Genomic DNA, 72,089 nt, shown 5'->3' on the forward strand with positions numbered 1-72,089 from the left:
TCCTATTCAGTATAGTACTGGAAGTTCTAGCCAGAGCAATCAGGCAAGAAAAAGAAATAAAGGGTATTCAAATAGGAAAGGAGGAAGCAAAATTGTCTCTATTTGCAGACGACATGATAGTATATCTAGAAGACCCCATCGCCTCAGCCCAAAAACTTCTGAAACTGATAAGCAACTTCAGCAAAGTCTCAGAATATAAAATCAACGTGCAAAAATCACAAGCATTCCTATACACCAATAACAGACTTAAAGAGAGCCAAATCAAGAACGAACTGCCATTCACAATTGCTACAAAGAGAATAAATTACCTAAGAATGCAACTTACAAGAAATGTAATGGACCTTTTCAAGGAAAACTACAAACCACTGCTCAATAAAATAAGAGAGGACAAAAACAGATGGAGAAACATTCCATGTTCATGGTTAGGAAGATTCAATATCTTGAAAATGACTATACTGCCCAAAGTAATTTACAGAATTAATGCTATCCCCATCAAGCTACCATGGACTTTCTTCACAGAACTAGAAAAAACCACCTTGAACTTCATACAGAACCAAAAGAGAGTCTGCATAGCCAAGTCAATCCTAAGCAAAAAGAACACAGTGGGTGGCATCACACAACCAGACTTCAAACTATACTACAAGGCTACAGTAATCAAAACAGCATGGTACTGGTACCAAAACAGAGATATGGACCAAAGGAAAAGAACAGAGACATCGGAGGCAACACAGCATATCTATAAGCATACAATCTTTGATAAACCTGACAAAAACAAGCAATGGGGAAAGGACTCCCTGTTTAATAAATGGTGTTGGGAAAACTGGCTAGCCATGTGCAGAAAGCAGAAACTGGACTCCTTTCTGACACCTTACACTAAAATTAACTCCAGATGGATTAAAAACTTAAACATAAGACCTGGCATGATAAAAAGCCTAGAAGGAAATCTAGGCAAAAGTATCCAGGACATAGAAGTAGGCAAGGACTTCATGAACAAAACACCAAAAGCATTGGCAACAAAAGCCAAAATAGACAAATGGGACCTAATTAAACTCCACAGCTTTTGCACGGCAAAAGAAACAGGCACTAGAGTGGATCAGCAACCAACAGAATGGGAAAAAATGTTTGCAGTTTACCCATCTGACAAAGGGCTGATATCCAGAATTTACAACGAACTCAAACAGATTTACAGGAGAAAAACAAACAAGCCCATTCAAAAGTGGGCAAAGGACATGAACAGATACTTTACGAAAGAAGACATATATGAGGCCAACAATCATATGAAAAAATGCTCATCGTCACTGGTTATCAGAGAGATGCAAATCAAAACCACATTGAGATACCATCTCACACCAATTAGAATGGCGATCATTAAAAAATCTGGAGACAACAGATGCTGGAGAGGAGGTGGAGAAAAAGGAACACTTTTACACTGTTGGTGGGAGTGTAAATTAGTTCAACCATTGTGGAAGACAGTGTGGCGAATCCTCAAGGCCTTAGAAATAGAAATTTCATTTGACCCAGCAATCCCATTACTGGGTATATATCCAAAGGACTATAAATCCTTCTACTATAAGGACACATGTACACGAGTGTTCATTGCAGCACTGTTTACAATAGCAAAGACCTGGAATCAACCCAAATGCCCACTGATAATAGACTGGATTGGAAAAATGTGGCACATATACACCAAGGAATATTATGCAGCAATCAGAAATAATGAGTTTGTGTCGTTTGTAGGGACATGGATGAATCTGGAGAACATCATTCTCAGCAAACTGACACAAGAACAGAAAATGAAACACTGCATATTCTCACTCACAGGCGGGTGATGAACAATTAGAACACATGGACACAGAAAGGGGAGTACTAAACACTGGGGTCTATAGGGGGGAAAAGGGGAGGGCTAGTGGGAGGGGGAGGTGAGGAGAGATAGCCTGTGGAGAAATGCCAAACGTGGGTGAAGGGGAAAAGGAAAGCAAAGCACACTGCCTTGTGTGTACCTACGAACTGTCTTGCATGCTCTGCTCATGTACCCCAAAACCTAAAATCCAATAAAAAATTAAAAAAATAAATTAAAAAAAATAAATAAAAAATAAAAAATCTGGAGACAACAGATGCTGGAGAAAATGTGGAGAAATAGAAACAATTTTATACTGCTGGAGGGAGTGTAAATTAGTTCAACCATTGTTGAAGACAGTGCGGCGATTCCTCAAGGCCTTAGAGATAGGAATTCCATTTGACTCAGCAATCCCATTACTGTGTATATATCCAAAGGACTATAAATCGTTTTACCATAAGGACACATGCACAGGAATGTTCATTGCAGCACTGTTTACAATACCAAAGACCTGGAACCAACCCAAATGCCCATCGATGATAGACTGGTCTGAGAAAATGTGGCACATATACACCATGGATTATTATGCAGCAATCAAAAATCATGAGTTGCGTCCTTTGTAGGGACATGGATGAATCTGGAGAACATAATTCTCAGCAAACTGACACAAGAACAGAAAATGAAACACTGCATATTCTCACTCACAGGCGGGTGATGAACAGTTAGAACACATGGACACAGGGAACGGAGTACTACACACTTGGGTCTATTGGGGGCAATAGGGGAGGGATGGTGGGGGGCGAGCTGGTGAGGGATACCATTGGGAGAAATGCCTAATGCGGGTGGTGGGTGGAAGGCTGCAAAACACACTGCCATGTGTGTACCTATGCAACTATCTTACATGTTCTGCACATGTACCCCAAAACCTAAAATGCAATAAAAAATTAAAAATTTAAAAATTAAATAGAATTACCTTTAATTTGAAGGTGTAATAGAAGCTTTGAGAGCAGTTTTAATTTAAGGTATGAGAACAGATCAGAATAAACAGGCTGGGTCAAATGGAATTTCTATTTCTAGATCCTTGAGGAATTGCCACACTGTCTTCCACAATGGTTAAATTAATGTACACACCCACAACAGTGTAAAAGCGCTCCTATTTCTCCATATTGTCTGCATCATCTGTTGTCTCATGATTTTTTAATGATTGTCATTCTAACTGGTGTGTCATGGTATCTCAATGTGTTTGATTTGCATTTCTCTGATGACCAGTGATGATGATCTTTTTTCCTATGTTTGTTGGCTGCATAACTGTCTTCTTTTGAGAACACATGGACACAGGGGTGAACATCACACTCTGGGGCCTGTTAGAAGGGGTAGGGGAGGGATGGCAGGGAGCTGGGGAATAGCGGAGGGGTAGCATTAGGGGAAATACCTAAGGTAGATGACAAGGTGATGGATGCAGCAAATCACCATGGCACATTTATACCTATATAACAAACCTGCATGTTTTGCACATGTACTGCAGAACTTAAAGCATATTTAAAAAGAATAAACATGTTTCTGACCTATATTCAAGCAATAATAGCACTTGCTACCACTGCTGGAATCCCATATTGAAGAAGGCTGATATTTCTGCAGAGTGCCAACTGCTATTGTCCTAAACGGTTCAAGGCAATATTTCCCATCATCATTTCTCTTCAGGCACAAATGCACAACATGCTGCCAGGTGAGCTGCTGGAACACGGGCCCAGACGCCAGTCTCCAAACACCAAGTCACTCACTAAATTCTTAGCCCATCTTCACTGTGTGTTATATGTTGAGTTACATTGTGGAATAATACAGTGAAGTAATCTAGTCTGATGGGCTTCATACTCTACTGTGTGAGTCAGACAATAAATAATTAACATGGACTTATAAATCATAACATTGCAAAACAATATGTAGGGTGGTCTAAGGGAAAATGAATATTACAGCCTAATTTCACTTCTTATTTCTTTCTGAGGAATTCAGTTTAGGCCTAGAGGTTTTGTCAAATTAACTAGAAACTAGCCAGATGAGAACTCTGTGTGTATAGGTGTCTGTGTCTGGGTGGGGGTTAGGGGGGGTATGTGAAAAAGAAAGAGAGACACAGAGAGAGAGGGGTAGTGAATAATTGTTTGAAGAAGAAGAAATAAGCAAAAGCAACGAGGAAGGCAGAATAAACAGTGGCCATAATTAGGAGGTTAGTGTGGCTACAGGCAGGATGAAGTATCATTCTGAGCCAAAGCTGCCCAATGCTTTTTTGTGAAAAGCCTAGATAATTGAGATCTATTGTTACACACACAACACACACACACACACGTCTACATTTCTGTATTTGTCTCAGAACAATGCTACTTTATTTTGCACTATATTGTTGAGATTGTGTGTGTCCAGGCACATGTGCGTGTGCATGTGTAGGTAAAAATAACATCTTTACCCACATATTTCCGTTTTGTGGTTTTATTTTGTTTGTTTATTTTTAATATCCTTCTCTGTTTAGGCTGAATTTAAAAATGTAAATGGAAGTGACTATACTTTACTCTCAGCCATTCTTTTAACCAGACATTTAAAATATTAATAGTGCTGTAGTGATGTGCCAGGTCCTGTTCCTGGGAATAAGAAAAATATTATTATTGTACCAGCCTTGGGTCTGACACCCTCTTTCCTTAGAATTAGTGCCTCACCCAAAATTATTTGGCTCCCCAATAAAACAGACTTTCACTTAATCAAGCCGCACTCTTTGAGTCTAGACACATCCTGGCATTTATGAGATTTATTAGTGATAAATTTTTAACACAGCTTACTCTCAAGCTGGAATCTCTCTTTCTCTGTCTCTCTCTCTGTCTCTGTCTCTGTCTCTGTCCCTCTCTCTCTGACACACACATGCACAAACACACACATATGCACATACACACAGATGGATCAAAATTTAAAAGAAATGTTTTAGGAAATATAAGTTTTATATTCTGGAAAATAAAGAAGTGCAATTGTTGAGAAATACAGGTAGAGAAAATACAAATATTCAAGGCAGTAATACTATTTATTATTTGATGAGTAATTTTATTTTTATTTATTTATTTATTTATTTATTTTTTAAATTTTTTATTGGATTATAGGTTTTGGGGTACATGAGCAGAGCATGCAAGACAGTAATCAAAACAGCATGGTACTGGTACCAAAACAGAGATATAGACCAATGGAACAAAACAGAGGCACCAGAGGCAACACAACATACATACAACTATACAATCTTTGATAAACCTGACAAAAACAAGCAATGGGGAAAGGATTCCCTGTTTAACAAATGGTGTTGGGAAAACTGGCTAGCCATGTGCAGAAAGCAGAAACTGGACCCCTTCCTGATGAGTAATTTTATATTCACCTGGATAAGTTGTAATTTCTCTGGAATACATAAATATCACCATGTAACTGAAAAAAAAAACACACTTGAAATTAACATAACAAGGAAAAATTGAGACAACCAGTTTTCCTATGGAGAAAATAAACTTTTCCTCCTTATTAGTGCTTCAAGTATATTCAAACAAGCTTAACAATATTTCCAAAAATGGAAATGAGCATAACAGAGGGCACAAATAATGCATTTTATTAGGCAATATTAATGCTTAATAAAGAAAAGTAATACGGCTAAAATTTTAAGCAAGAAGGATAAGTAGAAAATCTGTTTCAAAAAAGCCTTATGCTTCTACTTTGTCAACATATGCTATACATTTATGGGGCACAGAAGTAATTAGATAACTCAGTGTTTTAATCAAGAAAGTCCTCCGGATGTGTATGGCAGAGTGGGTGTCTAATTCAGGGTAAGAAGCAGAATTACATTATTTTAAAATAACGGTGGTAATTTTAATCAAGATTTTTGCCTAAATTTGTGAGCTAAGTGATAGCTGATTACATAATAATCAAAAATGTAATCTTGTTAAGAGGCAATGCCCAAATTTTCATGTATCTAAAAATAATCATTGAAATTTTATCTCCAATTAGATCTACATATATTTATGAAAAAGGGCCAGATTTTTCTTAAAATTAATTCTTATCAATAAACCAGTAATGCAAATGTGGTTACTGTTGCATAATTGACATGAAAATGATGGCTTTAAAAATTGTATAATATCCTGGCCAACATGGTGAAATGCTGTCTCTACCAAAAATACAAACATTAGCCGGATGTGGTGGTGTGCACCTGTAATCTTAGCTACTCGGGAGGCTGAGGCAGGAGAATTGCTTGAACCCAGGAGGCAGAGGTTGCAGTAAGTTGAGATTGTGCCACTGCACACCAGCCTGACGCCTGGTGACACAGCAAGCGTCTCAAAAAAAAAAATGAATTGTTTAATAAATAGGCATGGAATATAGGTGGGGGGAGGACTCAAGATAGCATGGTGAGAACAACCCAGGATTGAAGCTCTCGTTGAATCTGCGGAAAGGTGAGTCAGAGCTGCATTTACAAACTGATCTTTGCTGCCCACAGAATGGAAAAATTCCCAAGTATAAAGAAGACGTGGGACGCCAGGTAGTACCTCTGCCTGGCGAAGCTGGCAGCCGGGGTGGCAATGGCCGGCCCTACCCAGTGCTCCCCACAGGGCGTGCTTGTCCGGGTGCCCTGTTGAACCTGCAACCTGAGACTTGAGAGGGCTGAACGTGAGACTGAATGAGACTTGGACATTGGGCCAGCCCAGGGGATTTCAGGGACAGAGTGTTTGGGGTAGCCCAGTGGGATGGACAAAACCACGATTCCAAATGCTCCCCCTGAAGAGATGCTATTTGGGGATGGGCGTCCACCATTACCGGGGTAACCCGCCCCAACTGAGATAAATGCCCACTGCTGACGCAGCCAGCTGTTGCCGGGGCAACCAGTCCCTACTGAGATACAGCCCACTGCTGACACAGCCTGCCAATGCTGAGGCAACCCGCTACAACAGAGACTCCGCCGCAGGGCATAGCCCATGGCAGAGACCGCAGCAGAAAAGCAGAGCCTGCAGCAAAAGGGCAAAACACACAACAGCAGGGCGGAACCTAGGCAGCCAAACAGTAGCTAGTCTGCCTCCTAGCTGGGCAGGAAACCTCAACGGACATCCAAAAATAAAGCCCGAACCCCCCAACACAGGGCATTTGAAAAAAAAAGATTTTTTAATGAGCTCTGTTGCAGCAGAATCAAACATAGCAGCCTAACAGCCCTGAATGAACAACAGAGCTCACAGCTCAGCAATGGAGCTCCTATAAAGTACAGACTGTCTCCTCAAGCAGCTCCCTGACCCCTCTATATCCAAAAGACTGACATTTGGCAGGCATCATCCTGGGACAAAGATAGCAGAAAAAGAAACTGGTAGCATCCCTCACTGGGCCGCAGCTGCTATAGGTGCACCCCAGACAAGCAGGGCCTGGAGTGGACCTCAGCAGTAGTACAGCGAAGGGGCTAGACTGGTAGAAGAAAAAACATGTAACAGAAATATTTCATCATCAACAATCTGGGTGTTCACTCAGAGACCCAATCGAAAAGTCAGCAACTACACAGACGGCAAGTGGATAAATCCACAAAGATGGGAAAAAACCAGCACAAAAAGGAGAAAAATACCCAAAACCAGAACACCTTGCCTCCTAGAAAGGACCAAAATTCCTCACCAGGAAGGGAACAAAGCTGTACAGAGAATGACTGTGACGAAATGACAAAATTAGATTTCAGAAGGTGGATAATGAGAAACTTTTGTGAGCTAAAAGAACATGTATTAAATCAATGCAAAGAAACTAAGGAACGTAAAAAAAGATATGAAAAAGATTTGAGGAAATGATAACAAGAATGGATAACTTAGAGAGGAATATGAATGAATTAAAGAAGCGGAAAAACACAGTACAAGAACTTCATGAAGCATGCACAAGTTTCAATAGACGAATTGACCAAGCAGAAGAAAGAATATCTGGAGTCGAAGATCAACTCAGTGAAATAAAAAGAGAAACCAAGATTAGAAACAAAAGCGCAAAAAGGAATGAACAAAGTCTCCAAGAAATGTGGGACTATGGGAAAAGACCTAACCTACGTTTGATAGGTGTACCAGAAGGGGATGAAGAGAATGAATCCAAGCTGGAAAATACTCTTCAGGACATCATCCAGGAAAATTTGCCCCACCTAGCAAGACAGGCCAATACTCAAATGCAGGAAATACAGAGAACACCACAAAGATATTCTGAAAGAAGAGAAACCCAAAGGCACATAATCGTCAGATTCAACAAGGTTGAAATAAAGGAGAGAATACTAAGGGAAGCCAGAGAGAAAGGTCGGGTCACCCACAAAGGGAAGCCCATCAGACTCACAGCAGATCTCTCGGCAGAAACATTACAAGCCAGAAGAGAGTGGGGGCCAAAATTCAACATTCTTAAAGAAAAGAATTTTCAACCCAGAATTTCATAGACATCCAAACTGAGCTTCATAAGTGAAGGAAAAATAAAATCCTTTGCGAACAAGCAAGTACTCAGAGATTTTGTCACCACCAGGCCTGCTTTACAAAAGCTCCTAAAAGAGGCACTACACATAGAAAGAAACAACCAGTACCAGCCATTCCAAAATCACACTAAATGCTAAAGAGCATCAACATAATGAAGAATCTACAACAACTAACAGGCAAAACAGCCACTTAGCATCAAAATGGCAGTATCAAATTCACACGTAACAATATTAACCCTAAATGTAAATGGACTAAATGCACCAATCAAAAGACACAGACTGGCAAATTGGATAAAAAGCCAAAACCCATCAGTGTGCTGTATTCAGGAAACCCATCTCACATGCAAGGATACACAAAGCCTCAAAATAAAGGGATGGAGGAAGATTTACCAAGCAAATGGAGAGCAAAAAAAAAGCAGGAGCTGCAAATCTCATCTCGGATAAAATAGACTTTAAAGCAACAAAGATCAAAAGAGACAAAGAAGGCCATTACATAATGGTAAAAGGATCGATACAACAAGAAGAGCTAATAATCCTAAACATATATGGACCCAATACAGGAGCACCCAGATACATAAGGCAAGTTCTTAATGACTTACAAAGAGACTTAGACTCCCACACAATAATAGTGGGAGACTTTAACACTCCACTGTCAATATTAGACAGATCAACCAGACAGAAAATCAACAAGGATATCCAGGGCTCGAACTCAGACCTGGAGCCAGCAAACCTGATAGACATTTACAGAATTCTCAACCCCAAATCCACAGAATACACATTCTTCTCCACCATATCACACCTACTCTAAAATTGACCACATAATTCGAAGTAAAGCACTGCTCAACAAATGCAAAACAACTGAAATCATTAACAGTCTCTCAGACCATAGTGCAGTCAAATTAGAACTCAGAATACAGAAACCAACCCAGAACCGCACAGCTTCATGGAAACTGAACAACTGGCTCTTGAATATTGACTGGGTAAACAATGAAATGAAGACAGAAATAAAGAAGTTCTTTGAAACCAATGAGAACGAAGACACAACAAGCCAGAACCTCTGGGACACATTTAAAGCAGTCTCTATAGGAAAGTATATAGCAATAAGTGCCCATATGAGGATAATGGAGAGATCCAAAATTGACAACCTATCGTCAAAATTGAAAGAGCTAGAGGAGCAAGATCAAAAAAACTCAAAACCCAGCAGAAGACAAGAAATAACTAAGATCAGAGCTGAAGTGAAGGAGATTAAGACACGAAAAACCCTTCAAAAAATCAATAAATCCAAGAGCTGGTTTTTTGAAAAGATCAACAAAATAGACAGACCACTAGCCAGATTGATTGAAAAGAAAAGAGAGAACAACCAAATAGATGCAATAAAAAATGATAAAGGGGAAATCACCACAGATTCCACAGAAATTCAAACCATCATCAGAGAATATTACAAACAACTCTATGCACATAAACTAGTAAACCTGGAAGAAATGGACAAATTCCTGGACTCCTGTGTCCTCCCAAGCCTAAACCAGAAAGAAGCTGAAACTATGAATAGATTAATAACAAGGTCAGAAGTCGAGGCAGCAATTAAGAACCTACCACACAAAAAAAGCCCAGGTCCAGACGGGTTCACAGCCGAATTCTACCAGACACACAAAGAGGAGCTGGTACCATTCCTTCTAAAACTATTCCAAACAATCCAAAAAGAGAGAATCCTTCCCAAATCATTTTACGAGATGAACATCATCCTGATACCAAAACCTGGCAGAGACTCAACAAGAAAAGAAAACTTCCGGTCAATATCCATGATGAACATAGATGCAAAAATCTTCAATAAAATATTGGCAAGCCAATTGCAACAGCAAATCAAAAAACTTATTCATCAGGATGAAGTAGGATTCATCCCGGGGATGCAAGGCTGGTTCAACATACTCAAGTCTATCAATGTGATTCACCACATAAACAGAACCAAAAACAAAAACCACATGATTATCTCAATTGACGCAGAGAAGGTATTTGACAAAATTCAATAGCCCTTTATGCTAAAAACCCTCAATAAACTCGGTATCGATGGAACATATCTCAAAGTAATAAAAGCTATTTATGACAAACCAACAGCCAATATCATACTGAATGGGCAAAAACTGGAAGCATTCCCTTTGAAATCTGGCACTAGACTAGGATGCCCTCTTTCACCACTCCTATTCAATATAGTACTGTAAGTTCTAGCCAGAGCAATTAGGCAAGAAAAAGAAATAAAGGGTATTCAAATAGGAAAGGTGGAAGCCAAATGGTCTCTATTTGCTGACGACATGATAGTATACCTAGAAGACCCCATCGCCTCAGCCCAAAAACTCCTGAAACTGATAAGCAACTTCAGCAAAGTCTCAGGATATAAAATCAATGTGAAAAAATCACAGGCATTCGTCTACACCAATAACAGACATAAAGAAAGCCAAATCAAGAACGAACTGCCATTCACAATTGCTACAAAAAGAATAAAATACCTTGGAATACAACTCACAAGGAACGTAAGGACCTCTTCAAGGAGAACTACAAACCACTGTTCAACAAAATAAGAGAGGACACAAACAGATGGAGAAACATTCCATGTTCATGGTTAGGAAGAATTAATATCATGAAAGTGGGTATAGTGCCCAAAGTAATTTACAGAATCAACGCTATCCCCATCAAGCTACCATTGACTTTCTTCACAGAACTGGAAAAAGCCACCATGAACTTCATATGGAACCAAAAGAGAGCCCACATAGCCAAGTCAATTCTAAGCAAAAAGAACACAGCAGGGGGCATCACACTACCGGATTTCAAACTATACTACAAGGCTACAGTAATCAAAACAGCATGGTACTGGTACCAAAACAGAGATATAGACCAATGGAACAAAACAGAGGCACCAGAGGCAACACAACATATCTACAACTATACAATCTTTGATAAACCTGACAAAAACAAGCAATGGGGAAAGGATTCCCTGTTTAACAAATGGTGTTGGGAAAACTGGCTAGCCATGTGCAGAAAGCAGAAACTGGACCCCTTCCTGACACTTTACACTAAAATTAACTCCAGATAAATTAAAGACTTAAATGTAAGACCTGGCACGATAAAAACCCTAGAAGGAAATCAAGGCAAAACTATCCAGGACATAGGAGTAGGCAAGGACTTCATGAACAAAACACCAAAAGCATTGGCAACAAAAGCCAAAATAGACAAATGGGACCTAATCAAACTCCACAGCTTCTCCACAGCAAAAGAAACAGTCACTAGAATGAATTGGCAACCAATAAAATGGGAAAAAAATTTTTGCAGTTTACCCATCTGACAAAGGGCTGATATCCAGAATTTACAAAGAACTCAAACAGATTTACAGGAAAAAAACAAACAAGCCCATTCAAAAGTGGGCAAAGGATATGAACAGACACTTTATGAAAGAAGACATACATGAGGCCAACAGTCATATGAAAAAATGCAAACTGACACTAGAACAAAAATGAAACACCGCATATTCTCACTCATAGGCGGGTGATGAAAAATGAGAACACATGGATACAGAAAGGGGAGTACTAAACACTGGGGTCTATTTGGGGGAAAAGGAGAGGGCCAGTAGGAGGGGGAGCTGGGGAGGGATAGCCTGGGGAGAAATGCCAAATATGGGTGAAGGGGAGAAGGGAAACAAAGCACACTGCCATTTTTGTACCTACACAACTGTCTTGCATGCTCTGCTCATGTACCCCAAAACCTAAAATGCAATAAAATATTTAAAATAAATAAATAAATAAATAGGCATGCAAATAGTTCAATATTACTTGAACATTTAGCTAATCAAGCATTGGTTTCTAACTTCTTCTTTTCTTCCAACAATCAAATATTTATTGAGAAACCACTATGTTCTAAGCACTGTTCTGGGTTCTGGAGAAACATTAGTAAGTAAACCATACAAGATTTTCTTATCTCATGGAATTTAAACTCTAGCGGAGAAAAACTGTCTGCCATATAAAATAAAAATATATAGTATGTTAAAGATGAAAGGACGAAGGAGAAAAACAGCAGGAAAGAGTTATGGTAGTTAATGTGGGAGGAGTACAAAATCAAACCAGGGTACATAATGTCTAGTGTAGACATCCCAGACCTGAGTTTTGTTTCTTTGCTTTGCTTCCTAGTTCTGGTGACCACAAGAATTATTTTCTTACATCACACCAGTCATAAAGACCCAGACATTCCCACTTTTGCCTCATTTTTTAATACCACTGGAGTTCTTAGACTCTGACAACCATGACGGAACAACTTCCAAATGGCTGTCATCATACTCAACACAGACAGAGCTTCAACAGCTCTAGTACCCTAGGCCAGCCAAATTGACCAATGATGGTTCTGGCATCACCAGTGACTGTCTGGAAAAACTGTATATCACAGCCCAGACGTGTTTGGTAGTTTACATCCTATGAATTAAATCTTGATTATGTGAGAAATGAGATTACAAAAAGACTGTATAAATTACTTGTTCTTTCTTTCCTGAATGGTTGGTTCCAAGAAGCACTGATTCCACAGACCACTTCTAGAAATGCTGGAGTGATGAAGAAACAGCTATATCTCTCGTGAGGCCATTATCAGCACAACAGTATAATCTATTATTATTTTATTTGTTATTCCTTGCCTTACTTCCCTTTTTCTAACACACTAAAATGAAAATAAGCTTTGTCTCATATTTGTTTGCTAGGAAATTCAGAGGCTTTAGTTAACTTCTACTGAATAACAAATTGTCCCTAACTTTAGTGGATTAAAACAATAACCAATTATTATCTTCAGGAGTCTGTGGATTGCCAGGGCAGTTCTAGTAATCTCTAACAGGGCTGGCTGATCTAAGCCAAACTCATTCCTGTATCTTTTGATGGTAGCCTGGAGGCTGCTAGTCTAAGACAACTTCTTCCGGAATGCTTCGTCCTTGATGCACAGGATCTTTCATCCACCTGGCCTAGGTTTTTTAATTGGTGGTGGTTCCAAAAGCACCCACATAAGTATGCAAGGCCTCTTAATGCCAAGGCTTAGAACTGCAAACTATCACTTCTACAACATGCTATTTTCCAAAGCAAGGTAAAAGTCATGGAAGAATCAAAGTATGAATACATCTGATCTCTGTCATCATGGGGCAGCTGCGAAGTTAGATTGCAAAAAACATTGTTAAAGGGAGGAAAAGAACCATAGCTATTTTTGTAATCAACCTACTATTTTAAGATAAAATAGCCTCACAGAGAAGATGAAATTTGAGTCGAACATGTAAAGAAGTTGTAGGAAAGAGATATGCAATTATCTCTGGAAAGGCCATTTCAGTCATGGAGAACATCCAGAGTGAAGTCTTTAGGACAGAAACATTCTTGAATGCTTTATTAAAAAATAAAATAAAATAAAAAGAGAAGTGAGTGCACCTGTTGCAGAGTGAGCAGAAAGTTGAGGGTCTTGGGACAAATATCCCTGAAGTCTTAACATCTGAGAAAAAAAAGTGCTTTAATGATTTCAAAGTTCAAAGCCCTAACTTCATGATATAGAAACCATTTCCACTCTGGCTGTCAGGTGAGAAGAAATTTTTTATCTCTAAAGTATAGTGTAAAGCAGTGGATTTCAAACTGTTTTAAGGAGCTTAACCATTTTTTGCAATGAAACTTTTATGGAACTGCTATATATAAAATGCAAACTCAGAACAAATGTGTTTGAATAATGATAAAGGGGCTAAACTCAATCTATCATGTAGCCTGACCTTAGTGGCAGCCAAGAAATTCTTTCTTAGAAAAATGTTCTGATAACTAGGTGATTTAAAACTCTGTTTATGTCTTTGGTTTTATAAGGTAATAAAGGTTTCTAGAAACTGCCTAGCATTTTATCAAATTGGATAGTTACTTACTGTCCATTCATTCGCAGGCTGTACTTACAGTGCTATAGCCTATGCCAAAAAAAAAAAAAAGAAAAGAAAAAACCTTTGAAACTATTTAAATTAAATTAATTATGATCATTTCGCCTAGTATCTTTTTTGCAATTTACCTCAGGGTAATATTGCCTTGAACCAGTTTCTGAGAATCTCAATAAATGCTACGAGCTGCTAATTTATAACTCTTATGGTGTGTAAAAGTAAGAAAAATATTACTAATAGAAAAAAATACTCATCCCTAATATTATAATTTTATAATTTTTATAATGTTTAAGATTCTTGTATAAATTCAGGATAATACACAGATTTTTAATTTTTAATCCAGGAGCAATACATACTCATATACAAATACATGGGCAAAAGGTTGTTTGACTACATTTATTCAAGTCAACAGGGAGCATATAGAGATTCTGGAGGTTTTTTCATTTTTATATCTAACTACTAAGTCTCATTCCTTCCAATACTCAATGAAAATCCAAATAAATATTAATGAAGGGAACAAAATATTTTAAGAAATTTTGCATGGAAATTTCCACTCAGAACACATTAGGTTATTTCTATTCATCTTCTGCTGTGTTTTTACTTGCTATATGTCTCTGTGTGTTATGCCACATGTTTAAAATCAACATAAAGAAAAAGCTAGGTCTGATCATTTCTCCTACAAGCAAACATAAGTAAAATAAGTCTTTGCCTGAAAAGAGTTTCTCATTGATATTTTAACTAATGTTAATGAAAGTTAAAAGAACTTTTATCTAGCTTATGTTATTTAAAATAAATTGTAATAGGCATGCAGCAATTTCAAAACGTATTATTATAGTCTTCCCAATGATGCCATTTTCTTTTTCTTTCTCCTAGATCTTTATTACTTAATTTTAATCTCTCATTGCTTAAATTGTTATTGGCTTGCTAGGTACTTTTCTTCTTCTTCTTTTTTTTTTATCCAGAAGTGCTACTGTTAATTGTGAAGGTTACTTGCACAATATAGCTGCTGTAGATAGTGCCACAAAATACAGAACAGGAAAGTGTCAAGGACTATTTCCTTCAGTCCCTGGTAACAGTTCATGACACTTAAAAAAAATTACTGTCAGCAGAATATTGAAGATAAATAATTTCCTTTATATTTCTGCAGAAATGCACAAAATAAACCTTTGATCTGAAGTGACATTTATTGGGCCAAACGCGAGATTAACTACAACATTCCTCTTGAGTAATATTTTGCACTCATCTAGAAAGAACCTTTTTTCTTAGATTCCACAAAACTTTAAATACATTAATTCTCTAATCCTTACAAGACTCCTCTAGCTAGGTAATATCTTAAATTTCTCCTTTATAGTTGGAGAAATCAAAACACTGGGATGAATTCAGTCATACCAAAAGTCAGCTCTGGTGAAAATGAGAGTTGTGATTTGAATGTCTACTTTTCTACTATAAAGTTGCTTTTTTCATCCCAAAGAGCTTTTCCAAAGTATACTTTTTTTCAGATATTGTTCTAAATGATGGTAGAACTTATGCAAATATTTATTCAGTAAACAAGAAAAAAGTTTTACTATTAAATATCATCTTAAGATTTTCTAACATCTAACCTGAAAAATTATATTGAAGAAACTTGTTGAATATGCTCAACAACAAAGAAAGAAAGTACTAAAGCTTATAGAAAGGTGGAATTTTGGGCCAGGCACAGTGGCTCATGCCTGTAATCCCAGCACTTTGGTAGGCCAAGGAAAGCAGATCACGAGGTCAGGAGTTCAAGACCAGCCTGGCCAATATATTGAAACCCTGTCTCTACCAAAAATACAAAAATTATCTGGGTATGATGGCACTCTCCTGTAGTCCCAGCTACTCAGGAGGCTGAGGCATAAGAAATGCTTGAACCCTGGAGTGGAGGTTGCAGCAAGCTGAGATCGTGCCACTGCACTCCAGCCTGGGCGACAGAAGAAGACTTCATCTCAAAAAAAATAAAGGAAAAAAAAAGAAAGCTGGAATCTTACAGTGAGTGTACATTCACACATTCACAGTTTAAGATCAATTTTCATTATGGACGTAATGTTTTATTAATAATTTGTTCAGGTCAGGAAACAGTGATGATGAGAAAAGTGCCTACAAGTTGAGGCCTTTTCTGATCACACTGTTGTGAAGAATGGTCATACTTGTATATGAATGGAAAGTTATAGTTACAGAAAGAGCGGCTCTCCCATTACACTTGTACATAAGTCTACAATTAGATATAAATTTTTCTAAACATTTTTATAAATCACACTTCACCAACTGTTCATCTGAGATGTCATCTCTCCTCTCCCAGTCTATGTCAAATCCTGTACAATATGGTTTTGTAGCATCAAGTCACTCTCACAGTAATTAGCCAGCCATACATTTACATTTATTTGCAAAATTGTTTAATTATTTTTCTTCAGTACCAGACAGTACACTAGACTGGGTTGGAGACAGCATCTGTTTTCCACTCCATTCCCAATACTTGATACAATAGCTTTCTCATATTAAGTATGAAAGTATTAATACATTAAGACATTTTAATTAGAATGGATATTTGGCGTAAGTGTGCTTCAGTCAAAGATATTTTTCCCACAGTGTAATGTTATTATGTAATTACGGCAAAGCACCCCACATCATTTATTCATATAATATAATGGGAATAATGGTAACGAATAACAGCAGAGGGGCTAAACTCAATCTCTCACATATCCTGACCTTCATAGCAGCTGAAAGACTCTTTCTTAAAAATATTTTTAATAACTAGACTAGATGATCTTTAAAGTGTAACAATGCTTTCAACACTTTGTTGTCTTAAGATGACTTTTGGAAAATGAACCAAATACTCTATCTAGATTAATGTAAATGTATTAATGTAACTTACTCTGAGATCATCATGCCATCATTAAAATAAATGTGAAATATCATAAATTAAATTTATTTAGTGGATCCCTTGAATAAAGCCCAAGTATGTTGGGTGAGAAAATTTTTACCCTCAGGCCACTGCTAAGCCCTTAGTTACATCTCTAGTTTAAATACCTTTTGGATCCTGGTGCCTACTGTTAGATGTGAAAGAGAGAATGGATTCCCAGAATGGACTCATATAGACCAATTTAGTGTGCATCCTTTGAAACTGTCAAGGATTTACGAGATTACTTTAGTAAGCCATTTTGGGGAGCAGCTGAATTTTCAAACAGACTGAAGTATTTCACTTTATTAGCTAAGCTAAAATATTTTATGCTACATCAACTTGTTTGAATTAAACAAGCTTTAAAAAACTTGGTGGAGTCAACAAAAAAAGAAATTGCACCAAGTATTATTATGCTGTAGAACAAAATGCTTAAACACAGTCAACATGACTTGAATTTTAACTGAAATTTGGAAGTAATTTGCTGTTTCTTAAAAGGATATTTTCTTAAACATCTGCACCCCTATGTGCATATGTGTACCAATGAACACAGTATATCACTGAGTGTATTGAACACATCAACAAAGGCAAATGTAGCAGAGCAATTGTTTAGTACTGCCCTTATAACTCACAAGTGGTCTTAGCCTGTAGTCAGGACAGGAACTCAAGTCTCTGACTCGGAGTCTAGTGTCCACTTTACTGAAGTGCCCTTAGCAGGTCTGTGCTATAGAACTGTCTTTTGGGCTCCCACAATGTGTAGCTACATAATTTCTCCCGTGGTTGATTTTTTTTTTTTATCTCTACAGTAGAGAGATGAAAGTCTTACTTTTATTTGAAATATAATTTACTAAATTAATTTAAATTTATATGCAAATATTAAACATCTCAAACTTACTCATATTGGAATTTATGGTATTTGATAGTGTAACGTTTGTGTGTATGGTTTAGACGTTCACATTTATTTAAGATATATCCAGTTTCTCAAAGAGGCAGCAGAATAGCTTTTGCTTAATATAGACTCATTTAGAATAGAAATCTTCTCATTTTATTTTTGGATATCATAATGAATGCTGCTGATAAAGCCATATGAAATCATAGATGTGTACATGATTAGAATTTTTCTCTTCTGATTTTTATAACTTTCAAACATTTCTTCTGGGTGTACTTTTACATTAAATCAAAATAAATGCATAAGAGAAAAAAAATCCTTCACCTAATATTCTGTCAATAAAATTAGTAAAACCTGGAAAGCAATTTCTGTTTTAGTATGTGGATGAGGAGATAAGATACGGTATCAGTTCATTTTCACTATGACAGGGAAAAAGCGTAATTTTCAATACTCTTGCTAACTTCTATTATCCACATAGGAGCCGTTATTATCTGCATAATGTATTGAGGCATTTGCTATTAAGCTTACTGTTCAAATTAGTCTCTCTTGGTTTCAAGTCACTTTCACTTGAAATGATAAAATTAAATTAGCTGTCCTACCCAAGTCAGTGTGAAGTTTCTCCTGATGAATTTTGCAAGCTACTGTTGCTCTGTTATAGTTTTCATATAATAACTTAATATACAATCAAAACAGATACTTTTGCTCCATTTGTAGGCATTTTTAATAAAAGAGGTCAATATATAATTTTGTTTAATTCAATTTCTTTCACTTTGCTATTGTACAGCAGCTGAAAATAGCAATAAAAGGCTACATTTTAAAGCATATCTTAGACTTTTATTTTGGTGTTTTAAAGAGTAATGAGGTTTATATTAAAATTAAAACATATTGATATGATAAAATAACACTGAATCCCAATTATAATACAAATTCCATTTTTTCTTTGAAATATGAAGTAGAATTACTCTATGAAATTATGTTTAAGAAAGAATTAGCCTCTTTCTTGCTGTAGTTTTCTTTTTTCTGTATATTATTATATTTATTTTCTTTCTCCTTGGCATGCATTTATCAAATATAATCAGAGGAAGTTTTGCTTGTTTGTTTTGTTTGTGGTCTCAAAGTGTAGGGAGTTCAGAGAAGAGTTTTTTAACAAATGAAAATAACTAGAGCAGACACATAAACAGTATCAGTTACACTCAAATTCTATTGAATTTTGCCATTGATAGGAGGAGGAATACAATGTGGAATTCACAAAGATTCAAACATTCTGAACAATTGAGGTAGCTGCATTTTGCCCTGATTGTTTGAAACTAGAGATAATTTTTTTAATCCCCAGGCTCTTATTATAAGGAATTCTCAGTTACTCAAATACACCTGTTCCTTCACACCAAGTGCATTATTTCATGGTGTTCTCTCTGCTTGAAAAGCCCTCACCCTATTACATTGCTTAATTAACTTTTATTCTTCTTTCCAGCCATAGTTTAATCACTTCTACAAGTGCTTCTCTGGCATCCTAAGACTAAGTTGGGTACACATGTTTTGCATTTCGGCAGCAGCTTGTTCTCACCTCTGCTTAGTAATGTTAGCTCATCTTTAAGGCATGAACTGCCTCAATTGTTTCCATTTTTCGAGAGTTTTACTTATTTTTAACAGAGTGGAGACATAATACTATTTGTTGAAAGACAGTTTGACTGATTAAGTGAATGAATAATTCAGTGATGAGTTAGGTAACTTCTTTTAGGGAAGTAAAAATAAATGACAACAACAAACAATGTAAAAGATTACTTAAGGGGACGTAAAGCTTTTCATAATAAATTATACTCCACCTCTCCTTATAATGTATGTGTATTTCTGATTTAGATATCATAACTGGCTCGTGTGTGTGTGTGTGTGCGCACGCACGTGCTATGAGACAGAGACAGAGAAGGAAGAGAGAAAAGAGAGGGAGAGACTGATTGTCTTTAGAAAAGGCATCCTCTTTTCAGTTCCAATTGTCTGCCACTCTCTAATTCATCAAATCATCTGACCACTTCACGTCTTTGTTACCTCACTTACCCCAGAAAGCAAGTATTTCAATTTGAAGCCTTTTTCCTACCTACTTGGGACTAACAATACTCTACTAGAAAGGGAAATTAAACAAGAAATATTTGCTCTGCCCTGGCAATTTTTTTTACACAAGGATTGCCCCCTACATTGCTTTGAAAATTCTAATGGTCTAGCACATTTATTCTTTTAAAAAAAATTAATTACTCATTTTAAATATGAACTGTTCAGAAAAACCCACATATACACAATCCTTATCAAAAATGTTAAAATAAAAAATTTCTGAATATCAACAGTCAATCATTGATCTGACCAAAAAGCCTGACTAGAACTCATGTCAATTGAATGTTGGTCTTTATTTATTCCACTTAGAGTATTTATACATTTTGCAGCACAAATATGAATGTAGTTGACTATGAGTTGTTGTGAATATTTAAAATATGTTCCAAATTCCTTCCTAAAATAAACATAAAAGTAATTTAAATTCTGAAGCTCATTGATCCCAAGAATTTTAAATAGGGTAGTTCAGACACATAATAAATAAATACTAAATCACTTCAAATGTTAATATAGGTAGACTTGGAATAAATAAAAAAAGAAGGTTCAAATGCAAATGCACATATTCTACAGTTCTGTATCATTACAAAGGTGTTTCAAACTGTACATTAGCTGGCATATTGACTCTCTCTATAATCCTAGCACTTTGGGAGGCTGAGGCGGGAGTATGACTTGAGCCCAGGAGTTTAATACTGGCCTGGGCAACACAGTGAGACTCTGTCTCTACTAAAAAAATTTAAAAACTAGCCATGCATGATTGTGTGCACTTCTAGTCCCAGCTCCTCTGGAGGCTGAGACAGGACAATCCCTTGGGTCCAGAAGATAAGCCTGCAGTGAAATCTGATTATACCACTGGAATTCAGCCTGGGTGACAGAGCAAGACCCTTGTCACCAAAAAAAAATAAAAAATAAAACAAATAAAAATCTAGTTTAACTTTCTTGACAGCTAAACCAAAGGATTTGAAAAAAATTACCTTGTTCATACTACAAGTCAAAGAAAAATGATGTCAGAGTGCAATGAAAAAAATCAAATAATAACTCATAATCTGTCATATCACTCCATTCCGATGCTATTTTGCCTGATAACTTGACATTATTTATACATTTCTGAATAGAAAAGTTCTCTACTTATAGGATACAATAAGTGCACTTAAAATTTCTCAAGTATCTTTCAGTTTTATAGTATTACCAGTTGGGTCATAAAGTAAAAAATAAGAAATGATAGTTATAATCATCTCAAATATGATTGCAGTTAGCACAGTTATTTAGACCATCAGTGTATTACCAGAAAAATATAGTTATAAATAAATCTGATTTTAAAAAGTGAAAACAATAAGCATTAGCAAGTTCTGAAGAAAATCTCTAGTTTATTGAGAAAAAAAAAAGTGTTTCCTCTACGGGATACACCCTTGGGCAGACTACTTATAGTGGTGGAAAAAGGGGTAAAAAGTAACACCTCCCACAGCTGGCAGGGAAAGGATGCTTTATTTAGTGACATTACATAGACATTCTATTTTTTCTCCTATGAGAAAGGTGTTTTAAACTTGAATCTAGGTATGAACATGATTAATGTATCTGGTTACTATAATTTCTTTTCCAGGATAGGAATTGCCATGATTAGTCAATTTCTTTTCCACGATAGAAATTGCCAGGATTAGTCATTTTAAACAACTCCTTTATCAAGTTGTGTTTAATAATATAATCAGCTAGACTATTTACTTTTATAATATCTTGAAATATATTACTATAATATTTAAATTTAAAGATACCCATAATTATGCTACCTTAATCTAACAAGTTAACTTTTTATTCTCATTTTCATACATACTATTTGACATATAATCGACTTTAATATTATATAGATACAAGAGAGAATAATGAAAGACAAAGATTTAATACTGTAAATAAAACCTATTATCCGGAGAAGCAGTTCCTGGAGACACACTTGACAAATAATGATATCTTAATCAACATATCTTAGTGGTAATACTTGCAGTGGCTAGTTAAGGAGGGTGGTGAGTTGCCTATAACATATGAAACCCTCTGTATGTTTTTTCACTTTTCATACTAGATTTAAAATTATTGTTCAAGAATTCTAAAACTATCTAATTAAAAAATTGAGATTTTTCAAGGCAAAATAAGCTATTTTTTTAAAGTCTTGCCTTCAGCCTTTTTTAGTTCAAATCATGTAGATTTCACATTAGGTAATTATTTTACACCCAAACAGGGGTGCCATTCTTTGTATTGATTTGAATCTTATCATCCTGAATGCCAAAGTGTGACATTGTAAGGCATTTTTTAAAGAGCTTTTCAAAAAACTTTATGCTAACTTAAAAGATATATCAAAGTGTTCAGGCTATATACAGAAAACTTGACATAATTTAAGTTTAAAGTTAACAGATATATAAATATACACAAATGTATTCTGTTGTACAAAGTAAAAGTTAATTTTAAAGGCCAGAAAAAAGTGCAGTCATTAAGCAATTATGAATTTTATGTTAAAATTACATAATCTTTCATATTACTGCATAAAATTATTTTTTACAACTGATGGAAGAGATGCATGTTATACAATCTACAATATATGCAGTGTCATAACACTGTCATAGTCAAGAAGGCCTGAAATTTTAATAGGAATTTATTACAAAATAAGTTTTTTCAGAGTGCTAAAGTGTCTTAACCATGTTTAAAAATACACATCAATAAAGAAAATATAATGGGCTTATATGCATCTCCCAACTAAACAAAAAACAGAACCATAAACATTTAGGTCAGTTTCAACTGAAACTGATGAGTGCAGCTTCTTGAGCAATGAATGAATTTTTAAAATTCTATCAATTGAACTTTTTTCCTCAGCAAGCATATCAGAAGATGACTCAGTTCAGACTTGTCTGTTAATGTATTAATTTAAAAAGCTCTTATCTTGCTTTTGCAACCTCCCTTCTAAGCCAATATCTTTCTGAATAGCACTGAACTTTAACAGAGAAAAGGTGCTTCCTATGCAGAAGATGAAAAATGCCTACAGCAGCAAAAAGTAAGCCAAATAGATGTGAAGCCAACAAAGTGCCTCAATGGGACAGGGTACAGCAGGGACACAGCTCTTTGTGAATTTGTAATATTAAATCCTGTCTCAAAGCAGTGTACTTGTTCTACATACACTGTTCTAATAGTACACATACCCTGAGAGTAGAATGATACAGTTCATGCATATTAAGGAAACACTGCAATGAGTAAGCCTAGAATACATTTTTCTACCTCTGTGTCACTCATTCTGGATAAGTATTTAATAGCTAAGATATTTTGAAGTTTACAATTGGTTCAGTGTGAACTCCAAAACATGGATAGAAATTAGTAGTTTTTACTCTGATTACAAATACAATGCATTCTCTATAGATAATTTGAAAAATAAAAATCAACTGAAATTCTATCACTTCAAGATAAACCCTATTCATATTTTCTCCCTGTAATCATCCTATCCAATTTAATTTAAACTTTATGTAATCCATTTTGACTTACAAAACTTTAAAGGCATAATTATTTAAGATACATATATATTTTTATTTAAAATGACAACAGTTGTTTTGACTGAAAAAATGATTCTGACTCACAATTCAATTATATTGAATAAAGAGTCTTATCCTGCTTTCTCCTCTAATATTATATTGCCATCATTTAAACATGTCTTAATTTTTGTTCATTTCCTAAAATTTCTTTCTGTAGTTTGTATCATACTTTATATAATAACTTCTTAACCTTTTAACAGTTTGGTTATTTAAAACTTATTATTATTTTAAACTGGTATGAACAGCTCTGTTCAGATCTTCATAGAAGTCTCTAGGTAGTTGCTTAGGGCAGATTGTTACAATTACCAGACATTAAATATTTAATGTCTTGATCCACATAGCCAAATTTGTTTTCATAATGATAATACCAATGTACACTGCCCCAACAAGTATATAGTCATCCATCTAATCTCTTTCAACAACTTAAATAGACACTCTAATCATTGTTTACATAATAGGTGAAAAGACTTTTGGAATGTGATTAAATAGTGGGATGCTTACACTATTGTTAAAAATTAGAATATCAAGCTGAACTTCTGAGTTTATATCCTGTTCTAATAAAAACTCAATAGAACAATATTAAAGAAACTTGGGGAAAAAAGGATATGCCAAAAGCACAAGGAAAATTGGAAGAAAATTCCTACCATGCTATTAGCAGGCAAGAGAGCCAACAAATTTCTCAAAGATGAAAAACTAAAGAAATAGTGTTAATTTTGATTGATATGCCTACAAAAAGGAGCTAAAACAATGGGTTCAGTTATTTAGCTTAGCTTATACCTGAAAATATACAAATAAAATAAATGTACATTCAATGGAGGGCAGGAATGAGAAGGGCGGGAATTAATTAAAAGGTTACAATGAAAAAGTTGAACTTCTCTACATATTTTCCCAGCTCTTTCTATGAAATGATCACCACATAGAAATTAGATAATCACAACTAAATACAATTTAAAAAATCAGGTTCAATTTACCTGCTGTGGTGTAAAGTGTGAAGAGAAGAAATCTTTGGTCCAATCTAAGAAGAGGTCCAGTGTTTTAAATTAAAGATTGGAGAACATAATTCTAACAGATCCTTGACTATTTGTTAAAGTGGAACTTAAAATGAGATTTTCTTGACCCATATACTCAGAGCTCCTAAGAAATTATTTTGTTTTATTCTTAAATATGAGAGGGAAACTGAGGGCCATCCAAATTGTGACAGAGATTACAGGAGGAGAGAAAAATTCTAGATAATAAAATATACAATTTGATGTTAGGGTAGAGGTAATCCAAATATTTAGAGCTAAATTTATGAGCCTCAGATAAATGATAATATAAGAATAAGAGATAACATGAAATTACATTTTTCAAAGAGGGAGAAAGATCTTTTGGAAATTACAAATATAACTGAAAAAATTAAACTGCAACAGAAAGATTAGAAACCAAAATGGGTCAAATGGAATTTCTATTTCTAAGTCCTTGAGGAATCGCCACGCTGTCTTCCACAATGGTTAAATTCCATTTGACCCAGCAATTCCATTACTGGGTACATATCCAAAGGACTATAAATCATTCTACTACAAGGGCACATGCACACGAATGTTCATTGCAGCACTGTTTACAATAGCAAAGACCTGGAACCAACCCAAATGCCCATCGATGATAGACTGGACTGGGAAAATGTGGCACATACACCATGTAATATTATGCAGCAATAAAAAATGATGAGTTCCTGTTCTTTGTAGGGACATGGATGAATCTGGAGAACATCATTCTCAGCAGACTGACACAAGAACAGAAAATGAAACACCGCATATTCTCACTCATAGGTGGGTGATGAACAATGAGAACACATGGACAAAGGGAAAGGAGTACTACACACTGGGGTCTATTGGGGGAATAGGGGAGGGACAGTGGGAGGGAGCTGGGGAGGGATAGCATGGGGAGAAATGCCAAATGTTGGTGAAGGGACGGAAGGCAGCAAAACACACTGCCATGTGTGTACCTATGCAACTATCTTGCATATTCTGCACATGTACCCCAAAACCTAAAACACAATTAAAAAAAAAGAACAAAAAGAAACCAAAATGAAGAAAATACCCAAAAATGTAGAATGAAAAGTAGTAAATATAATGTACCTAGAAAAGTGATTTCAAATGTCCAACAGTTTCAAGGGGCAGAAAGTTTGATTATAAAATCATTTACACCAATATGCTGGATTTGCAGTGACAGCCTTCTTATACTGCCCTTCATGCTGAAGACAATAATATATGCAAACACACTTGTCATAAAATTTCAGAACACTCTGGATAAAGATAAGGATTCTGAAATTTCTGTGAAAAATACAAAGTAATGTAAATCAGGTTAACATCAAACTGATTGCTAGAAGAAAATATGCTGAAGGAAAAGATTTCAACTACAAATTTTGCCCAACAAAATTGTCAAGTGAAGTGCAGAATAAAGACAACTTTAGATATAAAATTATCTAGAAATTTTACCTCTTGCATTCCATCTGCTAGAAAGTAACCTATGGATTGCTTCTCAAAATATGAGATTATTCCAAGAAGATTGAAACAAAGTTTGGACTGAGAAAAGTAAAGAAAGTAAAATCAGAGAATAACACCTATACAGAAGGTCTAAAAAATCATTAGACTCAATGGTCAGTATAGATGAAGAGGGTAAGAGGGGAAGGTGGGTATAAATGCTTCTGCATTTCTTGTAGACTTGGATTCAGTAGATCAATAGATAAGCTTGAGACATCGACACTTTTTTGGCATGTGATTAAAAAGCAGAAAAGAAAAATATAGGCAATAAGTACCTCATGGTGATGGGATGATGGCAACTGTGACAAAATACATCTATATCTATCTGTCTATATATATATATATGAATATATATGTGCATATATATATTAGTACATCCTTTGCTTCTGAAGAGAACAATATTTAGTCATTATAAGACAAGTCTTATTAATGTATCTGACCTCAGTTGGCTCTATGTACATTTTCTTTGCAAAACATTAACAAGAATGAGGAAAAAATGTAGACAAAGATTAAAATATCACAATTAAACAAAGTATTAGGACCAAAGAATATACTTAGACAAATATATGAAAGAATTTTAAATAAAGAGCCACATTTAAAAGAAATATGAGAATAGATACAACTTTAAAATGTTTTGACCTTAAATTTTTATCTGAGTAACTTCAGCATAAAAGGTGAAAAGTTTAGCTTTGTTTTAGCAATGTTAATTAAAATATATTTATTTTGCATAGAAAGATCAAACACCAAATGTAATTGAGTTCTAAATGTTCAATATGTAGTTTATTTGTCCTGGTTTTTTCCATAATTGTGTTTTCTCTATATTTCTTCTCAAAAATAGGATGTATATAGATAGTGAGAAATGAAGACAATATAATTACCCGTCCCTACATAAAAAATAAAACAATGCACATTTTTTTATTCCTAGTTAAACAATTCTGACATCAAACAAACAATAACCTAGCAGTTGGCCTTAGGAAATATTTCCTCCCAGAAAGTGAGTCTGTACCCAAACAAATGATTCTACATGTCAAAACTAAGAATGCAATCAAGACTCATTTTCAGACCATGGATTTGGGATACCACCAATCCAAAATTGTCATATCAAAACTCTGTTTAGCTTCAAAATCATTATCTTGCAAAATTCACCTAAAAATACCAAAATAAAAATCTAATAAAAATCTAATCTGTTTAAATATCCTTTTCTCCTTTCAACCATTTGAAACACAAATAGTGCTCTAAGTTCGTGTTCTTTCTTGCTGCAGTAAGTTAAATAAGCTTAATTTTTGTTGATTAACAGATTTTCCCAGTGATCTTGGTGTGGAATGGGGATCTTTGAAAATTCTGGAGACTCCACCAAGATCCAGCAGAAACCACTTTGCCAACAGGGCTCAAGACCGTTACCTCTGAATCAGAGTCCTCAGTGGGTCTCCTGTGCCCTCCTTTATCATGCTGAGCCAGCTTCCCTGTTGAGTACAAACTACAATTTCTATTAATTGAACTCCCAAACACTGAGTTTATTCTGTATCCTAGAAATGTTTATCCACGTTTTAAGAGTCCTTTGATAAATTGATCAGTTTTGAAAACTATTCTTCTTGGTAAAACTGTCTTGTTGCTAATTACACTCTATGTCTCTAATTGCCTTCATTCTTTTTCTTGTTGGATTCTAAGTGGAAGTTCACAGGGCAGAGAATGTGTGTAAGTCTGTTAAGTTTGTCCTTCAAGCCAGCTACAAGGATTAATAAATGACAGGTTACAATAGTCTGATGTCCTTATAGATTAAATTTCCTTTTGAGTAGTATCAGACAAAATGCTTTCTTGAGTATCACCCTGTGTTCTCCCTGAGAGCCAAGGTCTAACAGAGATCTACTCAACACAACTTCTATTACTAAAGTTGCATATTCATCAGTTCTCAAGTTGAAAAACACCAACCATTAGGTTAAGGTCCTGAGATACATGGAACTCAAGCAGCATATTTAATCGACTATTACTAAACTTTAATAAGTTTGTATAAATCTGTGTATACCCTTCCTCTGAGCCAGAGTTTACTCCCATATGACTCGTTATAATTTCATTTTTTTTTGCACTTGTATGTCTAAATAGCAAAATATAACAAAGTATAAGCTACAATAAAATGGTCATTTTAGGGAACTTTCATGATTAATAGAAATTTATTTAAAAGACATTTGAGAGACATGGGAATTGGGAACAGCAGTGTGAGAACCCCTCCCTGTGAAACAATTATTTAACTGGTGAAAAGTTTAAAAGAAATTTTAAAGTCTCTGAATTTTGTCCTAAGAGCACATTGTAAATATTAGTTAAGAACATTTACTAAATCTCAGAGAAAACAGTGAGACTCCGTCATCCACCTGTAAGCCCCCTCTCCCATCCCAGTGTGACAAAAGCTCTCCTCCAGGTGAATGTGGCCAAGAAGGCAGGTTTTAACTCCTCCCAGATTCTGGATTAGGGCTACCAATTTGCCCTGGAGAAGAAGGCTGCCAGCATCTCTCTTCTCGATTCTTCCCCCACTTTCCTTGCTGTGGAACCTCTATTGCAGATAGGCATATTTAAGAGGATTGAGTCTTTCATCCCATGCACACACTGGTAGGTTAAAACCTTTCTACTCTAGGAACACATGGACACCTAGAGGGAAACAACACACACTGAGGCCTATTGGAGGGTGGACGGTGGGAGGAGGGAGTGGATCAGGAACAATAACTAATGGGTACTAGGCTTAATACTGGTTAGTGAAACAATCTTTGCAACAAACCCCCATGACGCACATTTTACCTATGTAAAATGTGCAACCTGCACTTGTACCCCCGAACTTAAAAGTTAAAAAGTAAATCTTTATCTTTGTTATGTCAAGCAATGTTTGCTGGGCCCTGGACATCTCCACCTTTCCGGCTCCCTCATGTTTTGAAGTTTCCACACTAGAGGAACAAGCCAAGAATACCAAGGACTGCCACTTAGACAAGCACCTGGCTTCTAGACCAGGGATTTTACTCCAGATGTAAGCTGCTATCCCTTCACACAGCTATGGGTCAGGGGCTTTTAGGTTCTTTCCAGCCAAGAAGTAGGCTGCCAGAATACAGTCAACTCATCTTTTCCTAAGGAGACTAACTTTATTTGTAAGACAGTGTAGAAGTTTATGCCTAAGAGTATTGTCAAAAACACTGGAGATTTTGATTGTGAACAACTAAAAGGGGACAAAAGTAGGCCAGTTGTAAACATAGAAATTAATAGAAATATAAACACAGCTGGCCTCCTATTTTTATAAGAGAGAACCAGGGAAACAAACAGCTAAGAGGGGCCCTCATAAAGTATAAAGTCAGACTAAGCCTAAAATATCTACTCCTGCAAAGAGGCCTGACATTAATTGTATCAGACTGTTTTGTAATACATGCCCCAGGTTGTGGGCAAAAACAATACAACAATCAGCTAGGAATTGGTGGAGGCCAACACTGGAGGCTGAGTATCCAATTATGTATTAGTCTGTTTTCACGCTGTTGATAAAGACATACCCAAGACTGGGTAATTTATAATCAAAAAGAGGTTTAATGAACTCACAGTTCCATGTAGCTGGGGAGGCCTCACAATATTGGCCGAAGGTGAAATGCAGATCTTCCATGTCAGCAGACAAGAGAATAGAAATAGTGCAGGAAAAATCCCTTTTATACAACCATCAGATCTCAAGAGACTTATTCACTATCATGAGAACAGCACGGGAAACACCTGCCCCATGTTTCAATTACCTCCAACTGTGTCCCTTCCACAACACATGGGAATTGTGGGAGCTACAATTCAAGATGAGATTTGGTGGGAACACTGCCAAATCATATAAGATCAAAAGAGGCAGATGAGCCAGATGATTAATTGAGAAAGCAAAAGTGAAAGAGACATCCTTGCTAGATCACCAGTCATCTCACTGATAGTCAGAGAGATGTACAAACCCAAGCTTCACAATATAAGGCATGGTATCAGAAGTTGCATACTTCAGGGTAAATAAACTTTGCAAAAATGCTCCATTCAAATAAATAAACAATAAGATGCTTTAGAAGGGATAACTATCCAGAGTTGATAGAATATATTATCTGAAGTATCCAGTTTATGGCATACAATTATGAAATATGTGTTATGGACTGAATGTTTGTGACCTTCCAATATGTTGGTGTTAGGGGGTGGGGCCTTTGAGAGGTAGTTAGGTTATGAAAATGAAGCTTATACATTTCCTCTTATCAGAACATTGTAAGAGTGCATCCTTTTTCTCTTTGTCCTCAGTCATGTGAGGATAAGAAGAGAATGTGCTCACCAACTAATGAATCTGCTGACCTTGATTTTGGTCATTCCAGCCTCCAGAACTGTGGTAAATTATTATTTATGACTTAAGCCACCCAATCCATGATATTCGGTTATAGTAGAGCAAACTAAGACACCATGCAAAGAAATGGGAAAATAGATCCCATACACAGAAACTTAAAAAGAAAACTGGGCAATAGAAACAGATTTTGACAGGGCCGAGATACAGACTAAAATAAAGGCAAAACCTCAAAGCATCTATTACAAACGTAAATGCTAACATTAAAAAATTTTAAAATTATGATTAAGTAAAGGATAGTATAATGTCAAAGTCTCTTTAAATAAGAAATATCAGTAAAGAGATAAAATTTTTTTTAAAAAAACAAAGAGAAATTCTGGAGTTGAAAATTGAAATACTCAATATGGAAAATTTACTAAAGGGAGTCCATAGTAGATATAGCCTTGTAGAAGAAAAGAAAATCAACATGCTTGAAGACACATTGATAGAGAATGGCAATCTCAGGACAAAATAAATAAATAAATAAATAAATAAATAAATAAATAAATAAATAAATAAATAAAGTAATGATACTCTCAGAAAAATAAGAGCATTAGTGGCAGAAAACTTTCCAAATTTGATGGAAAACAATCTTCACATCCTAAAATTTAATGAACTCCAAGTAGGCTAAAGGCAAATAATCTACACACAGATATATCATGATCAAAAGTTTAAAACCCAAAGACAAAGATAAAATTTTGCAAGAACAAAGTGAAAACAACTAAGTGTTCTTTCATTAAAAATTTATTAAAGGAATAATAAAGACAGAATGGTACTGGAAGAAGGATGGATATATAGATTAATGGAATAGAATTAATAGTTTGGAAATAGTCATACATTGATGGTCAAATGGCTTTAGATGTGCGTGGCAAGACAATTCAGTGGTGAAAAGTCTTTACAGCCAATGAAGCTGGAACAACTATATATGGATATAAAAATAATTAATTCAGACTCCTATAGCATACTATGCACAAAATTTAATACAAAATGGAAAAGCTAAACCTATAAAACTCTTAGAAAAAAACGTAGAATTAAACCTTTGCAACCTTAGTTTTGGCAGTGGTTTCTTAGCTATGACATCAAAAGCACAAGCAATATTTTTTTAGTCACTCGGTTGCTGGGAATTTAGGCTGGCTCCATATTTTTGGAATTGCAAATGGTGCTGCTATAAATATGCATATGCAAGTTTTTCATAGAATGATTATTTTTTCTTTGTGTAGATACCCAGTAGTGAGAGTGTATCAAATGGTAGATCTCTTTTAGTTCTTTAAGGAATCTCCATACGGTTCTTCAGAGTGGTTGTACTGGATTACATTCCCACAAGCAGTGTAAAAGTGTTTCCTTTTTACCACATCCATTTCTGTTTTTAAATTATGGCCATTCCTGTAGGAGTAAAATGGTGTTTCATTGTTATTTTGATTTGAAATTCCTTGGTAATGATTGATATTGAACATTTGTTCATATGTTTGTTGGCCATTTTTATATCTTCTTTTAAGGATTGTTTATTCATATCCTTAGCCCACTTTTTAAATGTGATTATTATTTTTTTCTTGCTGATTTGTTTGAGATCTTCATAGATTCTGAATACTACTCCTTTGTCAGATGCATAGTTTGCAAAGATTTATATCCTATTCTTTGGGTTGTCTGTTAACTCTGATGATTATTTATTTTGCTGTGTAGAAGCTTTTTAGTTTAAGTCCAATCTATTTTTAATTGTTTATGTTGCATTTGCTTTTGGGCTCTTGACAGTGAAGTCTTTGTCGAAGCCAATGTTTAGAAGAGTTGTTCTGATGTTATCTTCCAGAATTTTTATGCCTTCAGGTCTTACATTTAAGTCTTTGTTCCATCTTGAGTTGATTTTTATATAAGGTGAGAGAAGAAGATCAATTTTATGCTTTTACATGTGGCTTGCCAATTATCCCAGCACCATTTGTTGAACAGGGTGTCCTTTCCTCACGTCATATTTTCATTTGCTTTGTTGAAGATCAGTTGGATGTAAGTATTTGAGTTTATTTCCAGGCTGTCTATTCTGTTACATTCATATTGGTCTATATGCCTGTTTTTATACTAGGACCATGCTGTTTTAACTCTAGCCTTGTAGTATAGTTTGAAATTGGGTAATGTGATGCCTTCAGATTTTTTTCTTTTTGCTTCATCTTACTTTGGCTATGCAGGCTTTTTTATTGTTTCATATGAATTTCAGGATATTTTTTCAAGTTCTATAAAAAATGATGGTAGTATTTTGATTGGAATTGCATTAAATTTGTCATTTAATGCTTTTGACATTTTCACAATATTGATTCTACCTTTCCATGAGCATGCGATATGCTTCTATTTGTTTGTGTCATCTATGTTTTCTTTCAGCAGTGTCTTGCAGTTTTCCTTGGGACAGCTCTTTCACATCCTTGGTTAGGTTTAATCCTAAGTATTTTTATTCTATTTTTTGCAGCTACTGTAAATGGATTGAGTTTTTGATGCGATTTTCACCTTGGTCATTGTTGATGTATAGCAGTGCTATTTACATGTGTACATTGATTTTATATTCTCAATTTTACTGAATTCATTTACTAGATCTAGTAGATTTTGGATGAGTCTTTAGTTTTCTATGTATACAATCATGTCATCAGTGAACAGTGATAATTTCACTTCCTCTTTGCCAGTTTGGATGCCCTTTATTTCATTCTCTCGATCGGTATATTTATTTCTCTGATTGGTCTGGCTAGAATTTTCAGTGCTATGTTGAATAAAAGTGGTGAAAGTGAACATTCTTGTTTTGTTCCAGTTCTCAGGAATGCTTTCAAGTTTTCCCTATTTAGTATAATATTAGCCGTGCATTTATCACAGGGGACTTTTACTACCTTAAGGTATGTTCCTTCTATTCCAATTTTGCTGAGAGTTTTAATCATAAGGGAATGCTGGATTTTGTCAAACACTTCTTTTCCAGCTATTGAGATGATGATATGATTATTTTTATTTCTTTTTATGTGGTGTATCACATTTGTTTACTTGCATATGTTAAACAAACCCTGCATCTCCGGTATAAAACCCCCTTGATCATGTTGTATTATCTTTTTGATATGCTGTTGAATTCAGTTAGCTAGTATTTTCTTGAGGATTTTTGCATCTATGAAGGGATATTGGTCTGCAGTTATGTTGTTGATGGTGTTGTTATGCCCTTTCCCGGCTTTTGTATTAGGGTTCATAGAATGATTTAGGGAGGATTCCCTTTCTTTGTCTTTTGGAATAGTTTCCGTAGGCTTGATACCAATGCATCTTTTAGTGCCTGATAGAATTCAGCTGGAATATTAGCCATTAAAAGGAAGGAAATAATGCCATTTGCAGCAACCTGGATGAAGGTGGAGACCATTATTATAAGTGAAGCAATTCAGAAATGGAAAACCAAACGTCATATGTTTCCATTTAGAATTGGGAGCTAAGATATGAGCAAGCAAAGGCATTAAAAATTATATAATGGACTCTGGGGATTATAGGGTGGGAGGAGGGTGAGGGATCAAAGACTACATATTGGGAACAGCATATACCGCTCAGGTGATGTGCACACCAAAAGCTCAAAAATCACACACCTAAAGAACTTATCCATGTAACCAAACACCATCTATTCACAAAAAACTATTGAAATAATAAATAGTAAATAAATAAAAATTTTAAAAGCACAAGCAAAAAAAAGGAAAAGATAGATAAATTAGACTGCATTAATATTAAAAACATTTTTATTCAAAGGGCACCATCAAGAAAGTAAACATATAGGAAATATTCACAAATCCTATATCTGATAAGGGACTTGTATGTAGAATTTATAAATAACTCTTGCAAATGAGCAACAAAAAGGAAAATAATCTAATTCAAAATGAGCAAAGACCACCTTTATCAAGATCTATATAAAATGACCAATAAGCACATGAAAAGATGTTCAAAATCATTAATCATTTGTTCAGTTCAATTCAAAACTCCAGTGAGATACCACTTCACACCCACTAGAATGATTATAATAAAAAAGGATAATAGGAGGATAATTCATATTGGCAAGGTTGAGAAGAAATTACAACATTTATACATTGCTGGTAGTAATATAAAATAAAATGGTGCACCTATTTTGGAAATCAGTTTGGTAGTTCCTCAAAATGTTAAACATACTACTGTGTGATCTTAAGTATGTATGAAAGCTTACGTTCACACCAACACTTGTATAAATGTTCATGACAGCATTATTTATGATAGCCAAAATGTGGGTTGAACCCGAATGTTGACTAATTGATTCTTAGAAAAATAAAATATGGTATATTTATATAATGAAATATTTTGCAGCTTTAAAGAGGACAGAAATTCTGACATATGCTACATATGTTGAAGACATTATGCAAAGTGAAATAAGTTAGTCAAAAAAGTCAAATACCACATGATTCTACCTATAGGAGGTACTTAGAGCAGTCAAAATTGTAGAAACAGAAAGTAGAAGGATGGTTGCTAGGGACTGGGGCAGAGGGAAATGTAGGTTTATTGTTTGATGGGTATAGAGTTTCAGTTTTACATGGTCAAAGAATTATCAAGATGGATGTTGGTGACAGCTGTTCAATATTATAAATATATTTAATAGCCCTGAACTGCACATTTAAAAATGGTAAATTTTATATTCTGTGCCATCTTATCAAAAATGGAAAAAAGCCTTTGGACAAGAAAAAACAAATAACAAAAATAATTTCCCTTATAATCCAGGCTGGGAGTGGATCATAATTTGAAAAGACACAATCCCAGATATCATAATTTTGAATGTTGAAATCCCAAAACATCAAATCCATAAACCATATTTCAGGAAAAAAGAATGTCAAAAATTATATTTATTTACATTTTGTAAGGGGGATTATTTGAGAAACATAAAACAACATAACACTTCATAGGCCGCTTTACACAATAAAATAGACAATAAAACATGCATATTTTTGTAAGCATGACAGTTGAAAGAGTAAAATAGCAATAAACAGATAAACCATAGTCATAAACAAGTCAAAAAGGGAAATGTATAAAAACATATTACTATGGTTAGTCATTGTGTGCACCAGCTTTATAACTGTGGTCATCCGAAATATCATGAACTATCAAAATCTTTTGAGGAAATGGATCAAAAACTGAGACGTGTCACCACCACATATGCAGTCACCCAGAGAGCTGAGATGTCAATAAATTTTATCTTTTACAAATACAGATGTACAAAAAATATATCTCTTCATTTATTGAGGATGTTTCAATATTTCTACATACATATGCAATGTTTATACACAAAGTCAGTGTTATGACAATACACTTTCATGGAGTCGAATTCGCAAAAAAATTTGAATAAAAAGAATTAGACCTCTCTATAAGATTCTGCACAATTTATACTGGAAATAACATGAAGATAAAATACATAGCATAATGAATTGTAAAAAATAATTCTGACAAGTTAAAATAGTGGGGAAAATTTTTTAAAAACTTTAAAAATTGTATATATGAAAAAGTATATTATAGGATACACTTTCACATTAGAGATAGATTAGGAGCAATTTCATGGAGACAGTACATAAGAGTTGACCTAACATAATGCACTATGCTGTGAATGTGATACTCAGATTTTTGACATTAGGAATTTTAGACTTTAGGGATATTAACTTTAGGAATTTTGATCTTTTGTTATGTCAACACCAAGGATTATGGTGTTCAAGGTTGTTTCTTTAGAAATTATGATCCAAGCCCAACCACGTCAGTGTGAACATGTGTGGAACTTCTGCTTTACCATTCTTCATTTGCCTACCTCTGTGTGACAAGGAAGATGTGATGACAAAGAGAGTCCAGCATCATGTGTGATTTGGTCATTCCAGAGCAGGCCTGGATCGCACTGTAGAGCACAGTAGTGGTCCCAGAGACAACCCACTTCGCCTACCTTCCAAGTACACTCACTTCTTCTTCCAGGTCCTCTCCAGTTTTCATGACCTCTGCATTTAACCAAAACCAGATCCTCTACCAGAAGAAGAAATGAAACACAAAGGCCCCCTTTACAGTACACCTGGCCAGAGCATCACAGCTGAGCCTACCCAATGGTAGTGCAAGGCAGCCAGCTTCCCAGTGTCTAGAAAGGGAAGTATAGTCTATGTGTGAATGAGCAATCAGCCATCATCAATGGTTCCACTGGAGCAGCAGCTCCCAGCCACCCCAGTGGGCATGAGCCTTGTACCCAGGGGGTTGCATATCTGTCTTGGAGTTGGAGTTGTTACTGAGTGATGGATATAAATACAGTGTATTTAAAGGGAGGGAGGGGAAGAAAAGAAAAAAAGGAGCAAAGAAGTCATACAACCTACAATATGAATTAACCTTGAGAACATTATGCTAAGTGAAAGAAGCCAGTGACAAAATCATCATGCATTGTATGACTCTATTTACCTGAAATGTTCACAATAGGAAAATCTCTCAGAAAGTAGATTAATGAGTGCCTGGGAATAGGGAATAACTACTAATTGGTATGGGACTTATTTTAAGAATAACAATAATTTTCCAAAATTATATTGTGGTGATGACTGAACGACTCTGTGAATATAATAAAAAACATTGAAGTATATATTTTAAGTGGGTGAATTGTATGTGGATTATTTCTGAGGAAAGATATATATTGGTTCAAGATATGGGACATACCCAATAGACAACTTTCTCAATATTCCAGGTTGACGTTTCCAGTTCTGTGTTACTGAAATAGTACTATATCAATTTCTGAATCTTACGTACAGACATAAGAATCTACTCTACTAAGTTTAAGCACAGAGGGATTCAAGGAATATCAAGTTTCTCACAGAACTTCCATTTGGTCTAGAGATCCAAACTTGGATGCTGGAAAAATAAATATGTCAGGTAGAGGCAACTCTGCTAGCAGAAATACCAAGCCACATACCACAGTACTCAAACACCTTGCACAATTTGTCAAATAAAAAAGATATTCATAGAAAAATAAAGGGGGCAAATTCCCAAGCATTCAGTGGTTTACTTTGCTAGTCCATTTTCACACTGCTGATAAAGACATACCCAGGACTGGGCAATTTACAAAGGAAAGAGGTTTAATGGAGAACTCAAAGTTCCACATGACTGAGGAGGCCTCCCAATCATGGCAGAAGTCAAGGAGAAGCCAGACATATCTTATGTGGATGGTGCCAGGCAAAGAGAGAGCTTGTGCAGGCAAACTCTCATTTTTATTTTTAAACCATCATATCTCATTAGACTCATTCTCTCTCATGAGAATGGTGAAGGAAAGACCCACCCACAAAATTCAATCACCTCCCACAGGGTTCTTCCATGGCATGTGTAGTTGTGGGAGTTACAATTTAAGATGAGAACTGGCTGGGGACACAGCCAAACCATATAATCTATATATGCATTTAATTGGTATGAGGAAGATTGCAGAAAAGCATTCAAATTTCAAAACTGCTTGCTCAAGAATTCCTTTATCAAGTCAAATAAAAATATATAGAAAACTTCAGATTATGTTGAAATTGGATTACTCTAAACTACAACTTGAACTTATCTTTATCCTATATTTTCTTTCTAGTTTCTTAAAAATCTTTATTGCTCCCTGCTCCTACCCTTTCTTTGATTCTCTTTCTTCCACTCTGGTCAAATAGACACTCTCAAAGCTCAGCCATCCCTTTAAAATGAAGTCCCTTCAAAGGAAGTCTCTTGTGGTTAATTTTAAGTTATGATCCTTATCAAAATTAAAAGCCATTATAAAATATTTCCCCAAGCTTAGATAAGATAGATGAGAAATAATGGAGGAATTGAGGATAGTCCTGGGGATGGGGTGGACACCATGATCTCCCTTCAGGAATGAAAGTATTAACTGTCTCAAGGTCACCCCTGCTTTCCTGGGGCAGAGTACATGCAATGTAATATACTATTGCCTTTTTGAATTTTTTAATTCAAAACGCATATCACATTTTCAGGCTTTCTTCCTTTTAAAAATGAACATTCAGCCGGGCACGGTGGCTCAAGCTTGTAATCCCAGCACTTTGGGAGGCCGAGGTTGGTGGATCACGAGGTCAAGAGATCCAGACCATCCTGGTCAACATGGTGAAACCCCATCTCTACTAAAAATACAAAAAAAATTAGCTGGGCATGGTGGCGCGTGCCTGTAATCCCAGCTACTCAGGAGACTGAGGCAGGAGAATTGCCTGAACCCAGGAGGTGGAGTTTGCGGTGAGCCGAGATCGCGCCATTACACTCCAGCTTGGGTAACAAGAGAGAAACTTTGTTTCAAAAAAAAAAAAAAAATGAACATTCAAATAAACAGTTTTCTCTCTTTAAAATTATTTAGCTATATCGTATTTATTTAAATATGAGTTTTTAAAATAGTTTAATTATGTGTTCCTTATTGTTTTTATAATTTCCTCTTGCATCTTTGAGCTATTAAGAAATAAACTTACTTCCCTCCATCTTAATTATCTTACTATATAGAGGATATAGTCAGTATAATCTCTCCTTTTTGGAATTTGTTGAGGCTTGCTTTATGACCTAGTATGTGCTCAATTTTTGCAAATATCCTAATTAAACTGAGGCTGTGAACCTCCAGGATTCACCAACTGATCAGGACAACACTAGCTCCAGTGTTTGTTTATTCCTCTGATTTTTCAGTTTCTGATTGTTTCTGGACTGTGACATATTTTACTTTGTTCAGCTATACATTAAAAATAAGTTTTGAAAACATTTTATGCATCAGGGTTGGATTAGAGCCAAGGGTGTTAGTGAATGATTATAGAGGACATGAGAAAACTTTCCAGGAGATGAAAATGTTCTCTATCTTGATTGCGATATGGTTTCTGGGGCATATATATAATATATATTTGTCAAAACTCACTGAACTGTACACTTAAATGTACTTAAATGCATTTTATTGTATGTAAATCATGGCTCGATAAAGTTGATTTGAAAAATACTTTAGTATTTTTAATAACTACACTGGAAATAATTCTGTTGACTACACAGCAGCTGTATTTCTTAAATACACAATCAAATTTTACAAAGGTGGACTGACAAGGTGCAGGCAACATATAGAATGTGTAAGTCAATCAAGAAATCCTTGATAACCTAGAAAATGTAAATACTATAAATAAGAAGACAAGTTTCAAAACCACTATAAACAATGAGTAGCTATAGATCTGAATTAAGACACTTTAATGAATGTTTATAATTTTATGTTGCCTCAGCATCCATTTTAAATATAAGTTGGACTTTCTCGTACTAGAAGCAGGCCTCAGTTATCCTTGACACAATTTCCAGTTCTGCATCACCCACCCCCAGTTCCTCAATGTGGTCCATCTAAATATCTGCCTTTATGGCCAGTCACTACACAACGGCTAGATTCAGCTTGCTTAACTACCTGTTGACTTCACACCCTGCATGAACTGTGCAGATATGCCACATGACTACCTGATAGTCACTGCATTACCTCCTGGAACTTGTGCTTTCTTGCTTTAAATCCACCAATTAAAACTCTCTGCAGAAAACCTGTTTGAAAAATGCTCTGGACCAGACTATATTGTTGACCCATGAGTTCCTTTCTTTTTCTTCCCGATTTCTGTTTGTGTGGCTTCCAAGTGTGCCTCAGACCCAGGAAGGTGAATCTCTTGCTGGTGCTCTTTTGTCTGGGTCTCTGGTGGCCGCTGGAGATGGTAACTACCAGCTAAGTTGATGTTTCATTCAAAACATGAAGTAGCACTATAAAGGATTTGAGATGTGGCATGAAGGAAGAAACCACTGGCCTCACTTTCTGATAAGATGAGGATAAAACTTCCCCATGCCAGAGAAGAAAGTATCGTAAGATTAACACACTATGGTAAAATTTATTTCTTCAAATTAGTAAATCTATATGAGATAATTCACATTAGCCAATAAGGCAGAATATGGTAGAATTATATAATAATTACTATTTTTCTAAGAAGTCAGGAAACAGATGAATAAAAAAGTAAATCTCTCCCAGGAAATGTAGAAAGCAGCTGTGGCCCAATGTCTCTGCATTTCTGGAAATACAGAGCTGAAGTGGCTAGAAAGAAATATTGACAGGAAATGATATAAGAGAAGAGATGGACTAGAGATAAATTTCAGCTATTTCTGATTTCACTGTGGGCCAGGCCTGCTAACTAGTAATAGTAATACTGCTGTTCTTCCATTGTCTCTTCTTCCTTTCAGATCATATTGCTTCTTATTGGCCTCGGGAATTTATTAATACAGTAACATTTCTTGGATTTGAGGCCAAATTCTATTAAAAAAAATAAAAAGAGGCTTTAAATGATGAACCAAGAAAGACACTAAGAGAGAAAATCTATGAATATGAACAGTGCCTGTCACTCAGTGAATGAACTGTAATTGCTGACATTTTCCCATTTGGAATAATGGGAATGTCAGCCTAAATATGGATCAGATTCAGACAATTTTTCAGTAAGATGTCTCTAAGGAAATACTATGTGGACATGTGTTCAGGAAGCAGTATTCAGTGGTAATAGCAGAAATTCATTCTACAGTTAATGTTTAAAATGGTTGACAGTTTTAATATGTTTTACCTAATGATACAGTCATTTTACTGAAGATTACTTACACTGTGGGAAATAAAAAAATGTTCTTAGTAGACTGAAAAATGTATGTCCCCAAATCTCAGAGGAACCAATGAGAAAATGAGCATTTTATTCAGCCTGCAAGGAGCAGTTTGTGTGAAAGAATTCCAAGACTTCCAGAATGAATTAAAAAATAATACAAATTTCCATCATGCCACTGTGTGTGTGTGTATGTATGTGTGTGTATCTATATGTCTGTGTACATATATGTGTGTATGTGTATCTATATGTCTGTGTACATATGTGCGTGTGTGTGTGTCTGTGTATATATATAATCAGTTTTACCTGATTTTCTTGATAGTGGATGAGTGTGCAACATTTGGAAGAATAAAACTTAAACTGTTAATTTGATGAGTTACTATGAATATATGAGAGCAAAACCAATTAAATTTATGGCATGATGAGACATCTATTCTTTTTTAATTTCAAAATTATTCTACTTTAAGTTCTGGGGTACCTGTGTAGAACACGCAGGTTTGTTACATAGGTATGCACATGCCATGGTGATTGATTAGAAAGTTAGTTATTTGTTCAGAAATATTCAGACACGATGTTCTGAAATACAAATTATGTGGCACTTCATTGAATCTTTACCTTTTCAAGGGTTAGTGGTAGCATTTTCATCGTTCCTTAATGAGCACATTGATTGATTTTCCTAATTAATCATGTATATTCATAAACATTCCGGGTACAAACTCCCTAAAATTTTTTTTCTTTCTATTATTTTATCTTTGGCATTGAGCTCATTTGAATTATGCTGATTTTGCCAGAAGCAGTTTAACATGGGAGATTAAGTTTTCATATCAGCATTAAAGAAGGTCAGTGTTACCACACTGGCTTTCAATCTGATGATATGGAAATAATACCTTTATGTCTATTTTAAATGTTTTATAAATGGCCTATTATTCTGAAATGGAGGAATGATTATAGCAACAAAATAGCAGCACTTGCATTTATCAAGTTTATAAACAATTTGAAAATAAGAAAAAATGTTAACAAGTAGAGACCATATTGTCATTTCTAATAATGAATATATCTGGTATTGAGCCTAGAATCCCTAGTTTCATCCTATTCAAAGTAGTAAAAGCAATTCCTCCTGCTTAACAAACAATATCTCTATCCCACTGCTCTTTGACTATTCAGATATTTATCTCTAAATCAAAACTACTTTTGTCAGATCTGCCTTCCTCAATAGCACACAGGCTCTGAAAAGCAAAAAGTAATGTTGAATGATAGCATTTGTAAGAGTTAATATTTAGCCCTTAATACCCAAGTTAGCACAACAATGGTAATGTGCTTAATTCAATGAAACAGTACACTTAAAAATGGTTAAAACATTATATATATATACGTAGATATGTGTGTGTATACACATATATTTCAACACACATACACACACATACACACACATTCCCCACTTAGCTTAACTCCCTGTCTCTATTCTTTATTCCTGAGATAGCATTCAAATGTTCTCAACTCCTAATACTTTTAGTCAACAAATACATGATGTAGGTTTCTTGGGTTGAGGAACAAATGGAATTCTTATTCATTTATTACAACGTCATGTCTAAAACTCCATTGTGTATAAGATATTCTAACTACAAAATTCCATTTGACCCAGCAATCCCATTACTGTGTATATACCCAAAGGATTATAAATGGTTCTATTATAGAGACACATGCACAAGTATGTTCATTGCGGCACTGTTCACAATAGCAAAGACCCTGGAACCAACCCAAATGACCATTGATGATAGACTGGACAAGGAAAATGTGGCACATATACACCATGGAATACTATGCAGCCATAGAAAATGATGGATTTTTATCCTTTGTAGGGACATGGATGAATCTGGAAACCACCATTCTCAGCAAACCGACACAAGAACAGAAAATCAAACACCACGTGTTCTCATAGGCAGGTGTTGAACAATGAGAACACATGGACACAAGAAGGGAAGAATCACATATTGGGGTCTTTTGGGGCGTCTAAGGGAGGGACAGAGAGGGATGGGGAGATTGGGGAGGGATAACATGGGGAGAAATGCTAGATATAGGTGACAGGGGGATGGAGGCCACAAACCACACTGCCATGTGTGTACCTATGCAACAATGCTGCATGATCTGCACATGTACCCCAAAACCTAAAGTACAATAAAAAAATCAACTCAAATAACATGGACACTATCAAATTCAATCTCTCATTTGTAATTATAAATAGACTTCTTTTTGGGGAGGTTGTTACATCCTAGTCTTCACTTTAAATTTGGAATATTTCATTGAAATGTTGCATTCTTTAATATGTATATTTTCCTAAATGCTAGAGATAAAAATGCATGTTGAAATCATTTTCATGGTCAACATGTAAACATAATAACATATCGTGAGAGAAGATTTTGCCTCGTTTGTTGTCACTCTTGTTGAATTTAAGTCACAAGTAATGTTTTTATAATAGTGTAATAATATTTTACAGCACAAAGCTGTTACATTATAGTCTGAAGCACATGTAATAATGCAAATAAAATAAATATTGTTTTAACACCATCCAAGAGTTTATTATTAAGCAAATATTGTGTAGCTAAGGCATTTGGTAAGAACCAACATATTTTATTTACATAGAAAGTCATTAAATACTATTTATGAGAGAGTAAATATGACTATTCACCTAATTAAATATCAAACCCAAGTATGAATTAGAGTGTGTGCTTATCTGGAATGCTTATTGGTAAGGATCAGATATTTGTTTCTACTCTTGGATGTTAAGCATATACTATGCATTTATAAATATATCGCTGCTAGGAAAGCATTAACCAAAGGGACAGCAGCAGGGGGAAAAATTAGCTTTGTATACATTTTCATTAGAAGCAGTTTACTAATATCCAAATATAATGTTACCTGTTGTTCACTCAGGAGTTAAATATCTGTTCACCAGGGTATGCTCATAGAGGTAACTGTTCTCATATATTTTGTCTTAATTTTATTTGGCAAACTTTCACTGTGAATTTTTCCTCAAGGACTAGTTTACAGGTTTGACTAACAAATAGAACAATGCAAATCCAAGTGTTTAAACATGTACGTTTCTGAAAATCAAACAGTGTCTGAAATTTTAACTGCTGAGGGAACGATGTATCCTTTCTATCAACAAGGCATATTTAGACAGCATAGAAAGATTTTTATCAGTATCTGTCTATCATCTAGCTAGCTAGCTAGCTACCTATATCTAATACTCCATCTAAGTTTAATTGCTGTAGATATTGCTGCTGGGGATTTTCTTCTGATAATCCTAGCTGGAAAATGTTGGATTTATTGTTCTCAAATGTTTTAGAATATTCCTAAAACAAGTTACCTATTGAAGGAAGGATAAATGCAGAAATTTACTTACTTGTAAGTGTATTGTATTTTATTTCTAGTTAGTGTATGTTTGAGATACATAAAAGATGGATGTTAAGATTTGTATTTCTTACCCTGTCCTAGCCCAGGACCATCCTGGAAACTGAAGAAATGTCACTAATAAAATACCTAATATTTATTTGGTACTTATTCATGTGCAAGCATTGTACAAAAGTCTTTTCTAGATTATTTTTATTTAATTTTATGAGACTCCTAAGGAAGTAGGTACTTTTATTTTTTCTACCAAAAGACACCAAATCATAGACAGGTAAGGTAATTTACTTACCTAATTTCTTTCTGTAACCACTTTCCTACCTTTGTATCTTTTATGCTTAACACATATTTATTTTCCCACTTATCCTACAATTTATCTTTCTTTCCTTTCTTCCATTGCCAAATCTTAAAATGAGTATATAGATTTTTTCAGTGTCTCCATGCCTTTATCAACCAAACACCCTCAATTTATTGCAAGATGGTAACTATTCTAAATAGTCGTTTACAACATAGACTATATTTACTGAACTTTTAAAACACAATCTTGCAAAGCCTCAAAGATTGCAATTCAGTAAGTCTTTGGTAGAATCCAGAAATCACCATTTTTCACAAGTAACTGCTGAAGTTCTCCCTAACACTGTTTCTTAAGCACAATCAATTCTAGTTTTTCACAATTTCATAAACTATATGGATTGGTCTTCTTGTGCTCACTTCTTATATGTTGATTACTCTAAAGCTATCCTGTCAGTCTTCTTCCTAACCTCATTTTTGGGATTCTTTATAATCCACGACTCCAACTACTATCTGTGGAGGAATAGTTCACCAGTCAATCAATACAGTCTAGATTTGTCTTCTGATACCTAAATCTTTCTGCAAGATATTTGATAAAACATCTATTCCTAGATATCCCATGGAATGTTTAATTTCAATATATCTCAACCATTTATTATTGTCTAGTTTAATGACAAACTTACACCTACTCTGTTTAGCATCCTGGTAAATAAGTCACTAACCCAACTGAGAAAACTCACCAAATTTTCATCATTTATATCCCCCATCCAAAAGGCCACTATGAATTCAATCTCCATAATAAAATTAGATTTTGTGCTTACCTCTCCAGCTTCACTTCTTCAATCTTTTCTCACCATTTCTAATTATCATCAAGTTGGCATACAATTTGTTGTCTTTCACTGTAACACTTTTCCTTCCTTAACCTGTCTTGTCAAATTTCTATTTTTAGCATTACTGCAAAAGTGATTATTTTATTGTACAAATATAAACATATTCCTCTAACTGATCAAAAATTTTGGTGACAACCTCCCTTCAATAGTCTGAATGTGACACTTGGGCCTTCATAATTTGGATCCTACCTATGTATCTGGTTTCATGGTTATGTAATAATTGCTTGTATTTTGAATCCATTCATAGAAACCACTTTTGAATGTGGAAATTCACCATGTAATTGCCTATCTCTTTCCCTTGCATGTAATCCTCTTCCTCTTAGATATTATTCTCCACTTACCTGTCTGGAATGTTTCTATTCAAACCTTAAAGCTCAGTTGGATGAACCCTTTAAATTCTTTCCTGATTTTTCCAGATAGGGCTTTATAAATTGTGTCTGACATTTACAAAACACATTGTTTAATTAAAATTCACAATATTACTGGTGTAATCATTTTTCCCATGTACAGATGAGGTAGCTGAAGCCCTATGAGGTTAAGTATCTTGTACAAGACCACACAACTAAGTAAGTAGCAAAGGAAAGAATTGTCTCTTGGTGTACCTTATTCTAAGACTCAAGTTTTTAAATATCACACTACTATCTCTTGATTTCAGTGTTCCTTTCCTAATATGGATATTGCATTTTTTCTATATCTCCATTTAAGAAGTTACCATAATGTATTCCTTTAAAAATATATCTGTGTGAATATCACGTTGAATTTTAAACTCTTGAGGGCAAGGGCCTCGTAATTTTTATCTGCAGTGACTATCTTGTTCTTTGCTTGTTACATAGTAGGCATTTGGTGGATATTATTTAAATAAAACAGCAAACATATTTACATTTTATAGTAACATCCATAAAGATGGAAAATAACATTAAACAGAGGCTCGCTTCTGTAACCCCAACACTTTGGGAGGCTGAGGCAGGCGGATCACGAGGTCTTGAGTTCACGACCAGCCTGGCCAACATAGTGAAACTCATCTCTACTAAAAACATAAAAATTAGCCAGGTGTGGTGGCATGTACCTGTAGTCCCAGCTACACAAGAGACTGAGGTGAAAGAATCTCTTGAATCTGGGATGCAGAGGTTGCAGTAAGCTGAAAAAATACCATTGCACTCAAGCCTGGGTGGCAGAGTGAGACTCCATCTCAAAAAAACTACTACTAATAATAGCATTAATATATCATTGCAGTGCTAGGAAATTTTGTGAATTAGATCATTATGAGAATATATTTGGCTAAAGTCAGTTATACTAAGAAAGTTACACCCTTTTTACTAGTAAAGACATTCTTCCCCTAGATTTTACTCCATTGATCGAGTCAAACTTTAATTAAATTCAAATAAAAATTTAAGTCAATTTTTTTCTTGACTGTCCTGCTATATAGCCTTCATTGATTTTTTTTCCACAAAATCAGAACAACCTATTTATTTTTCTAATCTGTGTTGCTTGGCTTGGTTTCAAATAACAATATAAATTGTCACTTGTATTAAGCTACCACCAATAGTTTTCTATATATGTTTACTTGAATAAAAGAGCCTAACTATATATTCACAAAGCTTATTTCCTTTTCAAGAGAAGAGTAGATAACTACATTTTCCAGCTTCTGCCATTTTATTGCAATGTGGTCAGTGGAATGTTAGCAGAAATTATGCATATTTCTTGATATGAGTTGACTGTGTCCCCACCTAAATCACATGATGAATTGTGTAGTTCCTATAATCACCATGTGTAATGGGAGGGATCCAGTGTGAGGTAATTAAACCATTGGGGTGGTTTTCTTATGCTGCTGTTCTCATGATAGTGAGTGAGTTCTCACAAGATCTGATGGTTTTGTAAGGGGCTTTTCCACTTTGCTTGGCACTTCTCCTTTTTTCCGTCATGTGAAGAATGACATGTTTGCTTCCCCTTCTGTCATAATTGTAAGTTTCCTGAGGCCTCCCAACCTACATGGAACTGAGTCATCAAACCTCTTCTCTATAATTTATCAAGTCTCAGGCAGTTTTTCTGTAGCAGCATGAGAATGAAATGATACAGTGTATTGGCACTGGGTAGTGGGGTGCTGCTGTAAATATACCTGAAAATGTGGGAGCAACTTTAGAACAGGGTAATGGGAAGACATTGAAATAGTTTGGAGGGCTCAGAAGAAAATAAAAAACAACATGGGAAAAAGATGTGGGAAAGTCTGGACCTTTGTAGAGAGACTTGTTGAAGGGCTTTGACCAAAATGCTGATAGTTATATAAACAATGAATTTCAAGCTGTGGTGTTCTCAGATGGGGGTGGGGAATTTCTTGAGAACTGGAATAAAGGCGAATTTGTTATGTTTTAGCAAAAAAACTGGTGGCATTCTGTCCCTTTCATAGAGATATTTGGAAATTTGAACTTGACAGAGATGATTTAGGATATCTATTTCCAAGCAGCAAAGCATTCAAGAGGTGATTTTGGTGCTGTTAAAAGCATTCAGTTTTATGTATTCACAAAGATGGTTTGGAATTGGAACTTATGTTTAACAGAGAAGCAGAGCATAAATGTGCAGAAAATTTGCAGCCTGATAATGTGATAGAAAAGAAATATGCATTTTCTGAGGAGAAATGCAACCCAGCTGCAGAAATTTGCATACATAATGAGGATACAAATGTTAACCAACAAGATGAAGAAGATGTTCCAGCTCATGTCAAAAGTCTGCATAGCAACTCCTCCTACCACTAGCCTTGAGGCATAGGAGGAAAAAAGTGGTTTTATGGACCAGCCCCAGGGCACTGTACTTTGTGCAGTCTTTGGACTTGGTGACCAGTGAGGCTTCAGAGATTGGAAGCCCCAAGCCTTGGCAGCTTCCAAGTGATGTTGAACTTGTGGGTGCAGAGAAGTCAAGAATTGAAGGTTGAGAACCTCCACCTATATTTCAGAAGTTGTATGGAAATTCCTAGATGTCCAGGCAGAAATTTGAAGCACCAGCCTTGCATCACTGGGATGAATCCTACTTGATCATGGTGAATAAGTTTATTGATTTGCTGCTGCATTCGGCTTGCCAATATTTTATTGAAGATTTTTGCATCTATGTTCATCATGGATATTGGCCGGAAGTTTTCTTTTCTTGTTGGGTCTCTGCCGGGTTTTGGCATCAGAATGATGTTGGTCTCATAAAATGATTTGGGAAGTATTCCCTCTTTTTGGATTGTTTGAAATAGTTTTAGAAGGAATGGTACCAGCTCCTTTTTGTGTGTCTGGTAGAATTCGGCTGTGAACCCGTCTGGACCTGGGCTTTTTTTGTGAGGTAGGCTCTTAATTGCTGCCTCGACTTCTGACCTTGTTATTGGTCTATTCATAGTTTCAGCTTCCTCCTGGTTTAGGCTTGGGAAGACACAGGAGTCCAGGAATTTATCCATTTCTTCCAGGTTTACTAGTTTATGCTTATAGAGTTGTTTGTAATATTCTCTGATGATGGTTTGAATTTCTGTGGAATCTGTGGTGATTTCCCCTGTATCATTTTTATTGCATCTATTTGTTTGTTCTCTCTTTTATTTTTCATCAATCTGGCTAGTGGTCTGTCTATTTTGTTGACGTTTTCAAAAAACCAGCTCTTGAATTTATTGATTTTATGAAGGGTTTTTCGTGTCTCAATCTCCTTCAGTTCAGCTCTGATCTTAGTTATTTCTTGTCTTCTGCTGGGTTTTGAGTTTTTTTGATCTTGCTCCTCTACCTCTTTCAATTTTGACGCAAGTCTATAAATGTAATTCACCACATAAACAGAACCAAAAACAAAAACCACATGATTATCTCAATTGACGCAGAGAAGGCATTTGAGAAAATTCAACAGCCCTTTATGCTAAAAACCCTCAATAAACTCGGTATCGATGGAACGTATCTCAAAGTAATAAAAGCTATTTATGACAAACCAACAGCCAATGTCATACTGAATGGGCAAAAACTGGAAGCATTCCCTTTGAAATCTGGCACTAGACAAGGATGCCCTCTTTCACCACTCCTATTCAATATAGTACTGGAAGTTCTAGCCAGAGCAATCAGGCAAGAAAAAGAAATAAAGGGTATTCAAATAGGAAAGATGGAAGCCAAATTGTCTCTATTTGCAGACGACATAATAGTATACCTAGAAGACCCCATCACCTCAGCCCAAAAACTCCTGAAACTGATAAGCAACTTCAGCAAAGTCTCAGGATATAAAATCAATGTGCAAAAATCACAAGCATTCGTCTACACCAATAACAGACTTAAAGAAAGCCAAATCAAGAACGAACTGCCATTCACAATTGCTACAAAAAGAATAAAATACCTTGGAATACAACTCACAAGGAACATAAGGACCTCTTCAAGGAGAACTACAAATCACTGCTCAACGAAATCAGAGAGGACACAAACAGATGGAGAAACATTCCATGTTCGTGGTTAGGAAGAATTAATATCATAAAAATGGCTATACTGCCCAAAGTAATTTACAGAATCAACACTATCCCCATCAAGCTACCATTGACTTTCTTCACAGAACTGGAAAAAACCACCATGAACTTCATATGGAACCAAAAGAGAGCCCGCATAGCCAAGTCAATTCTAAGCAAAAAGAACACAGTGGGGGGCATCACACTACCGGATTTCAAACTATACTACAAGGCTACAGTAATCAAAACAGCATGGTACTGGTACCAAAATAGAGATATAGAACAATGGAACAAAACAGAGGCACCGGAGGCAACACAACATATCTACAACTATACAATCTTTGATAAACCTGACAAAAACAAGCAATGGGGAAAGGATTCCCTGTTTAACAAATGGTATTGGGAAAACTGGCTAGCCACGTGCAGAAAGCAGAAACTGGACCCCTTCCTGACACCTTACACTAAAATTAACTCCAGATGGATTAAAAACTTAAACGTAAGACCTGGCACGATAAAAACCCTAAAAGGAAATCTAGGCAAAACTATCCAGGACATAGGAGTAGGCAAGGACTTCATGAACAAAACACCAAAAGCATTGGCAACAAAAGCCAAAATAGACAAATGGGACCTAATGAAACTCCACAGCTTCTGCACGGCTAAAGAAACAGTCACTAGAGTGGATCGGCAACCAACAGAATGGGAAAAAATGTTTGCAGTTTACCCATCTGACAAAGGGCTGATATCCAGAATTTACAAAGAACTCAAACGGATTTACAGGAAAAAAACAAACAAGCCCATTCAAAAGTGGGCAAAGGATATGAACAGACACTTTATGAAAGAAGACATATATGAGGCCAACAATCATATGAAAAAATGCTCATCGTCACTGGTCATCAGAGAGATGCAAATCAAAACCACATTGAGATACCATCTCACGCCAGTTAGAATGGCGATCATTAAAAAATCTGGAGACAACAGATGCTGGAGAGGATGTGGAGAAAAAGGAACACTTTTACACTGTTGGTGGGAGTGTAAATTAGTTCAACCATTGTGGAAGACAGTGTGGCGATTCCTCAAGGCCTTAGAAATAGAAATTCCATTTGACCCAGCAATCCCATTACTGGGTATATATCCAAAAGACTATAAATCGTTCTACTATAAGGACACATGTACACGAATGTTCATTGCAGCACTGTTTACAATAGCAAAGACCTGGAATCAACCAAAATGCCCATTGATAATAGACTGGATTGGAAAAATGTGGCACATATACACCATGGAATATTATGCAACAATCAGAAATGATGAGTTTGTGTCGTTTGTAGAGACATGGATGAATCTGGAGATCGTCATCCTCAGCAAACTGACACAAGAACAGAAAATGAAACACCGCATATTCTCACTCATAGTTGGGTGATGAAAATTGAGAACACATGGACACAGAAAGGGTAGTACTAAACACTGGGGTCTATTGGGGGGAAAAGGGGAGGGCCAGTGGGAGGGGAAGGTGGGGAGGGATAGCCTGGGGAGAAATGTCAAATGTGGGTGAAGGGGAGAAGGAAAGAAAAGCACACTGCCATGTGTGTTCCTACGCAACTGCCTTACATGCTCTGCTCATGTACCCCAAAACCTAAAATCCAATAAAAAATTTAAAAAAAAAATTTGATGCAGAGGTGGAGCCCTCATGGAAAACCTCTTCTAGGGCAGTTCGGAAGGGAAATGTGGGGTTGGAGCCCCCACATGCTGTACCCACTTTAGCACTGCCTGGTGGAGCTCTGAGAAGAGGGCTATCATACTCCAGATCCCAGAATGATATGTCCACTGACAGCTTGTACCTTGCATCTGAATATGCCACAAACACTCAATGCCAACCCATGAAGACATCTGGGAGGAGGGCTGTACCTTGCAAAGCCATAAGGGTGGAGCTTCCTAAGGCTATGGGAGCCTAGCTCTTGCATCAGCATGACCTGCTTGTGAGACATGGAGTCAAAAGAGGTCATCTGGGACCATTAAGATTTGACTTTTCTGATGGGTTTCAGGCTTCTATGAAGCCCTTAGCCCCTTTGTTTTAGTCCATTTCTCTCATTTGGAATGAGTTTATTTATCCAATTCTTGTTTTCCCATTTCATCTAGGAAGTAACTAACTTACTTACGATTTTCCAGCCTCATAGGTGAAGGGACTTGTCTTTTCTCAGATGAGATTTTGGACTTGGACTTTTGGGTTAATGCTGGAATGAGTTAAGATTTTCAGTGACTGTTGGTAAGGGATGATTGTGTTTTGGAATATGAGGAAATGAGATTTGGAAAAGATCAGCGAAGGAATAATGTTGTTTGGCTCTGTCCCCACCCAAATCTCACCTTGAATTGTAGTTCTTATAATCCCCATGTGTCAAGGGTGGTAATTGAATCATCAGGGCAGTTACCTCTTTGCTTCTGTTCTTGTGATAGCAAGTAAGTTCTCATGAGATCTGATGGTTTTATAAGAGAGTTCTCCCTCTCTACTCAGCACTTCTCCTTCTCTCCATCATGTGATGAAGGGCATATTTGCTTCCCCTTCTGCCATGAGTATAAGTTTCCTGAGGCCTCCCCATTCACAGAGAACTCTGAGTCAATTAAATGTCTTTCCTTTGCTGAATCTCAGGCAGTTCTTTATAGCAGCATGAGAACAAACTAATACATTTATTCTAGGTCTGGTTATAAAACTATCTCTGTAGTTTTTTGTGTTTCTCCTTCTTCCTGAGAAGTGTGATTAATGAATGAAAGTTGAAGACTAAAGCATCAAAAATGGAAGAAGGGGTATTCACTGAGATATTTCTTGAAGAAGAGCAGATCTTCTTTATTTTACTTGTCTACTTTTGTGACCTTTACCTGGTCAGAATGCAAATATACTCTTATTACTAATCTACCATAAGTTTTTTTATAACTCTGTTTTTCAGTATTGCCAATGCAAAATCATGAATATCTTTCACCATTTATTTTTTGTTCCTCCTATTTACCCATGTTTTATTCAATTATTTTATCTATTCTAAATTGAAGCTCTTTAATATTAAATAAAACTCCATTATAAAGAAAGATTATAAACATCTTTGGTTATTTTTTTGTTAAAAAAAACTGCTAAATAGTATCCAAACCTACACACCTCAGCTTTTATTTTCTTTGTCTCAGCAGATAAACTCTCTGCTTCTGAAATTAAAGTCAATATCCATTTGTCCAATCTTTCTTCTTCTCTTCACTTCTAAATTCTTGTTAATTTTAATCTATTTTCTCCCTTTTAGCATTTTTTTTCTTAGAAACATGAGTCAAAATATTATTTTAAGGTTAAATTTGCCTCCTAACTTTTTTAAGACAGAGTTTTCTTCTGTCATCTAGGTTGGAGTGCAGTGGCATGATTACAGCTCATTGCAGCCTTGACTTTCTGGGATTAAGCAATCCTCCCTCAGCCTCCTGAGTAGCTGGGAGCAAAGGCATGTGCCATGATGCCCAGGTACTTTTTTAATTTTAATTTTAATTTTTGTAGAAACAATGTCTCATTATATTGCCCAGATTGGTCTCAAACTCTTAAGCACAAGTGCCTCCTGCTTTGGCCTTCCAAAGTGCTAAGAGTCCTTCCTCCTAATTCTTGATAGTTTATTCTCTCATATTCCTGTGGGGCATTGATCCATCTATTACTCCACTGGACACAATTCTGTCTTTTATTCCATCTAGAAGCATTCTCATGTTTGTATTAAGGAGTCCTGAGGATGGTACATGTTTCCGTTTGTGTCATCTCTGATTTTCTTAGCAGTGTTTCATAATTCCATTGTAGAGATCTTTATCTCCCTGATTAGCTGTGTTCCTAGTCATTTTTTTTCTTTTTGTGGCTATTGCGAATGGGATTGTGTTCTTTATTTGGCTCTCAGCTTAAACATTGTTGGTATACAGAAATGCTACTTATTTTGTACATTAACGTTGTATCCTGAAACTTGACTAAAGTCGTTTATCAGTTGTAGGAGCCTTTGTGCAGATACAGTATGGTTTCCTAGATATAGAATAACACTGTCTTTCAAGAGAGACAGTTTGACACCCTCTCTTCCTATCTGATGCCTTTTATTTCTCTGTCTTGCCTGATTGTCCTGGTTAGGAGGAATATACATTGTTCTACTAAAAGACACTGTATTAGTCTGTTCTCATGCTGCTAATGAACACATACCCAAGAGTAGGTAATTTATAAAAGAAAAGAGGTTTAATTGACTCACAGTTCTACATGGCTGGGGAAGTCTCACAGTCATGGCAGAAGGCAAAGGGGGAGCACAGTCATGTCTTACATGGTGGCAGGCAAAGAAAGCATATGGAAGGAAACTCCCCTTTAAAAAACCACCAGATCATGTAAGACTTATTCACTGTCATAAATACAGAACAGGAATGACCCTCCCCATGATTCAATTATCTCCCACCAAGTCACTCCAAAGACACATGGGAATTATGGACACTACAATTCAAGATGAGATTTGGGTAGGGACACAGCTAAACCATATCATTCCACCTCTGGCCCCTTCCAAATTCTGTGTCCTCACAATCCAAAGCCAGTCATGCCTTCCCAACAATTTCCTAAAGTCGTAATTCATATCAGCATTAACTCAGAAGTCCAAAGTCTCATCTGAGACAAGGCAAGTCCCTTCTGCCTATAAGCCTGTAAAATCAAAAGCAAGTTAGTTACATCCCAAATGCAATGGGTGTACCAGCATTGGGTAAATATACCCATTACAAATGGTAGAAAATGGCCAAAACAAAGGGGCTACAGGCCCCATGCAAATCTGAAATTCATTAGGGCAGTCATTAAACCTTAAATTTTCAAAATGATCTTCTTTGGCTATATGTCTTACATCCAGGGCTACAGGTGGGCTCTCATGACCTTGGGCAGCTCTGCCCCATGGCTTTGAAGGCTCTAATGGACTCACAGTTTCACGTGGCTTGGGAGGCCTCACAATCATGGCAGAAGGCAAAGGAGGAGCAAAGCTATGTCTTACATGGCAGCAGACAAGGAGAGCATGTGCAGGAGATCTCCTCTTTATAAAACCATCAGCTCTCCTGAGACTTATTCACTATCATAGAATAGCACAGAAAAACCTGTTCCCATGATTCAGTTACTTCCCACCAGGTCCCTCCCATGACATGGGAATTGTGGGAGCTACAACACAAGATGAGATTTGGGTGGGGATGCAGTCAAACCATATCAGACACATACATATATTTTCACTGCAGCACTATTTTACAACAGCAAAAACATGAAATCAATCTAGATGCATCAACAGTAGACTGCATTAAAAAAAATGTTACTTATGCACCATGGATCACTATGCATTCATTAAAAAGAATGAAATCAGTTCTTTTGCAGCAACATGGCTACAGCTGGAGGCCATTATCTTAAGTAAACTAACACAGAAACAGAAAACAAAATACTGTATGTTCTCACTTACAGGTGGAAACATTAACATTGAGTTCACATTAACACAAAGAAGGGAGGAACAGATACCAGGGCCTATTTGAGGGTGAAAATTGGGAGGAGTGTGAGAATACAAAATCATCAAATCAAATACTGTGCTTACTACCTGGGTGATGAAACCATTTCTACACTAAACCCTAGTGGCATGCAATTAACCCATGTAACATACCTGCATATGTACTTTCTGAACATAACACAAAAGTTGGGAGGAAAGATAAAAAGCCCTAACAGCAAAAAAAAATTTTGAAAATATTTTCTTAAATGTTATTAAATATTCAAGGCACCATCTCAAGCTTCTCAAAAATGTTATCTATTATAGTCTGATAGCTATAATGAGATAAAGAAAAAACAAAAGTTTAAATTTCCATTTTATTCCAACGTACGTGAAGACAAAAAGAGACACATTTAAAAGGTATTATCAAAAAGCTGTGTGCTTAGTCAACTGTGTCAAAACCCATCAGAGTGCCCCTTTAATTGATGTAGCAAAGGAGTATCAAATAGGCAAAACACAGAGGATTTTTAGGACAGTAAAACAATTTTGTATTATATGTAATGATAGATAATATCACCATTCATTCTTCAAACCCATAGAAATTTACAACACTCAAAGTGAACCTTAATATATGCAAGTTAAGAAAAAGCTCATTTAGGAGCTTGCTGATCTCAGGAAAATGTGCAGATGGTGACAGGGGTATCTAACTGTATTAGACAAGTATTGAACAACCTCAGTGAAAAGGGTGAAAGTAAAAGGTGCTTACTTAAGTAATTTGGGAAATGAATGAAGTCTGTGAGACTATAGGGAAAACATAATCACTGCACTTTATTTGATAAAGTTGTGTCCCACAGTGGTATGGGTAAAAACTTGGATTACAGTATACAAAAATACCAGAATTGAACAATTACTTTAATGAATGATAAATGGTACATGTCAGGTTTCCCATGTTTGATGGTAATGTATAAACAAGAGGAAGAGTCTAGAATAATCCATGTAGTGATAGATTAAGGTTAGAGGCATCATTATAAACTCATGAGTAGCTTAATATAAGTGCAGATGTTTAGACCTCGAAATATTTATACATATATGTGTATACATTGGCCAGTATAAACACACAAATTATCTTAATTTGCTAGTTCAGAGAGTTCATTAACAACAACATCCCACTAGTGAAAAAGCACAAATACTACCCAAATCTTGGTAATACTATTCTCCAGTAAAGGGCAGAGATCCTCAGAGAAATAGCTAAATCTAGGACTGGGTGAGAGAATACACACGATGAGCCTGAAACATCTTGTAGTGCCCGAAATTAAGTACAGGGAGAAGAAAAAGCCTAAACTCATGGAGCTGTACTAAAGGAACACAGAAGACAGCCGTGAGAGCTCTCAGTGGCAAAAGCTGGAACATTTCAACAGTAAAATATATATTACTGGTGTCATAATCCAAACTTAAATATCCGTGAGCTCTCAGTAATATAAATACGTGATTGAATAAATGAATTAATGAAGAACGGATAAATATCTCTTACAGGAGAGCGCCAAATAATTTATGTAGAGACTGCATTCTCAAGAAGGGAGGTTAAGCATAAGAGGTACATAGTGAGTTCTTCCAGAGTAGACTATGGGAATTGGGGGAAATAGAAGTTTGGCATTAGAAACTCAACAGACGATACCTCCATCAGGTGTCAATGGCCACTATCAACAGTGACAAATCATGTTGATAGCAGGTATCCTTCATATAATGTGATGAACATGGCTCTTTACCTTGTGATAGTGTTTCTACCGAAAACCCATAATTCCAATCTAATCATGATAAAAACATCAGAAAAGTTCTGGTAGAGGGTCTTCTTATAAAATACCTGACGAGTACTGCTTAAAACTGTCAAGGTAGTCAAAAACAAGAAAAGTATGAGAAACTGCCACAACCAATTGAAGCCTAAAGAGCAGTAAAATATAAATGTAGTACCCTGGATGTATACTAGGATGATGAATGGACATTAGATAAAATCTGCATACGCTAATAAAACTAAAGTCATTATTTATCATATCATATCAAGATTCTTTGATATCTTAAAATGGATGCACCTTTAATCATAACATAATATAAAAATTAAAGTCTTTACAATAAAGTAAATAACAAAATAGCAATTCAATGTTTTGCAGAAATATCTAGTTTAGGAAGTAAAAAGAAAATTGTATATGAGAGAATTATTGCATATGACATGGGCTTATTTCCTGTTACCATAGTTTAAAAAAGCATAGCATTCCAACCACGTTCATGAATTTTTAAATAATATCCTACTTTCCTAACTTCTATCAATATTTTAGATATGTGCATATTTATAAAAACCATAACATTACCAAAGGAGAAAAACAAGCTTATTGGGATTCTAAATAACACTTCTTACATTGCTTTATAATTGTTTGAAATTAACCTCTTTGAGTTTTTCTCACCAACTTACCTGTATCTACTGTCCCCAGAAACCACTAGAGACCTAAACACAAAAACACCTTCATGGTTTCTTTGGGTAGCTTTGCTGTTGGGAGTCAATCACAGGGATCATTGACAGCCTTCACTGACACAATCATGATATGAATGTCCAGAAATTTTAACACTTACGGACCCTGGGGTATACACAGCAGGAAAAGTGGAGAGTGCAGTCTGCCAGGTGGGACAGATGTCTCTATGCTCTTATCTCTGGTCACGAGCTTGATCAATTTGGCTATGGTGTGGGAGTGGAAACTGTGTCAACAGTAATTGAACTCTGCTTCTGGCACTAGAAAGTTAAATCTGCTTCAAAATCAATGCCAACACAACAAAAAATTGTAAGAACTTACCACGCTATTATGGCTGCATTCATCTCCCACTCAAGACTAAGGCTTCTTTTTGTGTTAATTATGTGATATAATTTGTACTATGCACATATCAATTTTTTTCCTTTCATATTGAGATATTTACCTGATGTGAGAGGGTTAAGAATGATTGGAAAAACAACAAGTACAAAATTTTTAGGAACTAAAAACTCAGTCTCAAGGCTGTTACAGTTAAGATATAGAATGCTTTGCCAGTTCCAAAAGTGAAAATTAGAAACCTTTTGAATTGCCTGTGCTCTTAAAACTGAAGCTTGCCCCTGCCATGTGAAAGCTTTTGTATTATGAACTCTAGTTCACAGGGACCTGCGAACCAGAGTTTAGTTCTGCCAGGTTTCTAAAAGTATTATTTTCAATATTCTGGTTTTTCATCAAGTGTTTTCAATAGTTTCTTTTTTTCTAAGGCTGTTTATGCCTTCTAATAATCCTTATTTTTTCCATTAAAATTTATCGAATATAATTCCTAGTTGAAATTCTACCATCTCTTTTAGAAATTGTAATGTAAATAACCACAAAACAAACAGTACTATCTGCCAACTACTCTTTTTGATGCTCCAAAGTAGGAAGCTATGCTTATACTTACAAGGAAGAAATATCATCTTGGGTTTTGGTTCCCCATATCTCTTCGGCTTAACCCTTGTCAGAAAGATTCCTACTCTAGCATAGTCTGAAGAAGGACGTAATCAAACACTGAACAAATGAGAGGGCAACATGAGTTACATCTCAAAGTGGTCATTGTGTCTGAACTGAATCACTCAGAAATTAAAGTCCTGTTTCTGAAGAAAAAGGCAATGGTGTAGAAATCCTCAGAGGACCTCTTTTTTCTTGAACTTGTATCCAAGAATTAGCACCAAAAGTTTACAGAATCAAAAGCAAGTAACACTGCTCTGGGGCAGCATGCCCTATTTATGTTTGGGTTGTGAAACTGGTCAAAGGGTAAATTTAAAGCATTATAGACTCGCTATCTAAAACATTTCCTGTTACTGGAAGCACGAAATCTTCATTTTGAAAAAATATAATCATGTTTGCTCGTCAGAGGTTTGTAAAATCACATTTTAAGCATGAATTCAAGACTGGGGATTTTTGTTTTTCTTAAGCTTTGAAAAGAGATCTTGTAATAATTGTTTTCCTCTATGCCATATACCATGTGTCATGTATTAGTTGCTAAAAGTATATGTACCTATTAATAGGAGTATTTTGCTATGTTGCCCCAAAATTCCTATGTTAAAGCCCAACATCAATGTAACTACATTTGGAAATAAGGCTTTTGATATTGTAATTAAAATTAAATAGGTCATAAGGGTAGGGCATTCATCTGATAGGATTAGTGTTCTTATAAAAGAGGTATGAGAGCTCATGCTTTTTCTCTCTCTCTTTTTCTGTATAAGCACCAAGGAAAAGTTATGTGTGGATGCAATGAGAAGGCAAACCAAGAAGAGAGTGCTCACCAGGAACACTGGCCAGTACCTTTATCTTGCTTATATATTGCCATAATTGTCCTTAATGAAACACACTTATACTCTTATAATTATTGAATAAATTGTAAGCTAAAACTTTCAGTGAGATATTTTTATGCTATTGATATTAAGTAGATTTAAAATGAGCAATTCTTGAGTAGAACGGAATAAGACCCATCTAACCAGTAGATTTTTAACTAGCCACAGACCTTACAATTATTTTTGTTACATTAGTTAGCCAACACTCTGATGAATAGCTTCTCCATTTTCTGCATTTTTCTTTCATAAGAAGTGTTTTTACATTCCTTCAAGCTGAATCAAAACATAAAAGGTTTTGCTAAAATTTCTTTTGTGTGTAGGGCAAAGATCACCAATAGTTTTCAAATCAAAACAATTTTTACAGAAATCATGGATTCTGAGACTTAGTCCCACATTTTCTTTTCCACTAATTCTGAAGTACCTTGTTGCAGCATATCTCTCTTATTGGAAAGATATATAACTTATAACTAAATATTACCAATTTAGAGAACAGTAGAGGAGCCAAAAACTGAGGAAAGAACTACGGAAAAGTGAACCTGATTCAAGATTTATGTTGAGGCAACTTGTGATTCTAAAGTTGTAGAAGAGAAAAGTTGTGAGAGGCTGAGCATAAAGATTTTCCTGCGGGACTATGCAGCGCTTTTACCCCTCTTGGAATGTTTTCTCTCTGTCCATTCCCCATCTATGTTAATTATGCCCCCTCTTGAACCTGGAAAGAGGACACATTCCCCCAATAGGGAGAAAAGTTTTCAACTGAGTTACACAGAGATCTATGGCTTTGAACTAAGGGTGAACAACATAGTGTACCCCTCAATAAGATTTAAACTACCTACAGATTGGCTTAATCTCTAATCTCTATGAACTACAGCTACCCTAATTGTTGAACATAAGAAAAAGTAAAGTATTTTTGTGGAAAGATACTGTCAAGCAGAATTTATATTACTTCTCATTTGTATTTTCACAGCAGAAATGACCAGTATTCATCATAATTTATCAGGCATACCAGAAAATGAAACTATATAGAAGAAACAGAAAAATGAAAGAAAATGGAAAAAAACTACACAAAATACAAGTATTGATATATTCAGAAAGATATTTTAAATTATTTGCAGTGTAATATTTAAGAAGCTAAGTAAAAATACAGGGAATTTTTGCAAATAATTAAGAAATATAAAATTGACATTCTAGAACTGAAAAATACAATAATTACAGATAGTCATTTAGTTAATGAATAAAATAACCTACTAAATTTGATGAAGATAATGCAATGGTTAGAAAACTAAAAGATAAGTAAGTTTTTCTTATACTTTAAGTTCTGGAGTACATGTGAAGAAAGTTCAGGTCTGTTACATAGATGTACACGTGCCATCGTGGTTTGCTGCATCCATCCCCCCGTCATCTACATTGGGTATTTCTCCTGATGTTAGCCCTCCCCAATGCCCCCATTACCTGCTAACACTCCTCTAGCCCTCCCACCCACCCACAGGCCCGGTGTGTGATATTCCCTTCCCTGTGTCCATGTGTTCTCGTTGTTCAACACCCACTTATGACTGAGCCATGTGGTGTTTGGTTTACTGTTCTTGTGTCAGTTTGCTGAGAATGATGGTTTCCAGCTTCATCCATGTCCCTGAAAAGGATGAACTCATTCTTTCTTATGGCTACTTAGTATTTCATGATGTATATGTGCCACGTTTTCTTTATCCAGTTTCTTTGATGGGCATTTGGGTTGGTTCCACGTCTTTGCTCTTGTAAACAGTGCTGCGATGAACATACATGTGCTTGTGTCTTTATAGCTGAAGGTTTTACACTCCTTTGGGTATATACCCAGTAATGGGATTGCTGGGTCAAATGGTATTTCTAGTTCTAGATCCTTGAGGAAATTGCCACACTGTCTTCCACAATGGTTGAACTAATTTACACTCCCACCAACATGTAAAAGTGTTCATGGGGGGATTTCCAAGATGGCATGGTAGGAACAACTCAAGATTGCAACTCTCAGTGAAGGCAAAGGGTGAGTCCTAGCCGCATTTCCAGGCAGATCTTTGTTGCCAAGAGAACGCGGAAATTCCCAGGTGTAGGAGAGACCCTTTTGGCTTGCGCAGCCGTTTCAGCCAGTGCTGCAGAGCAGCAGCACCCCACACAAAACGTGCTGGTCTGGGTGCCCTGTTAACCCAGCAATCTGAGATTTGAGAGGGCAGATTAGCATATTCATCTGATTAAACAGGATTTGGACAGTGAGCCAGACCAGGAGATTCCTGGGAAGTGACATTTAAGCCGGTGCAGTTGGTCGCTGCACAGGAAATCACACAGATCCCAGTGCCCTATCAGCAGGCAATGAAAACACCTGGGAGAGAGTCAACTGTTCAACTTAAAGAAAAAGAGAGAGAAAAAGGGCTCTGAGGCAGGGAGCCAGGTGATCAGGCTCCGCAAGTCCCACCCCCACAGGGACAAACAAGATAGCTATTCAAAACGCTCAGGGTTGAGAGTTTCACTGCGGGCACAGCTGAATCCAGGATGGTGCAGCTCTTGGGGGTGGGGCGTCTGCCACTACCGAGGCATTCCACCCCTACTGAGGTACACTCCCATTGCTGATGCAGCCTGCCATTTCCAAGGCAACCCACCATAACAGAGAGACTCTGCCAACAGGGCAGAGCCCTCGACAGCAGGGTGGAGCCCATAGCAGCAGGGCAGAGCCCACAGCAACAGGACAGACCCAGTGGTAGCAGGGTGGAGCCTCGGCAGGCAAATAGTGACTAGACTGCCTCCTAGCTGGGAAGAACAGTGCAACAGATACTCATAAAAAAAGCCTTAACTCCTTGAGAGCGAGCATCAGAGAAAAAAAAAAGGGTTTTATAAGTTCTGCTGCAGTAGACCTAAATGCACCTGCCTAACATCCCTGAATAAACAACAGAGCTCACAGCTCAGCACTTGAGCTGCTATAAAGTACAGTCTGTCTCCTCAAGCAGCTCCCTCACCCCTGTATATCCAGAGTCACATCAAAAAGGACTAATCAGACTGACATTTGGCGGGCATCATTCTGGGACAAAGATAGCAGAAGAAGAAACTGGTAGCATCCCTCACTGTTCCACAGCTGCTACAGGTGTGCCCCAGAGAAGCAGGGCCTGGAGTGGACCTCAGCAGTCGTACAGCAGAGGTGCTAGACTGTTAGAAGAAAAACTATATAACAAAAATACTTCATCATCAACAATCTGGGCATCCACTCAGAGACCCAATGGAAAAGTCAGCAACTACTCAGACCACAGGTGGATAAATCCACAAAGATGGGAAGAAAACAGTGCAAAAAGGAGGAAAACACCGGAAACCAAAATACTTCACCTCCTACAAAGGAACAAAACTCCTCACCAGCAAGGGAACAAAGATGGATGGAGAATGAGTGTGATGAAATGACAGAATCAGACTTCAGAAGGTGGATAATGAGAAACTTCAATGAGCTAAAAGAACATGTTCTAAATCAATGCAAAGAAACTAAGAACCTTGAAAAAAATTCCAGGAAGTGATAACAAGAATGGATAACTTAGAAAGGAATATGAATGAATTGAAGGAGCTGAAAAACACAACACAAGAACTTCGTGAAGGATGCACAAGTTTCAAAAGCTGAATTGACCAAGCAGAAGAAAGAATAGCAGAAGTCGAAGATCAACTGAATGAAATAAAATGAGAAACCAAGACTAGAAAAAAAAGGGCAAAAAGGAATGAACAAACACTCCAAGAAATGTGGGACTATGTGAAGAGACCTACCCTATGTTTGATAGGTGTACCAGAATGTGAAGGAGAGAATGAATCCAAGCTGGAAAATACTATTCAGGATATTGGCCAGGAAAATTTCCCCAACCTAGAAAAGTAGGCCAATATTCATGTCCAGGAAATACAGAAAACACCACAAAGATATTACGCAAGAAGAGCAACCCCAAGGCATATAATCGTCAGATTCACCAGGGTTGAAATGCAGGAGAAAATAAAAAGGGCAGCCAGGGAGAAAGATCGGGTCACCCACAAAGGGAAGCCCATCAGACTCACAGCAGATCTCTCGGCAGAAACTCTACAAGCCAGGAAAGAGTGGGGGCCAATATTAAACATCCGTAAAGAAAAAAACTTTTAACCCAGAATTTCATATCCAACCAAACAAAGCTTCATAAGTGAAGGAAAAATAAAATCCTTTGCAAACAAGCAAGTACTCAGAGATTTTGTCACCACCAGGCCTGCTTTACAAGAGCTCCTGAAAAAGGCACTATACATAGAAACAAACAACCAGTACCAGCCATTCTAAAAACATATCAAATGCTAAAGAGCATCAAAAAAATGAAGAATCTGCATCAACTAATTGGCAATACAGCCAGCTAGCATCAAAATGGCAGGATCAAATTCACACATAACAATATTAACCCTAAATGTAAATGGACTAAATGCACCAATCAAAAGACACAGATGGGCAAATTGGATAAAAAGCCAAAACCCTCGGAGTGCTGTATCCAGAAAACCCATCTTACAGGCAAGGATACATAAATGCTCAAAATAAATGGATGGAGAAAGATTTACCAAGCAAATGGAGCAAAAAAAAAAAAAAAAAAAAAAAAAAACACACACACACACACACAAAAAAAAGCAGGAGTTGCAATCTCAAATCTGATAAAATAGACTTTAACGCAACAAAGATCAAAAGAGACAAAGAAGGTCAATACATAATGGTAAAAGGATCGATACAAGAAGAAGAGTTAACGATCCTAAATATATATGGACCCAATACAGGAGCACCCAGATATATAAGGCAGGTTCTTAATGACTTACAAAGAGACTTAGACTCCCACACAATAATAGTGGGAGACTTTAACACTCCACTGTCAATATTAGACAGATCAACCAGACAGAAAATTAACAAAGATATCCACAGCTTAAACTCAGACCTGGAACAAGCAAACCTGATAGACATTTACAGAACTCTCTACCCCAAATACACAAAATATACATTCTTCTCAGCACCACATCACACCTACTCTAAAATTGACCACATAATTGGAAGTAAAGCACTCTTCTGCAAATGCAAAACAACTAAAATCATAACAGTCTCTCAGACAATAGTGCAATCAAGTTAGAACTCAGAATTCAGAAACGAACTCAGAACCGCACAGCTTCATGGAAACTGAACAAACGGCTCTTGAATGTTGATTGGATAAACAATGAAATGAAAGCAGAATTACAGAAGTTCTTCAAAACCAATGAGAATGAAGACACAACATATCAGAATCTCTGGGACGCATTTATAGCAGTCATCAGAGGAAAATATATAGCAATACGTGCCCACATAAGAAGAGTGGAGAGATCCAAAATTGACATCCTTTCATCAAAGTTGAAAGAGGTAGAGGAGCAAGATCAAAAAAACTCAAAACTTAGCAGAAGACAAGAAACAATTAAGATCAGAGCAGAACTGAAGGAGATAGAGACACGAAAAACCCTTCAAAAAATCAATAAATCCAAGAGCTGGTTTTTTTTAAAAGATCAACAAAATAGACCACTAGCCAGACTGATAAAAAAGAAAAGAGAGAACAACCAAACAAATGCAATTAAAAACGATAAAGGGGAAATCACCACAGATTCCACAAAAATTCAAACCATCATCATAGAATACTACAAACAACTCTATGCACATAAACTAGTAAACCTGGAAGAAACGGATAAAGTCCTGAACACCTGTGTCCTCCCAAGCCTAAACCAGGAGGAAGCCGAAACTATGAATAGACCAATAACAAGGTCTGAAGTCAAGGTAGCAATTAAGAGCCTACCACACACAAAAAAGCACAGGTCCAGATGTGTTCACAGCTGAATTCTACCAGACACACAAAGAGGAGCTGGTACCATTCCTTCTGAAACTATTTCAAATAATCCAAAAAGAGGGAATCCTTCCCAAATCATTTTATGAGACCAACATCATCCTGATACCAAAATCCGGCAGAGACTCAACAAGAAAAGAAAACAGGCCAATATCCATGATGAACATAGATGCAAAAATCTTCAATAAAATACTGGAAAAACGATTGGAACAGCACTTTAAAAAACTTATCCATCATGATCAAGTAGGATTCATCCCGGGGATGCAAGGCATCACATAAACAGAACCAAAAACAAAAACCACATGATTATCTCAATTGACTCAGCAAAGGCATTTGACAAAATTTAATAGCCCTGTATGCGAAACACCCTCAATAAAGTCGGTATTGATGGAATGTACCTCAAAGTAATAAAAGCTATTTATGACAGACCAATAGCCAATATCATACTGAATGGGCAAAAACTGGAAGCATTCCCTTTGAAATCCGGCACTAGACAAGGATGCCCTCTATCACCACTCCTATTCAATATAGTACTGGAAGTTCTAGCCAGAGCAATCAGGCAAGAAAAAGAAATAAAGGGTATTCAAATAGGAAAGGTGGAAGCCAAATCGTTTCTATTTGCAGAGGACATGATAGTATATCTAGAAGACCCCATCGCCTCAGCCCAAAAACTCCTGAAAATGCTAAACAACTTCAGCAAAGTCTCAGGATATAAAATCAATGTGCAAAAATCACAAGCATTCCTATACCCCAATAACTGACTTAAAAGGAGCCAAATCAAGAACAAACTGTCATTCACAGTTGCTACGAAAAGAATAAAATACCTAGAAATACAGCTTACCAGGAAAGGAAGGGACCTCTTCAAGGAAAACTACAAACCACTGCTCAACAAAATAAGAGAGGATATATACAGATGGAGAAACATTCCATGTTTATGGTTAGGAAGAATCAATGTAGTGAAAATGGCTATACTGCCAAAAGTACTTTACAGAATCAATGCTATCCTTATCAGGCTACCATTGACTTTCTTCACAGAACTGGAAAAAACCACCGTGAAGTTCATATGGAACCAAAAGGGAGTCCACATAGCCAAGTCAATTCTAAGCAAAAAGAACACAGCGGGAGGCATCACACTACCGGACTTCAAACTATACTACAAGGCTACAGTAATTAAAACATCATGGTACTGGTACCAAAACAGAGATATAGACCAAGGGAACAGAATAGAGGCATTGGAGGCAACACAACATATCTACAACCATACAATCTTCGATAAACCTGACAAAAACAAGCAATCGGAAAAGGACTCCCTGTTTAATAAATGGTGTTGGAAAAACTGGCTAGCCATGTGCAGAAAGCAGAAACTGGACCCCTTCCTGACACCTTACACTAAACTTAACTCCAGGTTGATTAAAGACTTAAACATAAGACCTGGCACCATGAAAACCCTAGAAGAAAATCTAGGCAAAACCATTCAGGACATAGGAGTAGGCAAGGACTTCATGACCAAAACACCAAAAGCATTGGCAAAAAAAAGCCAAAATAGACAAATGGGACCTAATGAAACTCCACAGCTTCTCCACAGCAAAAGAAACAATTACTAGAGTGAATCGGCAACCAACAGAATGGGAAAAAATTTTTGCAGTTTACCCATCTGACAAAGGGCTGATATCCAGAATTTACAAAGAACTCAAACAGATTTACAGGAAAAAAAACAAACAAGCCCATTCAAAAATGGGCAAAGGATATGAACAGACACTTTACAAAAGAAGACATACGTGAGGCCAACAAACATAAAAAAATGCCCCTCATCACTGGTCATTAGAGAGATGCAAATCAAAACCACATTGAGATACCATCTCACGCCAGTTAGAATGGCGATCATTAAAAAATCTGGAGACAACAGATGCTGGAGAAAATGTGGAGAAATAGGAACACTTTTACACTGTTGGTGGGAGTGTAAATTAGTTCAACCATTGTTGAAGACAGTGTGGTGATTCCTCAAGGCCTTAGAAATAGAAATTCCATTTGACCCAGCAATCCCACTACTGGCTATATATCCAAAGGACTGTAAATTGTTCTATTATAAGGACACATGCACACGAATGTTCATTGCAGCACTGTTTACAATAGCAAAGACCTGGAACCAACCCAAATGCCCATTGATAATAGACTGGACTGGGAAAATGTGGCACATATACACCATGGAATATTATGCAGCAATCAAAAATTATGAGTTCGTGTCCTTTGTTGGGACATGAATGAATCTGGAGAACATCATTCTCAGGAACCTGACACAAGAACAGAAAATGAAATACCACATATTCTCACTCATAGTCGCGTGAGGAAAAATGAGAACACATGGACACAGGGAAGGGGGTACTACACACTGGGGTCTATTGGGTGGAATAGGGGAGGGACAGCGGTGGGGGGAGAGCTGGGGAGGAATAGCCTGAGTAGAAATGCCAAATGTGGGTGAAGGGGAGGAAGGCAGCAATACACACTGTCATGTGTGTACCTATGCAACTGTCTTGCACATTCTGCACATGTACCATGAGACCTAAAATGCAATAAAAAAATAAAAATAATAAATAATAAATTAACACTTGTGACAGTTAAAATATTTTTTTAAAAGTTTTCCTATTTATCCACATCCTCTTTAGCATCTGTTGATCCCTGATTTTTTAATAATTGCCATTCTAACTGGCGTGAGGTGGTATCTCAACCTGGTTTTGATTTGCATTTCTTTAATGACCAGTGATGATGAGCTTTTTTCATGTTTCTTGGCCGCACAAATGTCTTATTTTATGTTCATATCTTTTGCCCACTATTTGATATTTTGTTCTTTTTTTTTCTTGTAAATTTATTTAAGCTCCCTGCAGAATCTGGATATTAGCCCTTTGTCTGATGGGTAGATTGCAAAAATTTTTTCCCATTCTGATTGTTGCCAGTTCACTCTAATGATTGTGTCTTTTGCTGTGCAGAAGCTGTTAAGTTTAATTAGGTCCCATTTGTCCATTTGGCTTTTGTTGCCATTGCTTTTGCTCTTTTAGTCATGAAGTCCTTGCCTTTGCCTATGACCTGAATGGTAATGCCTATGTTTTCTTCCAGGGTTTTTATGGTGTTAGATCTTATGTTTAAATCTTTAATCCGTTTGGAGTTAATTTTCGCATAATGTATAAGGAAGGGATCCAGTTTCAGCTTTCTGCATATGGCTAGCCAGTTTTCCCAACACCATTTATTAAATAGAGAATCCTTTCCCCATTGCTTGTCTTTGTCAGGTTTGTCAAAGATCAGATGATTGTAGATGTGTGGGGTTACTTCTGAGGTCTCTTCGGTTCCATTGGTCTATATCTCTGTTTTGGTAGCAGTACCATGATGTTTTGATTACTGTAGTTTTGTTGTATAGTTTGAAGTCCTGACTTTGTAGCATGATACCTCCAGCTTTGTTGTTTTTGCTTAGCATTGTCTTCATTATGCAGGCTCCTTTTTTTGGTTCCATATGAAGTTTAAGGTTTTTTTTTTTTCCAATTTGGTGCTGAAAGCCAATGGTAGCTTGATGGGGATAGCATTGAATCTATAAATCACTTAGGGCAATGGCCATTTTCATAATATTGATTATTCCTAACCATGAGCATGGAATGTTTTTCCACCTGTTTGTGTCCTCTCTTGTTTTCTTGAGTGGTGGTTTGTAGTTCTCCTTGAAGAGGTGCTTCACATCCTTTGTTAGTTGTATTCCTCGGTATTTTTTTCTCTTTGTTGCAATTGTGACTGGGAGTTTGCTCCTGAGTTCTAATACCTTTTTGTTCTTGAACACTGTCTTTGTTGTTCCAAATAATTATATTAACCCGTAATCTTTTTGTAACATCAAGTACTTCTAAAATTTCATTTTCATTTATATTTTTTATCAACATTGGTGGGTGGTCTCTACTATACATGGAGGCACTGGATATAGAGGAACTTGTTGGTAGGAAAATATTATTTCAACAGGTTTCCTTGCAACCTGAGTTCAAAAGAGTCAGTAAGTTTTTACTTCCAAGTCAGTAAGTAACTTCTGGTCATGATTCAGTCAGAATTAGTGCTCATCACAAAGGAGACAAGCAAATAAACTTGAGCATCAGCACATAAGAGAAATGACCGTCTGTATTGCTCCACTGCTTGCCTAACATAACTTAAGGGAAGTTTTACAATATCTCCTCAAACAGCCATACAGTCACCAGAATTTTGAATACAAGGTTCACCAGTACCTCTTAGGAGATCACTAGAAGCACTCATTGGGGAATTAACAGTAGGAACCTAGGTTTTATATTGAAAAGTCAAAATTATTTCAAGTTGGACATGCTATTGATGCAACCTAAGTGAGAGATGTTAAAACAAATACACGGTAAAAGAATAGGTAATGAAAATAAATGGATGGATTTGAAAGATTATTGATAGGCAGATTCATTAGAATTTAAATATGAGAATTAAAAGAATGGGAAGAGTAAAGGTATTGCTAGGAATATGGATTAAGTAAATGGTAGTGAGATATAATTTGGGAAATATTGGACAAGTTAATTTTAAGTATGCTTAATTTAAGATGCTTGTAGGACACTCAAAGGAGTTTTTGGCTGTTATAAATATCAGGGTCTCAAACCAATAATTTAATCCATTAGAGACAAAGATCATTGAGGAGATTTTCAAAGATACTATGATACTACTGAAAGCCAGTAATAATGTTCACTCTGGAAACAGCCAAATATTGTAGTTTGTAAAATGAGAGAAGCATTATTTCCTGAGGCATTTTTGTTTCCTCCAATCCTATTTTAAAACAACTAGTAAGCAGTTACTATATACTGACCAGTGTCTACATTTATAAAGAGAAAAATATCTGGTATTTTCCCTATAGGAAATTTATAATCTAATGAGAAAAATACATTTAGAGGTTAGAATAGATTTTTAATTGTATTTTTTCTTTCCAAAGATAAAAATAGTATTTTTGTTTAAAATCTAATTAGTTTGGTCAAACAAATATTATTTTTCTATAACGTGTGGGTATATATATGTATGTATATATATAGATATATGATGTTACTGCATTTAAAATTTTACAAATAGTAAACACATGAACATAGTTAAATATATAGCATGCATAACCTATGTAATCTCATAAATAATTCTGTAAGTAAATTAATAAAACAGTTAAAATAGCAATACAATTTTAAATATCTTAATTTTTCCATAAGTAACATTGAAGTAACTTGGTGCTGTGTCTTAACAAAACCTTGTATGTTGCTTTGTGTAATAAAGTATAAGGAAGCACTGTAGCTCTGTGAAGTGGAAATCAATGTCTAAAAGAAGGACACAGTCTTTATATTGAAGGTAAATGATTGTGGTTCATTGTTCTCTTCTTATTTTCTTATGCAGTGGCTTAAATTAGAAATCTAACATTTGTTGTTTGGACAATTACCTCCTTATATAAAGGAATTGCTCATATGGTGCCAAGTGACAACAGATGCTACTAAATGGTATTATCCTATACTCATTTTATAGTTGTTAATTTCAATCCACTGCAAATGCTTTTCAATTCCACCTAAAGGAGATAATAACTGTAATATGTGAAGCTTTCATTGTTATTAATTTATTTATTTTGTAGCCTCATCTCCCATAACAGTGTTGTTTCGTTAGGCTTTAATTCTCTTTTCATTTCTTTCAAAGTGTTTTATTATTTAAATCTTCTCATTATTTAAGGTTTGTCCTTTTGTTCACTATTTGGTTTTTCTAACCAGCACTATTATTCATGTGCCACAAATGAGATCCTTAGCAGGAGCCTACCAGATACAGACACCCGATCTTAAACTTCCCAGCCTCCAGAACTATGAACCAAAATAAACCTCTTTCTTTCAAAATTACTCAGTCTTAGGTATTCTGTTATAGCAACAAAAATGGACTAAGACAGGGTTCATGTATTGGGAGAGGGGAGGATATAGTTTGTTGTTTCATTCAGCATAGTGAAGTTTTTCAGTTTCAACTATTATTATGTGGTAGGGCCATGCTAAATTACCTCCTGAAATATGCAGAATGAGTGAGCCGAAACAATTTTACATTTTAATTGTTATATTCAACTATTTACCTATTGCATATGAAAAATGTTTGCCCTATAGATGCATATTACAACATAGTTTGTTATACATATTATAACAAAAGGGACAAAATTGT

This window comes from Callithrix jacchus, chromosome 2, assembly GCF_049354715.1.
Source record: "Callithrix jacchus isolate 240 chromosome 2, calJac240_pri, whole genome shotgun sequence".
NCBI classification, from domain to species: Eukaryota; Metazoa; Chordata; class Mammalia; order Primates; family Cebidae; genus Callithrix; species Callithrix jacchus.